This window comes from Diadema setosum, chromosome 15 (assembly GCF_964275005.1).
Source record: "Diadema setosum chromosome 15, eeDiaSeto1, whole genome shotgun sequence".
NCBI classification, from domain to species: domain Eukaryota; kingdom Metazoa; phylum Echinodermata; class Echinoidea; order Diadematoida; family Diadematidae; genus Diadema; species Diadema setosum.
The window spans coordinates 11,559,034-11,631,122 of NC_092699.1; the positions used below are offsets into that span (position 1 = coordinate 11,559,034).

Consider the following 72,089-nt stretch of genomic DNA (forward strand, 5'->3'; position numbering starts at 1 on the left):
TTTTCCACAAGTACAAAACAAAACAAATCAAAACAAAACTTTACAATTTTGATATTCAATTACCTACACAATTTCCTGGAGGTGACTAGTAATTTTCAGTGAAAAACCCTATTCATTTCAAAATTTCCATAGCCAAAGTACGAACAGCAATGATATAACTGTTCATATCATAGTGCATCATGTTCTTGGCAAGGTCTCGACCGATGCGCTTGGAATAAGAGAATAGAAAAGTGGAAAGCACAAGAGAAGAAAGACTATTGTATTAGTAAGGTGAATATAATTCTACTCGACCACCATCACTGATGTCATTTGGCACAAATATGCACTGCAGTGACGTGGGTGAGCTCTAGGCAGCCTCCATATCTGTTGCCCGATGGGATCAGCTGAGCAACTACAATTCTGTGTATTTCCTAATTTTTTTTTTTTCAGCCTAAGTTTTTCATTTGTCTTTCTTGCTTCTTTCCGTCTTCCACTTTCCCGTAAATAAGAATCTTTTCTATACAATTTCTTCTAATGATGGGTCTATAAACTGAATCTTTTGAGTGACTGTATCCCCTTACGTATGACTCGCCTTGATCCAATCTTCTCTAGTACTCAGTCATTCCCTTGTTCTTTTCCTTGATATTCTCAACACTCTGCGGTAAAACCATATTTCAAATGCATCCAAACCTCTTGCAATCAGGCAGTTTCATTTGAAACTCAATGAAAACTGATAATTCGAAGAAAAAAAAAATGAATTGGGTTATTTGCAGTCGTCATGTAATGAGTGGAAGGAGAGGAAAGCTCAAGTTGTGGACCCAAAGCAAAGTGACCAGCAGTCTGCGCTGATGGCCCCTCACAATTTCGACATCATAATCACACTGTATCACAACAAAAGGCCAGAAAGGCTTTGAAACCTCTGTCCGGAAATGCCCAATGACCAGATTCACTTTTTCTAGCCGAAAATCTTGGCAATGAACTCCTGCCTGCCCATAAATCATAAAAAGAGTGAACCCTGTTGTACAGAGGTTGTATACAGCAAAAAACCTGCTATAAAACAACCATTTGCTGGTCCCAACTACCGGTATATACATTTCTTTGTTTATTTACCCTGATACATGTACAACCAGAAACCTGATGCAACAAGGTACTTTCCATGGTCCTAAGGTCCTCTTTATAGAGGTTCCACTGCATTTTTATGCCCGTTTGGGAGGACAGGCTTACACAAAGAGCTGAGAGATTGCACTCAAAGGTGACCTTCTGTTAAAAACTTTGTGCTCAGTCATCTTTCTTTTTTTCAAAGCTGGTAACAAATTGTTTAAGCCTATACGGTCTACACATCGTGTACAAAGTTTGACAGAACAACCTACTCCATCAATGTTGCATTAACATATTAAATGATGAAGCTTACCAACTGATGTGACGTCACACTGAGCTTTGGCAGTTCTCACAATCTGATGACATCATTTCATGACCCCAATCAGCAGATCATATTTCAAACTGACTGTAAATACAACAACAAGGTCTCAAAAAAAGTGTACAAGGTCTCACAACAAGTGTTTCCCTTCATCACATAACCGTAAGTAATGACTAAAAAACAAAGGGCAATATTTTTCTACAGTTTCTGCGCTAAGAATAAAAGGGGAAGGAGCATGCCATAATATTGAAGGAATAAATTTTCATTACACAAATCAGTCCTGAAATAAAATTAGCCAACAGCATTTGCCCTAACCCATCACATCACTGTTTGCTCAGACAACAAATGTATTGACAATGGAACCATTTCCTTAAATTGTCCTGATATTGGCGTAAACACAGCGAAAGAAAAAGAAAACATGAATAACCCCAACACCTAAAAGCGAACCAGCAGTAAGAAAGTTTCGAAAACAATTTTCAGGCGACAAACGAATGCCATGGTACATTACTTATGATGCACTTTGAAACATGAATTACAGTAAAATAGTACCACTTGTTTTTCATTTTTCATGTTTGTTCAGATTTGATATTATTTTAACATATCTTGATCTCTGTAAGGATATACAGCATGGCATATTTCTAAATTGATACATAAGAAAGAGGAGAAATTAAAAACAAAGACACATACAAAAGACAATTATAACAATCAAACAGTATAAAATTCTTTCAGTGTAGGCAAAACAGTACTGAAGTATTCCTTTGCTTTCTCTAAAGCAGTCCAAGATATGTGTATTGCAACGAGGCAAATCATGGTCCAAATGAACAATTGTGCAATTCTGACACAAACTCATTTTGAATACAGTGCAATGGAATGATCATCGTACTTTTGTTACAGGCCTACATCAAAGGCCTACAATGACTCGACAGAATGTACAACCTTGTAAATCGAAATGAAGGAAGGCAACTAACGATGAAACATTTAGTAATACATGTACACATGCATTCACAAGCAATGCAGATGAAAAGCAATCGCCATTAAGATGGCATGAAAGGAGAATACGTTGAAGATGTATTTCAGACAACAGAGAACACCACATTCACTTCTACAGGAACTACTGGTATGTGGATAATAAATAAGATCAAAAGTTTCACACACTTTGGCTGTAAAAGAGATCAGCTGGAAACGTCAGCCTGAATACAAAAGACATCTGCAACACTTGTGTATCTCATAACTGTCTACCAAAACGTATCTGCAGTGCAGTCAACCTTGCCTAAATCGAATCTATTTGGACTGAAGAAACAGCTTTGACTTAGAGAAAATTCGACTTATGAGGTATTAAAATAAATAGAACATAGAGAGAAGAGGACTTGAAAAGACCTTCGACTTAGGCAATTATTCGACTTATGCAAGGTCGATTTAAGCAAGGTTGACTGTATAGTAATGATGCCTGTACAACTACTTCTTAATTACTTGTTTTCGAGGAATAGTGAGGAAGAGGTAGAGAATATAAATTAGTGCTAATGAAAAACTCAGTACACCACTACAATCACTACAAAGAGTGAAATAAAAAGAGTATCATTAGTGGAATGCATAAATACACGATCACAGATAAGATGAAAATGTAGGTAGGCACATGGAATTATAAAATTGAGCTTTTATGACCTCAGTCATGCAAAAACGAGAGGCCCTGGCAAAATAATGATCTAATCCATTAGAGCGTTACTAATTAACACATTCAATTATGCTTGAACAATGCACATTATACAATGTATGTTTGGGGAAAAAGAAACATTTAGACCTTGACAATGTTTTCAAAGTCCACTTTAAAAGATACAAATCAGTACCACATCGTTAACATGTCAGTCACACATTTACCACTTTCAAGTATTCCAAAATGGATTGGAAACATACGTATAATGGGAGCAAAGAGAATTGATTTCAAAAAGTTTATCACACAAAGAGCCCCACCTCTACATGTGAAATCTTTCTATCGACCTACATTGTACAAACACATGATCTAGGAAAACATGGATGAGAATACTAGTAACAATGTAATGTACAAAGTTCACAGAAGAGCTGCAGCATGCTGATAATATGACCCATTTCAAGTACTACTCTGACCACAAACAGAAAAAGAAAATACTTATTTAAGTACTGGAAGATATTTGTTGTAAAGTTGCTTTGTATGTATATCAACAACAATAACATCAAAACTAATAATGAAATAAAATAGAACAAGAAAAAGAATTACTTTTGAACAATCCAAACGTAAAGATATACCCAGCCTAAACATAACCACTCCACTTCTGTCAGCTATCTTACAGCTGCTGAAAGCATCAATCTTTAGACAAGACATGTTTTCCCTGCTAGATTTGTAATTGTAGTCTTAGATAAAATCAGGTCATAGAGATTTTTTTTTCTTTTTAATGTTTATTGTGAGAGCATGAGAACTATAGAGAAACGTTGACCACGGAAAATACATACACTTTTGAGAAAACACTATTAAAAGTGCTGACGGTTTTTTGATGGCAGGTTCAGTCAGTCCGCAGCACCCAATAATTCGCTCGTATCTATTCAACTCGTATGCAAGCCCGCTTTAGGCTTGCAAGTAATGAGCTGCGTAAGGGGATTTTGTCCTTGGGCTTTCGGCAACAAAAATACACCTTATGTTCACAAATTTGGTATCAAATTCAAGGAAAATATGTAAACTATTGTCACATGTTACTCAAATTTTTGTAAATGAAAAATATCATAGCGTAATTTGAGCTTGAAAAATGATGAAAAAAGTAATTCGTGCAGTACACTTTCAAGACGTCAAAAAAATACCAAATTCACCTTGCGTCTCAATGAAAATGCTTTATTTGGTAGTCCATCTCCTAATCTTTGTATCCATGTAAATATCTTGACAATTTGTTGCTTAATCCGGTTAGGAACCAGTAAAATATACATCGATGTCAGTGCTGATCAGCTTGAAACCGTGCAATCTCAAGAGTAAGCTCTCTCATTGGACAGCGCCTGCACTCAGCGCTTGCATTACGTCATTACGCTGCTAAATAACGGTTTCATGCCACTTGCGGTTTCTTGGCACGCGTGTAGTTCAAGCGCTGAACGCACGCACTGTCCAATGAGAGAGCTCTTTCGCGCCACTGTACACTTTGTGCGGAGCATACTTCCGGCTTAGGAGTGAATTTTACAGACATTTCAAAACAGAAAAACTAGTATAAATCATGCTTGCGTCTCCTTGACTCCAATATATGATGAGCATCTAAGTTTCCTCTCTACGAAAAAGCCAAAATCAGAAACAACAGTTTCTTAATCCGGTCAGGAACCAAAAAAGAATTTTAGGCGACAAAATCTTCCGTGAAAAGCAGGTAAAATTTACGCAAATTCAACTGATTATATAGTCATGATAAGATCCGATGTTATAGGCAAATTTAGTATCAAAATAAAGATCAAAGTCTGGAAAACAATTTACCGTGACTTGTAGTCATGACGAATGTATGTACAAGTCGCTACACTGTGAAAACCATAGCCCTATCAAAGTCTCGCAAAATCTCGCACGACGAGACACCTTTCGAATGCAAAGATCGTCAACGAGAGTGCTGAATAAATCTTGCCGGATCGGCTCATTAGCATACGTGCTGCGGACTGACTGGGTTGCAATAGTTCTAGTATTAATTTGGCGAGCATCCCACCTAACAATCCAACCCCCAACCCCTAAAAAGGGACTAAAAGAGAACAAGTGTAAGAAGTAATACAGGGAATTTCCAACACCAAGTTTGTAAAACAGTATACGATGCCAACACTTGATTGATATTCAGCACTTCAAATATATACACAGCAATGATTTTCATGACACAACAAAATAAATTTACTGTCGGTGATAACGCATAACTTTGATGCACATATGAACATGTATCTGCCAATGTTACAGTGGATCTACCACATAACCTAGTCAGCTAGTACAAAATGTATTTCAATATCCTTTTACGGTAAAGCAATGCACAAGACAATGAATCATAATCATCATTTAGGCCTTTCTTAAATATTTGATACCTGGAATATTTCACATCTTTATAACAAAATGTATACACAAATGTTCAATTGACAAGTAGATTATATCAAACTGATAGCGTTCTCTCCGACAATTAACACAGACTGCAGCCCTTAGAATGCAGCTATCAAAACATTTCTTTTCATTCCTTGTACATTATCTTCAAATCAAGTAATGATTTAACTAATTTACAAAAAAAAAAAAATCAAGTGTCAATTTTCTAAGAAAGCAATTACAAGGAGTCATAGCTGTAATGACATTGTTCCTATTACAATTAGCTGAGGTTCTCTTTATCGCACTATAAGAAATTTAGGCATAGTGCACCACTGATATTTGCATCCAGCATGTATCATATCTTAACTGGCTTCGACCAGCAGAGATGAATCATTGACATGATCACAAATTTGAATTAATTTTGAAATTAAAATAAATGAAGCCATATCTGGCATCGTTTTTTCCCTATCACAGCTGTTCCATCTCAATACAAATCCTAATTCATCTACACATCATTCATACCAAACTTTGGGGACCATCTTTCCGACCATCAGGAGGGAGAATCGTCTTCTTTCAGACGAGAAGATAATTTGAAAGTTAACACATACAATACACTTTGCACACAGCCAAGATCCTCTGATTGTGAATGAATAATGCCTGTTATTTAACATTATTGTACATTCACTGATGTACATGTAGCTAGCACCATACATCACAACCCTTTGTGTGCTTAATGCTGACTGGTACAGAAAAGCTCATAGCGTTGTACACACCGTCCAAAGTCTCTGTGGCACAGAAAGGGTTAAAAACGTTCAGCACGGTAAGAAGGTTGAACACTGCCAAATTAATGGTCGGATTTTGCACAAAATTGCCACTGATTTTTTTTTCTAAATTCTCAACTGAAAAAAAAAAAATCCTCAATAAGGAGAAAATATGGTACTTTTTGTTCACAGAACTATGGTAAACAACTGGGTCAAAACCTAATTGTGGCATTTCTGAACACTAGATCAAAATATGGCCGTAAAACAGTGCAACTTTAATGTTAGTAGTACACACTCATGTGAAGAGCTGATCGATAAAGCGCCTTTGATTTGTTGCATATAATATCAAGGTTAATATCTATTAAAAATGATACACATAATCAGAAAATAATGTGAAAAGAGATGAGCACCACGTAAACTCAGCTAGGGAACAATTTGATCCACATTATAAGCCTCATATCATCATTGTAAAAGGCATAAGAAATGCACTTTTGATATTGAATGGAACAGATACATCAGAGATACATCAACATGTTCATACCAAGAAAACCTGAACATAAGAAACCAAAACCTTTTTTCCTTTCTTTTTCAAAGAACAAAATATTCAAAATATTGATGATTCTGCCATCATAAATGGATGGAGATGACAACCTTGTTGCCCAATACACCATGAAAGAGAAAAGCTGTACAAGTACTCTGCAAAATGGAATGAAAATGTTCAAAGTGTACATCACAAACAAACACATGCCTTCTCTTTCTTGCGATGCTATATCATTCATTTGTTGATGCTCTGTTGATATTCTCATCATGCCGAGAGGTGATGTTAAAATGTTAGTCTAAGTGCATTCCAAAGAGTAATAGGAACCTGCCCTGAAAGAAACACCAGACAACAGGCAATGAACAAAATTTCTTCTTCCACAGCATCTGAGGGTAAGCTTGACACAGGGTCCCACACAGATGCCCACAGACTCCATCGTCACCGTGGTAACATGAATATCTATTTTGGCAGACAATGACGGCAGCTCTAGGCAGAGCAAATTTCACTGGCACATATTCAGGAATGCATGCTATATCAAGTTTGTGCATGTGTGTGTATAAATTAAAGTGTCTGTGTGTACCAAAAGGTATGTACAATGTATGTGTGTCTTTATGTCTATGACTGTTTGTGTATGTATGAAAGGCTCAATATTAGCAGTGGCCTGGTGGCCTGGGGCCATCAAATTTCATGGTTGGGCAACTAAAAGAAAAAGTTAGTTTGAGCCTTAACACATGTCTGTGTGTTTTTATGTCTATGACTGTCCCTCACCTAGGGCATTTTTTTTTTTGATACTCCACATGGTAAAGAGGGCCCATCATTGCATTTAGCTGAAAATTTTAGCTATTTTCAGTTTAAAAATGTCACTGTCAATCTGTTTGCTGAACAAACAGACCCCGCCCATGATCACGAGTGGGCGTCGCTATTTGCCAGGATGTTGTCCGTCAGGAGGCGAGTGGCCGCCTCTATCCTCGCGATGGTGGTGGACAGCGCATCCTCCAGCTGGGTCAGGTCGCCGCTGAGACGGGCGTTCTCCATCGCTCGGCGGAGAGGGGCCAGGCCCTCCCCCTCGTAGCCGCTCCTGGACGGCCCGAACACGACGTGTCTGGTGCATCGTAGAGAACAGGAAGAGAGGAAGACACGGATAGGTGGATGAGTTCAAACGAAAAGAATTCTCTCCAAACTTCACATTGCTAACAATAACGTTTGTAATAAGAATTCTCTTTTTACTCATTTGGATCTAATAACACAAAAATTTACCATACTGGCCCCTGTTATTTTCATTGCCCCAATTGAAGGGGAATCGTAGATTCTTCAAATACACCGAAAAAAAATGTAATAGTAAGAACAGGAAAAAGAAAAGAAAACACAATACTATGCCTTATAAACTGACAGAGGATGGTGTCGGAAACCTCAATGAACTGTGATGCCTTGATTGCAGGGATAGATCATATGTGACCCGCTACGACAAAAGGATCCGAAAGTCGGGGAAGGACAATTTTCTGAAAATGGCATGATATTAATTCCCTTACTCTTCTTCTTTAATTTCATATATAGCACAACTCATAAAAGTACTCGGTTGCGGAGATATCGATGATTTTATTAGCGCATGTCGAGTAGTTGAGGAAATCATAGTTCCGAGAAAAACGCCTTCAAAGATTTCCTTCCGACGCTATCATGATCAAGGGGGAGGCGAGACAATTTTCACCGCTTTACAATAGAAGGCATGCTCCTGGCGACCCCCGTGATGTTCATTCAAGCTTAGCGCCAGCAGTCTACGCACGACCAATCAGTAATCAGGATGCCACGCCCTGACCAATTAGATCACTCCCTCGCTGCTAGGCGGCGGAGTCTAGCTGTGGCGCTAAATCCAAATCTTCGGACACGTTTCTGTTACGTTGAAAGTCGGAAAATCATGGCCCAGAAAAATACTGATTTCTTGCCTTTCCTTTGATCATTTAGCTTCGAAATTTCAGCAGATGATAGACAAAACATTAGAGTACAAAATAATGCCAAAAACAGAAATCCGATGGTTTTGACCAATTTTGATGATGTGATTTCAAACTCTTTTTTCTCGGCTCAACCGTCAGCGACTTTAGGATCCTTTTGTTGTAGCGGGTCACATATAATGAAGCTCGAAAGACTCACCTAAGCTGGGGGAGGTAGAATTTTCCTGCATCCCCTGTGAGGGCTCTGTCTATAGACATTGCCCTGTCGTTTATCTCTCGCAAGAGATTTGGGCTGAGGAATGAAGACAGGAAAAAAAAAATATTAAGTAGCAGAAAAGTTATATGTAAACTGAAGTAAAATGTTGAGAATGAGAGTGAAATTGCATAATTACTATCATATAACAACAAACAAACACAAATATATATATTAGATACATACTCTTTACATACATACACACACATTCATAAACACAGAAACAGCTGAAAATATTAGAAAAGTACAGGACACATTTACTCTACTGGAATCGTATTTCAATTGCTATGAATTGAGAGAAAAAGTATGAATAATAGATGAATAAAAACAATATAAAACAGTTTCCAGCACAATTTTTCTACATGAGCTGTGGAGAACACATAGCATATTTTGAGTCTCCTTTTTGTCCCTCCAATCCCATACTGTAAAGGTCAATATTTTCCAGTTCTTGTATTCAATTCATGTGCACCAGTTTCATTTGAAATAGCTGGAAGTCTCAAAGATTAATTACTTTTCTGTGGGGAATAAACAATATGCCTGAATATTCAGTTTATCAGTCAACGAACTGGTCTTCACATAAAAGATAAAGCAAATATTGCAGGGCCCTCAGGCTCTGGTGGAAAAAAAAATGCACAAAGTTGAGGTTAGGAAAGAAAAGCAATGGAAATCCTGAGTCAAAGGTGACTAAATCAGCACCAGAGAGTCCTCTTGCCACTACTGCTGTACCCACAGCGAGCGCCGCTCGGTTGGCTGGACCCTGTTTCATAAAGCTGTTCATAAAGTTACGCATGACTTTACGAATGACTTAAATTTGGCAAGCCAAGTGGGTTTCCTAATCACTGTTAATTTCAATAGCTAAAGTTGAAATTTGCAGATGATGATGATTATCTTACATGTGGTTAATACATGTTTTTAGAGGAAAGTGTATTTTTGCCCCACTGGAGATGAAATATTGACGTACAGTTGTACATTGTTAAAGGACAAGTTCACCTTCATAAACATAAGGATTGAGAGAATGTAGCAATATTAGTAGAACACATCATTGAAAGTTTGAGGAAAATCGGACATTCCGTTCATAAGTTATGAATTTTTGAAGTTTTTGTACAGTAACCGCTGGATGAGAAGACTACTGCTGTGTATGAATAACTTAGATGTCACATGCGTACAACAATATAAGGAAATGACAACCAAAATTCAAAAGGTACACGTACATATATAATTGCTGCTTTAATCCTTTCATTTTAGGTCACTCTTTTTTGGGAAATTGTACGACCAGTTGTAACAAGATAAAATAAAAATGCCTGGATACAGACTCGCGAATTACAGTACTCACTTTTCCATGTCAGGAGGAATGTAATTATCTTGATGGAATCTCTGGGCTGCCGCATTGAAACGTTGAAGGGCGTCTCTCAGACGACCTTTGACATGAGAAAGACAGGGAATCAATTATTAAAGGTATAGTTTACCATTAGGGAGCAGTGATTTAAAAAAATGTTAGAGTTATCAAATTTGATGCATATGTGTAGGTCAATTGTATCACAAAACATCCTAAGATAAAAAAATTTTGCAATAAGCCTGAAATTTAAGGAGATATCACTACTTTTCTCACTAAACCATAACTATCGATGGTTTAGTCTAGAAATGATTTTATCATAACTATTGTTCAAATTTTCTACCCGAGTTTCATGGTTAGTCAATTTCTCTGGTTAAAAAAACTAAGGTTACGGTATATCGGCTTTCTTTTATTCCAATAAACTTGACGAGGATAGAAAGCGAAAGTGCTAGTGATTTTCTCAGTTTTACGCTCCGCGCACAGCTAGCAATCACCGCTACGCGCTGTCTAAATGTACAATGTACTGTAGTACATGACAGTATTGCGCTGCATGCTGTCGCTGCCACACAAACATGTAACAGTTAGTACGAGTAGCGGTATGTCCGCTAGCGAGCCTGCTACAAGCTTCTCGACAGCCAATCTGTTTTCGGAAATAAGTTATGAGTTATAGGGATTTATCTGTGATTCTGGTGCAATACGACATTATGGAAGCTGAGCTATCGACATGGATACGAAAGTGCAAACACCCTACACATCTACAGGCACAGTAAGTACCTGTATGTAGATCTAACTCAACTGTTACGGCTACATCTAACCCCAGGGCGCTCCTTCACACAGATACTGTAACGTTAGCTTCGTTCGGGCTGGTCGCAGTTTGTACCCAACAGTTACATCTAGTCTATATTACAGCTACTTGCGGTAGGCCTAGGTCTACCTCTAATAATGTTAATACTATTGAATCTACCCTCTTTGGTGCTACCTTCATTCACGTATCTAGGGCTCTAAAGTCAGGCCTTCTAGAATTTAGAACTAGATTGTTCTAGAGTCTAACGTTAGATCTAGTTCTAGTATACGTCTAAAACTAAAGTGTCTAATGAGTAGATTCTAACTAGACGTTTAGTCTAGGAAGTAAGAACCTAGCTGGATCTAACGTTAGATCGATTAGTAGGCCTACATTTATAAAGGTGATACTATAGATAGAACTAATTTATAATTAGAGAACTAGATCTAACTGTTAGGCCTAGATCTAGTAGAGTCTACTAGCTGCTGTACTGCGTTTCCGACTCCTGCACCGAAATCTTCCCAGCTAAATTGTTTCCAGAATGGCAGCCTTGGTAGCTCCAAGTCTAAGTGGGGCTAACAAGAGAAATTTAGATTTAACCTTTGGTTAGACAGCTAAGGTTAAATAACCTGAGTTTTGTGAACATTAACCTGAGAAAAAACTATGGTTAAGCTTTATGCAATAGAAAAACTCTGGGTAAAAATTCTTAACCAGAGTTTCTGGATTTAACCATGAAAAAAACTCTGGTTAAGGCTTTATGCAACAGGGCCCAGGTGACTAGAATGGTTTCAATTGACATTTTGGCAGACATTCATTTCATTGTCTGTGCGGAATGAGTTAAACAACCTTTATCTATCAATATTTGCCACTAACCAGGCTTGCTGTCAGGTCGATATGCTAGCAAGCACCATTTCTATGGATTACATGAATATAATCATCACATCACAGCTGTTTATCTCAGTGAATTTAAAAACAAACTTGCATAATTGTGCAAGTTACTTTTATCTGCCCATTCGCAAAATGGAAGTGTGAACTGGCTTACATGTATACATACAAGTACTTTTGCACGTCACGTCTGAAATCCAACTCACCCATACTACTTTTGGGCGCCAAGCTGGCCTCGTCCTGCCGGAGAACGTCTCGGAAATATTCCTGCAGGGCGTCGGCGTAGTTCACAAACTCCGTCTTCAGGAGTTTGTCGTCTGCCAGCAGGAGCACCGCCTCCGCCACGACCTTGGTCACGGCCGCGTGAATCGTCATATCAGGGTCGATGAAGCGTCGGACGTAGTCGTAGGTGTCGAAGATGGTGTGTCTCACAGGGTAGGTGGGTAGCTCATTGTAACGTTCCTGGAAGATAGCATGGGGTATAATTTCAGTTTTGCCCATTCACACTTACAGAAGAAAAAGCATGATTCAAGTCTTGACTAACACTGTATTCTTCAGTGCTCTTATTCACACGTGCACAGACAAGGAAGCCAATGAAGGTTATTAATACCCATGCCTGTATCTTCTTTATTGGTATACTTCAGAGACTAACTAATAAGCAGCAGCTAATGCGCAGTTAACATTGATATGGCAACATACGTTATGTAGTCTTGAAAACAAGATATCCTGTACAACTACACACTACCATGATCACATGTGCAAAAGTTCCACTATAATGCTCAAAAACTTAGGGAGTTCTTCCATCCACAATATTTTGCATGTTTCATATTAAAAGATACTGTTGCCCGGGCAACAGATTTCTTGATACTCACAAAACCTAGATCACCTACAACTCTTGCGTGCATATAATTTTGTGAGGGAAAGAACACAATTTTTGTGGAAAACAAGCTTGCAGTGACAGTTGCATTATTTCTAATAAATGCAAGTCTGAATTAGCAGCTCACATCTAGAGATGTAAAAGATCAAATAAATGATTGAAAGGACTGGAAAGAATTACATCAATTGAAAAAAAAAGAGAGAAATCCATAGCATCTCCAATAATAACTACAGCAAAATAAATAAGCAATACAGTGCTTAATAGCGCATATCACTACTTTAGAGTCTCTTTGCGCATTAAAGGCATAATTTACCATTTGGAGATGAAACAAAAACCCAGCATTAGTGCTTTAACATTGTTCTAAAATGTGAGTTAGGGATAGAAACAACCACTGTTAAAATTTGAATCCGTATAATCGATGTTAAGTGTTGTTAAATACACAAAATGGGAACAATAGTTAGAATAAAAATGTTTCCAGACTAAACTGTATACAGTTACGGTTTATTGAGAAAAACCCTGATATCTCCTTATATTTTAGGTTTTATTGCAAATATTTCATATGGTAGGATGTTTTATGATACAACAGACCTACACATATGCTTCAAATGTGATATCTTGATCATCTTTGAAATCACTGCTCCCAAAGGTAAACTGGACCTTTAAGGGAGTGCATTGATTGTACAAAAAGAGAAAGCTCGTTGCACCACATGAAATGCTATATTGAAAATATCGGAACAAAAGAGCCATACCTTGTCATAGGTGTATTTAAGATCCAGACTGGGCACACCTGCGACATGTAGAAACGGTGCCGCATCGTTCCCCATCCCAAGGGGGTCAATCCTGTATCGGGGGTAAGGGAAGTACCCAAACAGAATAAGATGGGAGCAGGTTGATAATCCACAACCTCTGTATGGTTGAATCTGGACTATATCACATTACATTTGACTAAAAGTGTTATCCATGATAAAGGCTTGAAATGTGAAACGTGTAAATGAAGTTGGATTACTGGATGTATGTGCGCTGTTCGGTAAGAGTTTTTTTTTATGCAACACTGCCAAAATCTACCCATTACACTGCTAGCCCACCCACCCCCCCAAAAAAACAACAACAACAACAACAACAAAATAAATAAAAACAAAAACAAAAACAAAACAAAACCCAGAAAAAACACAACAAAAATTAGTGCTGGAGTACAATTCAGTTTTGAAATGATACTCAGCTTGAAAAGAATAAAAATATGGTTTACATGGCCAATCTGGAAACAATGGATGATTGTTAGCACATAGTCGTAAGGACTGGAATTATTCCAACTTTTTTTGTTTAGTGGCTTTGTAGACACAATAAACATGTTCACTGCAGTAAAAAAGAAAAACAAATCATGATTTTCATAATGCGTCTTCCATGCCTCATTGGAGGGGCAAATCATGAACTGCCCAGCTAAAGTATGCTAATAAGCCATTGTTCAAGTTACAGTTAAGTTGCGTGTAGTGGACTGCTAACCCTTTGGGGACAAGTCCCGAGTATACTCGGGCAAGTGTCTACTAAAAATGTGTGTTGAAGCAAAATCAGCCCGTCCTCAACAAGTTAAGCTAATTCAATGGCCTATGCACATTACACCAGCAAAAAAAGAAAAGAAAAAAAAAGTACAAGTATGACTTGCCACCAGATCTGTAGGCCTAAACATTCATACTTAATTGTGCTGTCACAAGATTTTTACCAGTTTAGACAATTGGGTATCAGATGCTTACCTGGCCCCAACACTGCTACTTCTTTTGTCAGCCCAGTTTTTGTAAACACTCATTCTGCTATGGGTACGGTCTGGACAATTTACCTTAGGTTGGGGGTGGAAGGTGAGACAAGGAAGGGGTTTGAGGTCAAAGGTTACATGGTAAGTATTTTACTGACAACACAGTAGGCCTATCCATGTTTTGGCAATGATACAGTATACGACTGAAGACAAACATAGGCAGTATCACATACTACTTTATTCCAAGATATTCTTCACAAATCACTCTAAACTTAGGGCCAAATTCTAATGTTTATATGATACAGTGATATACATTGACAATAATAATATCACTCGTGCAGTTTCTGGTCAATGGCCAGTTACATTTAACAGAAAAATCTGTGATTAAATGCATATGAAGTTCAAACATTAAAATCACATATAATGTGACTCTTGACAATTAGAACTGCAATATACACACATTACATGCTGACAGATTTCACAAGGAGTGGATCTTGCTTAGCTCTGTTCTAAGATTTAGAAACCTTTACTTACACACTGTGTTTCACACAGCTCTACTGCACTTTATGTAGAAACAGCCTCAAGAGACTGGGAATAGAGGTTGAGGTATGCTCAACGTGTGTGATCAAATTTTTGCTCCATCTAACAGATTAAAGACTCCTGCAAGCGTTACAAGCTATTGAGGCATATAAGTGTCTTTGCAAGCATTACAAGCTACCAAGGCAAAGGACCTTTGCAAGTGTTACAAGCGAGCGAGGCCTGGGCCTTAATTACCCTCTTCGTCGCATTGTGGATGATTTGTGTGAGAAGAGGGCTGCCGGCGGCCGCGAAAGTGTAATTCCCTTGCACGGCTCCGGCCAGGTTGATGTAGGCCACCGCCCTTTCCCGCAGAGCCTCAGCGTTGTCCTGTGAAAGAAAGTGAAACAGATAAAGATTGAATAGAATGTAGGGGATTCCAACCTTGATATGCAGCATTGCGGTATCCCGAGGACTGAAAAGGGTATTTTTGGTGGAAAAAACAGTATTGTATACGCTATTATTTTCGTGTACAGATATTTTCGCGAATGAGGAGGTCATAGACATTTTTTCGAGAGATGTTGTTTTCACGAATTGATGGCGACGCTAATGTAAATCCGCTATTACCCTAGTGCATGGAGACATTTTCGCTTGTTGTTAAATTCGCAATCCAAATGAGATTAACGAAATTTGTGAAAATTAAACCCTCTCAAAAATAACAGCTTATACAGTATTTCTACCTTCTTTACAATAGACTAGAAGTAAGAAAAGTTATACAATTTGGGGAAGGCATTCTTTTTCATGAAACTGGAAGGATCCTGTTGAGAAAAAACCAGCACAAAACGCAGCAAAAAAGTCACTGTTGACATCTCAATTTTTAACCCATTGAGGACGATCAAGTCCCGAGTATATTCAGGCAAGCGTCTATGGGAAATGCATGTTGTAGCAAAATCAAACAGTCCTCAAGGGGTTAAGAACCGAATACCTTCATTTAATTATTTTTAACATTATCATGGCATTGGTCCTTTTATGACTACCATGTGAACACATGAGAATCCCCTGAATTCCATAACTCTATCATTTCTTGTCCTATTTCAATGAAACTTTTACTTTTCCACATATCTGATTTACTTTGTCAAATCAATTGAAACTTAAAATGATGTGGAACTGCACTTTAACCCTCTGCATGCTACAAGTCCTGATAAGGATGGGAAACCGCATAGCATTTATACACACTGTCCAAAGTGCCTTGAATAGAGAGGGGTTAAAGGGTGTGTACAGTTCTGGTCAAGGTGAAGATTTAGCTTTTAACGTTTTGCGAGATATTCAGAAACCACTCTATGAGATGTCAAAGAGCATGCAAATCTAAGGGGTATCAAAAGTTTATTTGATGAAAATCGGTTTTGAAATGGCTGAGATATCCCAAAACAAGGTGAAACAAAGAGATCCTAATAAAGTTGTGGCCTGTCGCCTTTTATTATTATCACTATTTTGGATATCTCAGCCATTTGAAAACCAATTTTCATCATAAACACAAATAAACGTTGAATCCTTCTTAAAATTACATGCCCTTTCATATTTCATAAGAGGTTTCTCATTATCTCACTTAAGAATGTTCAAAACATGAATCCCCACCTCAACCAGTACTGCACAGTCCCTTTAAAAGAGCAATGGTTTGTACTAAGATACGATGGGAGGAACATTGCCGGCCTACCTCAACCCACTCCGCTGACCCGATATTGCCGTCGTCACCCGCATCCCAGCTGGCCAGGATCACAGTCCGCCTGGGTCGCCATCCTTAGGTAATAATAATAATAAAATATCAATTATAAAGCGCTTATTACAACCTTTCTAAGCGCTAGGAGCAGAGCGGTAGGGTAGCAGAGATTGACGATGGATAATACAGATCAAATGTGACCACCCAGCTCAAAACCCACAAAAGAGGGCTAAAGTGAATTTTCATTTTTCTAGATGCAGTCAACCTTGCCTAAGTGAAATCTATTTGGACCGAAGAAATAGCTTCTACACTTTTACTTCGAGAGAATTTAGATAATGAAGGATCAAACTCAATGGAATATAAAGAGAAGACTAGATAAGACCTTCACCTTGGATAGGTGATTATACATGTATGACTTACACAAGGTCAATTCTAATAAGCAAGGTTGACTGTAGCTTAAAAAAGGTTGACTGCAGTATAAAAGAGTAAGCTCTAATCATGTATAACTTGTTGAAATGGGAGCACCCCAACTCAAATAAAAAGTGGTTGAAACAAGAGAGTTATGAGGTGCCATTTCATTAAAAAAAAGGAGAAAAGAGGATTTAAAGATTAGGGTCATGCAGGCTTGCTGTGCAGAAGTGTAGTATGTATACTGAATTTCCCAGTTAAAGCAGTACATGTCAGAAAAAAACAACAACATATGACCCTGAAAAACTGCAAATACCTCAATTTTGATTTTGTTTTAAGTCACCAAATTTTGGATGGTAGGTAGACAAAATATAATACTCTCACAGCTAAGACACCCCTGAAAGAATTGATTTGGTCAGCCCAACAGACATATTTTGGTCTGTTACAGATAATCCTAATCTGCGACTTTATGTGGGCTTAGAGCCAGGCAGTCACAAATTAGATACTGGCCATAGTCCCTTTTTTTTTTCGATGGTGGTGTCTGTTCTTGGTAAGTTTTCCTATGCAACCCCATAATAAAAGGATGTAAAGTGGCACTGGAGTGAAATATTTCAGGTTTGAATTTGAGAGCTAACAACTCTTGCCATGGGAAATCAAATGCCTTGCAAGTTTGTTTGTTTGTTTTTTCTGTCCTTCTTTCCCTTTATGCGTTCATGACTCTGTCTAGCAATCTATACTCATGATCTGTGGGGGCTCTGTGGAATAGTGGATAAGACTCCTGACTCCAGATCTGATATGAGGACCCGAGTTCTAATCCCTCCCAGTGCTTACGTCCTTGGACAAGATGTTTTTACCCACTATGTCCCTCTCGACCCAGGTGTATAAATTGGTACCTGGCAACACTAGGGTAATTATATTAGCAAAGCCCTGGGATATTACAATATGTATAGCTCTGGTAGACCAGTGACAACACTGAAGAGGCTACCCTGGGTAAACAAAACCTTATTATTAGCACTATTATTATTATAATCGATCTTTGGTGTCACTGCCATTATCATAATTAATATCTTTGTCGCTATGATCATAAGCGGCAGCAGTTTCAGCTTTGTCATCACTGTTATTTCAGTTGAACCTCTCGTATCCGGACAAGTCGGGACCGGGGCTCATCCGGATAAGGGATTTGGCCGGATACGGGAGACTCAATGCTTTATACATGTACATACCGTATAATAGAGCTCTATCGTACATACACATACACATGTACTGATGTAGCCCATTGTAGTACCACATGTAGTAATGTGTATACTGCGACCTTTTCATTGTTACACTCAGTAACAGACCCCAAAATAGAGGTTCATGTTTGCAAGCGGAAATCATTTTCTTTTATAAATTCTTGGGATGATTTACCTAAATAATTATTAAGAAATGTATCAAGTATATGTAATTCATGTGTGTTTCCTCCCGTAATTATTAAAAAAAGATAAAAAAATCACGGCGAGATTGCGTCGGGATAATAGAGAGATCCGGATAAAGGGAGGCCGGATAATAGAGGTTCAACTGTACATGAATCTTTGATTATCTCATGCATCATTTCATTATCACTGTCATCACTATCATCTTTATGACCACCATCACTATCATCGCTGTCTTCACTATCAACATCATTATCATTGTTGTTTTGCCGTCCTAATGTAAAGAAGTTGCCCACCCTCTCACACTTAATATTTCTGCTGTGGTCAAAGTTGTATGATCCAGCCATAATTTCAATTTCTGTGTTGACAATGACAAGTGTCCATATCCCTTTGGTGTCTCTAATACATTCAGTCGACTAACCTCGCTGGTATAGAGAGCCAAGCACGCGCGAGAGCTCCATCAAGCATGCCGTTCCCGTTCCTGGCTCGACCCCGCCGTACGTCAGAGAGTCCCGATGATTGCCAACAATGATGTAACGATCTGAAAGGGGCAAGAGAATTAAAGGCATCCTTTACCATTTGCAGATGAAACAAAAGCCCAACTTTAGTGCTTCAAAATCGTTCTAACATGTGAGTTAGGATAGAAACAACCAATGTAAAAATGTCAATCAGTAGAAGTGATGTTTGATATTGTTGAATATACAAAATGTGAACAATAGTTATAATAAAATTGTTTCTAGAATAACTCTCTACAGTTCTGGTTTATTGGGAATAACAGTGATATCTCCTTATATTTTGGCTGTATTGCAAAATTTTTATATGGCAGGATGTTTTGTGATACAACCGACCTACACATACACGCTATGCATCAAATGTGATAACCTCGAACATTTTTCTTTTTAATCACAGCTCCCATTGGTAAACAAAACCTATAAAATACAAAAATTATCTATATATTGCATAAAAAGGGAATGGAAACTTGTTCAAAATCGAAGGCATAATCTTCCACACGCCACTTGCCATTTTGTCTCAGTCTTTAACCCTAACTAGGCCGGGCTATTTAGGTAGTTGATAGAGCCGGAGGGGGGCCTCCCAGGCCCCCCCTCCAGATCTCGGCCGTCGACCGCGCGATCGCAACGAAAATTGGCACATACATTGCCTATGATGTAATCTTAAATACCTTGAAGTTAATTTTTCAAAAAATTATCATTTATGCTAAATTAGGCTAATTTATGCATAATGATGCATGAAATCAGACTATTTGGTATAAATCGCAAAATAAAGCTCAAAACAGGCACATTTTTTGTGTAAATATTCTTTTTAGTGTCCTTAGCAAATGTAATAAAAAAAAATTGTGACATCAGAGAAAATTCTTTTGTATTTTATTGTTTTTTTGAATTTCTTATGTATTTCTTTGTTTTTTTGACTTTATGTTTTCCATTGTTTTTTCGATGAAATTTGTCCGCGACATCGCTCCGAACAAGAAAATATGTTATTCATTGATTTTAATCAATAAAACACCAAAATAATCATGCTTTTATGAAATTTGCCTGTAAGCACAGTTTGCATTGAAATTGTACACGAATTCACGTTTTTGAGCAATTTTTGGTCTGACATGCATGTACATATTTATGCGTAACTTCACAACCACGCGCCCGGGCGTCGCAAATTTGGTGTCAAAAGATGCGGGAGACTCGAAAGAAAAAAGTCATGAAACGTCGCGGCGATACCTTTTTGCGATTGCGATACATCGCGCGGAACGTCGAGGGGGGGGCCTCGGAGGCCCCCCCCCCCCCCCCGGCCTAGTTAGGGTTAACCCTATATCAATGGGGGGTCAAATTGACCCCCTCGACATTTCGCGCCATGATTCCGCAACGTGCAGAGATTTTGCCGCGTCGTTTCATGACTTTTTTCATTGAAGTCTCCCGCATATTTTGAGACCAAATTTGTGATGTCCAGGTACACCATTCTGAAGTTACATAATGTTTTGCATATGCATGTCAACCTAAAAACAGCTCAAATTCATGATATTGTGTGCAAATCCAATGCAAATTGTGTTTTTTTGTTAAATTTATATAAATTAGATTATTTAAACTTTTAATCATAGAAATTAATCAATTCTAATGTAGATAAGCTTGAAAAAGTCCCTGCAACAAATTTTGGCCAAAAAACAATAGAAAACAAAAGGTCAAAAACAATGAAATACATAAGAAATTAACAAAAAATAAAAAAAAAGAAATTGATTTTGATTGTGCAATCTTTTTTCAAGAAAATTGTTTGATATGCCTTGAGGAATTCTGACACAAAACTTGAGCAATCCTTCAGCCTTTTTAAAACTTGGTCTCAAATACTAAGTAGCCCAGTAAAAATAGGGTTAAAGAGGTTCCAAATATTATACCCTTTACATCAGCTTTACATAAAAAATGAAAACATGAAAATGAATTGAATTGAATCTCATACTCTGGAAGAGAAGGGTTAAGAGCTCAAACTGAGGGAAAAAAGTTGTATTCATGGTGGAAGGTATCTAGGTTCACAATACTTACTGGTATCTACAATGCATATCATTGCCATCTTCTACCCCCCCCCCCCCCCTCCCTCATGAAAAAGGAAGAAAAGAAAAACCCTGGGAGCATTTTACTGTTCCTTCACTATGAAATTTTAAATCTAATATGCACATTGCAAATCCACAGCATCAGCTAGGCTTCCACCAGATTTTCTGACGGTCTGTCGATTGAGAACAGTCACTGCTTTATACCGAACAATCCTGCACAGACAGGCAGAGATGAGCTAAAAGTGTGCAATGCACTGCTCATGCTTGGGAATATTTTGTGAGGAACTGTTAATAATTTAAGGGACAGGTTTACCTTAAAAAAACATGTGTATTGAAGTGAATGTAGCAGCATCAATAGTACATGTATATCAGTGAAAGTTTGAGGAAAAGTAGACAATCTGTTCAAAAGTTTCAATGTTTCTGTGCAATCACTGCTAGATGAGAAGACTAGTACAGTTTGTGATGTCACATGCATGGAACAATATAAGGAAATAAAAAGAGAATTCCACAAAATTTCTTTTTTGAATAAAGTACACATTCCCTTGACTTGTTACTGCTGTATGTTACGGGTAACATTATCTTCCCTGCCTATAATGAAAGAGGCAAGTCAAGTGCTGGTGTATCATGTGAGAAAAGTGAAAATATGTTGAATATTCCTCATACTTTCTTTGTATCATTGTACCCGTGTGAGGTACATCACAAGTCTTCTCATTTAGCAGTGGTGGCAGTGAAACTTTAAAAATGTATAACTTTGGAACGGATTGTCTAATATTCCTTAAACTTTCACTGATGTATTTTATTACATTTGTAATATCACTGCATTACCTCAATTCACATAAGGTTAACTTGTCCTTCAGTATACATAGAGGTTACCTGGCGTTCCAGTAAAACGGTGAGAATCACAAAAAAAAAAAAAATGTTCGATACCAACCTGGCTCTTCCTTTCCGGGGATCATGCCGAACACGTTGGTGATGGGAGTGACCTTTCGCACGTTATTGATGGTCATCTTGAACCGACGGGCATGGTTGGCAAACCCGGGCCCCACCTCAAAGGCATTATCCTCCAAACCCTGCCAATCTGGCGGGGCCCTTGGTAGACTCAGGGCCCTACAGGCAAAACCAGATCAGACATTAAAATGTTACAGCAGAAATTAAAATGAAATAACTAATTTAATACAACATGTCATTATATAAACTGTTCATCACACAAGCAGTCCATACATGAATGAAAAAGTGGTAGTATACAGGTCTGGTGCAAAGAATGGGGGGGGGGGGGAATGGCTCAGGGCCCCCCTTTTTGCATACATTTGTATTATAGGAATAGAAAGGGTCAAACCAGATGGGGCCCTCCCTTTTTTTGACATAGCAAAACAAAACAAAGAGGCGATCTGTTTGTCACAAAGAATTTCATTTTGTTTTTCTTGAGTGGCATTTTCTCTCTACTGCTGCATAAAGTGCTAATCACCATTTGCTGTCTATTTGGAGTACAGTAGATGTCCAATTCAGCACACATGGGCACAAATTCACAAGGGTAGTTTAAATTTTGTATGCTGCACCTACATACTCATTTCACTGCTCTTTACATGTTTTCATATACTTTATGCACCCGCAGGCGTGCATTTAAAAGCGAAACTCTAATCCATTTTTAAGCTGATTAATATAGGAAAAGTAGAGATGTCCCATGGCGACTGTATATGCCTCTGCCGTATCACATGGTGAGAGCCGTTACACAAGATAATCATAGTTGTATGTAAAAAATGTATCAATCACATCTCTATGAGGTTATACTCACTTCAAGTATCTTCTTGCTTGCTCGTATCCAATCGTCTGGACGGGAAAGTCATGGGTTATATCCACGTCTGCTGGAATACTCTCTTAAGAAGTAGGTAAAACAAGAGAAAAAGAGTCATTATTAAAATTTCCTACCTCAATAGCACCAGGCAGTAAAGCATTGAGAACTTTGTAACTTTGTCATTATTTCTATCTAGTAGTCAGGCTATTAACTTCTACTGACATATAAATGTGATGACCCTGCCCAAAAACCCACAAAAGCTCACAGATTAGGATTCTCTCTAATTGACCAAAATACATGTATGTCATTTGGGTTGACCAACTCAGATGTTTTAAGTTTGTCTTATACCTGATGGGACAATAATCTTTTCTCTACCTACTGTCAAAATGGGGCAGCTTAAAGGTCCTTTTTACCCTTGGGAGCAGTGATTTAGAAAATGTTTAAGATATCTCTTTTGAGGCATCACAAAACATCCTACCATATAAAATTTTTGCAATGAAGGAGATACATTTGTACTGACATTTGCCTCATTAAATCATAACTGCAGATGATTTAGTCTAGAAGCATTTTTTAGTAAACTATTGTTCACATTTTGTATTCAAGAATACTTAACATCGATTATACCAGTTCAAAGTTTTACATTGGTTTTTTTCTATCCCTAACTCACATTTTAGAACTATTTTGAAGCACTAATGCTGGGTTTTTGTTTTATCTGCAAATGGTAAATTATGCCTTTAAAGCAAAACCAAATGTGAGATATTAGCAGTTTTTCAGGACCATATATATATATATATATATATTTTTTTTTTTATTATTTTTTTTTTGACAGGTGCTGCTTCCATTGGGGAATCAAATACTTCTGCACAACAAGCCTGACAGCCCTAATTTTAAGTCCTCTTTTCTCCCTATTCTAAAAACTCTATGAAACTCTATTTCAGTCACTTTTTTGAATGGGTTAAGATAGTCCAATTTTAAAAAGTTATCAATCACATTAAAGCTCAGAGTTTTATTCTTTTATGTAGAAAAGTAGACATTTAAACTTTTTGTAGGTTTTAAGCTGGTATATTGTGACTCTATCGATAGAGGAAACAAAAAAGGTGCTGACTATAAAATAGATACAACTATTGTAGCTAGCACAGTCACTTTGCAGTCAATATGAGTTTGTTCCACATTAGTACTACTATTCCCAAAGAAAAGTAAAAAGTAGGTGTCAGATCTGTGGTAAGTCTACTGCAGATCTGCTGCAGACCAAAATTCTTCCGCAAAGGAGTATGCCGAAGTATGCAGCAGCACGAAATGCTACTGCAGACTGGCCACAGAGAAGTGATATGAAGCAAAAACTGTGAGAGGATCTGTGACACAGGATACATGAGTTTACTGTGGAATGCTTAAAAAAAAAGATAATTGGTGATGCAAATCAGCAAACATACTCTCAATGAGCAACCCATGTGTTAACAGCAAAAGCAAATACAATTGTATAAGACAAAAACATGAAATCAAAGGTACAGATTTGTGAGCTAGCTGCAAATTTCACATGCCTCACATGAACGCAATTCTTTGACAAACGTAAGACAGGGTTTACAGAGCTGTGAAATATCTTTCTAAAATCCATGCAGATGGTGCAAGTAGGAGAGTTATGAAAGGAGGTTAAAGTGTTGAGGTGAGCATTATTAGCATATCTGTCTCCTTACCTGGTGGTGGTCTAGTTACATTCTCTGACACGGACAAGAATGAGTCATTCAGCTTTCGATAGTCTGCCATACCGAGGGGAGGGAGTGGAGACAACAAATGGAACAGCATAACAACAAACACAGGTCGGAGTTTAGCTAATTCCAATCATGCTAAAGACAATACCAACAGAAACAAATCATTCTTTGGGAACAGTGCAAACAGCAATACATTAAATTGCACAGAAAACAAAAGATGAGCTGCCCTTTCACACATTCTTTCACTGTGTTTCATTTAAAGACCCGGTAATGTGGGGTTTTGTGGGTGGTACAATTAATTCGCTGACCACGGGGGTGCATTTGAAAACCTGGAGTAGCACCGGTCAGCGAATAAATGCATCAAAGTGTAGGCTTATCAGACATTCCAGTTGAGTTTCTTCAGCTGTGTGTGTGTACCTTACATAGAGATCAGTGATTAAGTTGTACACAATTCGTTAAAGGGACTCTCGAATACGTGTATATCCGAACTGCACCAGCCTTCCCACTGCATGATACCCCACGCTACCTGGTCTTTAACATGCACTTGAACACATGACAACGAAAAGGAAATCTACAGAAATTGATTTCATTCAATCCTGGAGAAAAGGGTTACTTACTTAACAATACTGTGGATTAAGCATTTTCTACCAAGTTTCAACATGACCTTTTACCAACTGCAGTTATCATAACGTTATAGTGAAAGAACAGCAGTTGATAAACTCCTATCCCTAGAAGGTTCTTTAAAACATTTCTGAACTTGACTTGTATAGACATGCATTACCTAAGTTCTATCTTTAAAAAGAAAAAAAAAAAACCTTTCACAATATCCTCAAGTTTGCTTTACTAAGCAGAGTAAGACTACAGCAGACATTATGGCAAAAATTTCATAAACATCAGACTTATATTACAAAAGATTCCATGAATACTGAAATTTTGCATGTTGTTATGAATTCAAATACAATGTAGTGATACAATAGCAAACACAGATCTATAGGAAATGGCACTCAGTGATAAAATCATTGCCTCAAAAGTCATCCACTCCGTACTGTAAAAGTAGATATCTTAACGGTGTGGAAATTTTTGCTCATTTCCCTCAACCAGAAAGTAGCTATAAACATAGTATGTACACATACAATTTAATACATGTAGTATGTACGTATGTGCCTTGAGCACTCTACAGAGTGGATTTGATGCAATTCAAGTCATATACACTATCATTATTATTTCTAAAATAAAAGCACAGAAATATTTTTGCTCGTGATATGTTACACTGTCAAAAGTTTTCATTATGCAGAAATAAAAGCACACAAAAATTCATTAAATACTGTACCCGGCTGAGGGTGAAAAATCTTACTCACACAAAACTAACACTTTTACAGTAACTTTATACAAATCTTCACTAGATTTCTCTTTTTGACATGCATTAAAAATAGCAACAATGCAATACTGTACTTCACATCAAAGTGTTGGTTGAGTATCAATTAGTTAGTGATGACAGCTTTAATTGGAGATGGGGTTGTATGGACAAAAAAAAAAAGATTACTTTTGTGCACTTTGGTGCATTTAGAAATGGGAGAACTTTGACTGATTGCATTTTCACTTCAATTTCATTTATCAATGCTACCAATATCATTACTCAAAGGTACATGTAACACATGATACTTTAAAATTTTAATTCAACAAAACCTTTTCCCAGTTGTTCAGCTTATTCCACCCAGTTCATTAAAAATTAACCTGTACATAAAGCCACGCAACTTTTAATAGAAGCGTTTATGGCTGGAAATGCAGTACAGCATACATGTAGTTGTAGAGAAAATTGCATGCTTTGCTGTGATGTAAATTTTACTGCTTGTAAAACCATGCTCTCAATATGCTCTGACATACTTGCGATTTATAGATCAGTTTGATAGATGCAGGGTTGCGCGTTTGAGCAAAATACAAAATCTGTATGTCAAGTTGGGAAAATTGAGTTGTTGTTTTTTTATCAGAGTAACTCTTTACATTGCCTTAATCTATTGTAAATTAATTGCACTACACATTATCTTTAATTTTACAGGAAAAATGTATAATGTAAATTTTGAGATTAAACTGCAGATCCACAGTTAACAATTAACAATTACATAACAATCACAAATTGAATCATGGCAATTTCAAAGGAACTGCTCATGTTTGCAGCAAAATCAATTTCAAGTTCTGTCAATGCTACAGCATGGACAAATATGTCAGCTGAAAATGTGAAAGGCACACCATGTAAAAGAAATAGACAGCATGCAAGTAGCAGGGAGTGCTTACATCAGCAAATAAAGCAGTACTAGCTAACAAATTGCCACATTGTTGAATGATTTGTATCTATTTCTTGTGCTGTACCCTGGGCTACAAAAAAAAAAAACAAACAAACCCAAAACCCCCAAAAAACCCCAACAACAACAAAAACAAAACAAAACAGGTGAATGTAATTATTGGCATTCTATGCAAGATGATTCTGAGCACTGTGTTAGTAAAATCTTTGATAAAAAAAAAGACAAAGACTGCTAACACATTAAAGGTACAATTTACCTTTTGGAGCAGCGATTTAAAAAATGTTTGAGATATCACATATTTGATGTATATGTGTAAGTCAGTTGTATCACAAAACATCCTACCATGTAAAAATTGGGGGTAATTGCCCTCTGGGGGTAATTGCCCGGACACGGTAAAAATTTTGCAATAAAGCCTATTCAAGGAGATATCACTATTTTTCTCAATAACATAACCACGCGGCCCGGGTTCGCACGCGAGTCTGGACTAAGCAATGTTATGTGTAAGCATACCGTCCCCTCTAGCAAGAGGCAAAACACTCTGTCCCTCGGACAGGACATAAAATGGAGGTCCCGAGTATGAGAGAGCAACAACTCATGAACGTAAAAGATCCCGCTTCACTCATTCATTGCAAAGAGCAGGGTGTGAGATATTAGCAGTTTCTCAGGACCATATATATATATATATATATATATTTTTTTTTTTTTTTTTTTTTTTTTTTTGACAGGTGCTGCTTCCATTGGGGAATCAAATACTTCTGCACAACAAGCCTGACAGCCCTAATTTTAAGTCCTCTTTTCTCCCTATTCTAAAAACTCTATGAAACTCTATAGTAATGGTGTAGGCAGCAGCACCAGTACTACTACATGTACACTATGCATTGTCAGCCAACAAATAAAAATAAGTAATCATGAGTCCAGTTTGCGGATTAGAATGTTTTAGTTTTGAATATCACTGTCCCAAATTATGATTTTTTTTTTTCTAGAATAAATATAAAAATGTGTTATCACTATTTTAATTACATTAAACACATGTCACAACTGGGATGATTTCGACATAGGGAATATTACTGCCAACTGCTAAAATTTGGCCGCCATGATAGCAGCGTGTAACTGTACATCTTAAGAACACAAAATGACGCTATATACATGTATGGCCCAAACCAGGTTATAACGGTATCCCAGCTTATAACAAACCAAATCATATCGTTGGCTGAGAACCAGAAGGGCATTATCACAATTTTTAGAGGTATTGAATTCTTGGTATCATGTTGTAGTGATTGATCTCCAACAGTGTCAATTTCAAATTAGTTTCATTTTCAGTAAAATCTAAAAATTACAACCACCAGGGTGCTATTATACCTAATATATGGAACAGTGATTATAAATCTATCCACTTTTGATGAAACATAAACTTTTCATTTCATGGAAATTTATTGTTTCATATCTATTTTACGCTCAAATCTTACAACGCAATAGTGCCCTTCTAGTTCTCAGCTGATGATATACAAAATGCACACAATTACAATGTACACCGACACTTAATAATCTCTTAAAAAATATGTTACAAACATTCTACACCAATCATAACTGTATCAAAAAGGGATAAGACAGGGTGCATTTATCAATGTTTGACTGGAAGTCTATGAACATGAAATCAGTGTAGCTGTCATAGATCCACATTGAACTAATCAATTCTATAGGCTAACTACTACAATTTGCAAGCACAGAAAATGCACAATTAAGAAAAAAAAGGGGGGGGGGGTTGACATGTCAGTCAGTCGACCCAAATAGCTTATGCATCGCTATCTGGGTACAGCTAGTGTATGAATGCCTATAAGATATCATGCAAAATGAAAATTGAAAGAAAAAATAACAAATGAATCTCTTCTTGACCCATTGAAGACTACATTTTACTCCTGCATACATTGGGACAGGTATCTATGGGAAATGCATGTTGTAGCAAAATCAGCCCGTCCTCAACGGGTTAATACAACCAATTTTGACAGGTTAAAACAATTTCATTTGTGGTGTTGAAATCTTTGTGCATTTGGCACAATGCAAAATTAGTGCGAAAATAAAAGCGTGCAAATATTTTGCTTGTAATGCGCGATTCTATCTCTTTCGCTCTATGTTAAATCTAAATAAAAGAAATTCATTTTACCAAGTCTGAGCACACACAAAAAAAATACACACACAAAAAAATCACTTTTAACCCTTGTGAAGATAACTCACCTAAAGAGGGCAGCAGAGGAGTGAGGGGATCACCAAACGCTGTCCGCACCGATTCACGGATTGTGGCATTGAGCGGCAACCACCATGATGATGCGGGACTGGAGTCTTTGGTGGCATTTGGCAAATAGTGTAGCGCACCCGGGAACACAACGAGCCCAACGCCACCGTGCTCACGACAGCCTTGGATCTGGCAGCAATGAAATCAAACGTCAAAATAAATAATATGACCAGAGCAACTTGACTGCAGTGTGTGTCAGGTGTATGGAATATTGCTGCCTTTTTACACTATCAATAATTCTACTACTGTCAAATCTGTATCTAGCGGCCACCTACATGTAAGGGAGATGAAAAAAGTGGCCATTATAGACAGGTGGCCACTATAGACATGGTATTTTACATGCTTTTTCTCTCGGAGGGAATTGTTTGCACAGTCACAGGTGGCCATGTATGGCAGGTGGCTGCTGTAGACAGGTGGTCGCTGAGACAGGTTTGACTGTACTTGAAGATGATCCTTCAAATTCACTGATTTTCATCACTGAACACGAGGACGAACTTTTAACTTTGTTTGTTCAGAGGAAATCTTTAACATTTTATTTCTATCGATCACACCAAACAAGTCACATTTTCATAGGACTTTTTAGATTAAAGTGCAATGACCTTTGCTCATGACCTTTCACCTGTCATTCATAGAAATGATTGTCTTTGGCCACAGTTCAGTAACCTTCAACCTCTGTCCCAGAGTGATTCCCCCCCCCAAAAAAAAAAAAAAAAAAAAATCAAACTGGCACATCTTTACCTCGATAGCACAACATCTTTGCTGAATATCTTAAAAATTCATCAAAGGATATTTCTTAAATCATGTCCACAGTATCTGGGTGCTTGGACAATAAGATAGACAAATGGACTGACAAACTGCCGACACACACACACACACACACACACACATACGCGCGCAAAAAAAAAAATGCCTCTGGCACCCTGTGTAGAAGAGACACGAAAACAGCATATTCTAAGAAAGAAGAGAGCCTAACAGGAAATACTTTGAAACAAAATGACTGATGGGTTTAAACCCTTGAGCAAAGTGAATTCCTGTGCTGCATGGGACCTACTGAAATAGCCTGTAGGATTTTGCTGACATTTCCTTGTTTGAGGTAATCATTCTCACACAGTGGAAGAGACTTTGTCTGGCTGGACTGATTTCCGAGCACTTGCTGAATGTTCATTGCAGTATTTGGCATGAGTGAATGACTTTGAATAATGATACTTTGGCAGTGACATAAACACTTATCATTTTGTCTTCTTCAGGCATTATATATGCAGAGGGGGTGGGAGAGGGGCTTTGTCACATCCTCTATGTAACAATGCTATTTTAAAATTGCCTGACAAATATAAATTTATATTGACCCACAAGGGCAAACTGGGAAAAAGCTATGCCCTAGCAGAAACTAGAGCACGCGCGTTAGTGCGCTTGCAAACCTAAAATACGCGCAGCCTGAACTCCCAAGTTCATTGACCCTACCTGCCAAAATATAAAAAATCCTTCATAAATTTCCCCGAAATTCTCAGATCACTACCAAAAGTTAAAGGACAAGTTCACCTTCATAGACATGTGGATTGAGTGAATGCAGCAATATTAGTAGAACACATCAGCAACAGTTTGAGGAAAATTGGACAATCCATTTGAAAGTTATGACTTTTTAAAGTTTCTGCTTAGTCACTGCTGGATGAGAAGACTACTACAGCTTGTGATGTCATATGTGTACAACGATATAAAGAAAATATAGAGAAAATTCAAGATATTTTCACTTTTCTTGCATAATAAAAGAACACTTGACTTCCATCTTTCGGAAGGCAAGGGGGAATAATATTACCCTTAACATACGTCAGGGACGAGTCAAGGAAATGTGCATTTTTTTCAAAAAGTAAAATTTTGCGAAATTCTCTTTATATTTTCCTTATATTGTTGTACGCATGTGACATCATACACTGTAGTAGTCTTCTCATCCAGCAGTGACTGTGCAGATACTTTAAAAATTCATAACTTTCAAACAAAACTTTCTTAATCCACATGTATATGAAGGTGGACTTGTCCTTTAATTGTTTGTAACTTGTGTCATTCTCAACCTTACCTACAAGTTTCATCCCAATCCGTTAACTACTTTTTGAGTTATTTTGCACACGGACAAACGAACTAATTATTAAACGAACTAACAAACAAACCAACGGTAACAAAAACATAACCTCCCCCCTTGGCGGAAGTAATAAGCTAACCATCAGATACTAAAGATTTTAGATAAACTGGCTTTTATATTTGTGCTGTCAACCATGTGAAAGACAATGTAAAAACAAAGACCTGTTCAAGGAAAGAGCAAAAACAATTGAAGTAAAATACTTCTGCACTGCTTTTGTGATGGCTGTCATCAGTTTTTCTAAAATATATTATCTGAATTTATTTCAGCATTAGGTCAAACTCCTGACAGGTGGAACAAAAGAAAAACCCAAAACAGTGTTTTTGTTGGTACATTTTGAGACTTCTGAAGTAAACAAAAAGTAAACACTGAGTTTTTGAACACATTACACATTCAAACTGTCACATATACTGTCATTAGAATCATGTTTCTTTGAGGTTTTTGGATTTATGATTTCTGACTTTCTTAGGATAACATAGCCACACATCATATACCAGGTATGGCTACAAAACAGGGCTCAACACCTGAACACTAACTTTTTTTTTTCCCTCTGGTGGCACATTCTGGCCATTGAAAGATAACCTTCTTTTTACAGTCTGTAAATATGGTGGCCAAACTTAAATTTCTAGTTGCTCTGGGCCACCAGGTCACCAGGCCACTGCTAATGTTCAGCCCTGCTTATATCTTTTTCGACATATACAAACAGATGCACATACACACACACACACACACACAGAGGAGACTGAACTTACAATATTCCTGATGGAAAGCTTGCCCATTCTGACCAAGCAGATGTGTCCATCGATGGGAATGTTTCCCACATTCTTCAGCTTGTGGAAATCTTCCGCTCGCCCGTAATTGATGTAGACCAGATCCGCCTGTGAAGTGTAAGTGGAGAAGGAGTTTCCAATGTGAAAAGACATTCAATTCCTTGGAGATGAAATGATGACTGCAGAAATTTTGCTGACATAAAGTTAAAAGGTCAGCATTAACAATGGCTGGTGATAGGTGAATTTTCAAACGGGTCTGATAGAATGTTCCTCCGCAAGTGTGGAGATCATATGTCAAACTTGGCTGATTGCTATGCTTTTGTAGTAGTAGTGACTCTTTTGGAAAACAAAAGCAAAGCCAAGAAAAACACATACAAAACAAAACAAATAAACTTGAAAAAACAGTAAATACATCAGGAAGAAGAAGAAGAAAAATTAACAGAGATTTACAAAAGGAAAACCCCACAACTTCATGTTGACTTTTACTGAAAATGATGTTAAATAGAGATCTATAGGCAATTATATGTGTGGTGAGAAAATGTGCATGTCTGATGAGGCAGTCCTGTATTCACCACACAACTTTCCTGGCTGATTTTACCGAAACTAAAATAAATATGACATACAGTGAGGATTTGTGTGCAGGTTGTAAACAGGCTATCTGTCAAAGGATAACATCTGCTTAAATTCAAATTATGACCTACAGTGTATAGAGTGCATTATAACATTTTGCAATGATTAAAACTTTATGACTCACTTTGCCCCATTCTAAAGTAATCAGCAGGCATTACATTTTTGTAATGTCATCCAATAAATTAAATAACATGGGACTGCAATTTTCCCTTCCCTATGTGGATACAATTGAGCAACGTAGCTCCCTGTGGCTTTTCAGACAAGGACAGCAAGTACAAATGCATCTATAATCTATCATTGCACATAACTCAACTTATCAGCTAAAATATCTTATAGCCACAAAAATACCTCTCTCCCTCTCTTGAGATGCCTGTAAGATGCCATCAGCAAACAGAAAAGAAAGGACAGTTTAATATTAGAGGAGAAAAAAAAAATACTCTCCCTGCTCTTTTGAAAGCTCATCTGAACTGAAAATTGTCACATGTTCTTTTGATCAGGGAGGTGGAACACTGCATTATTTAAACTGGTGACTGTAAATCCTGGTCATATAAACCATGAAGTTTCAAACCATGAAGTTTCAAGCCATTTTACTGACACAGCTGCCTTCTTTTCACTGATACCCAAATACTTGCGATGAAGTATTAATTCAAAGGTGCACTGTTCACCATTGGGAGAAGTGATGTAAACAATGTTTGAGCTACCACATTTGATGCATGTGTAGGTCAGTTGTATCACAAAATATCCTACCATATAACAATTTTGCAATAAAGCCTAAAATATAAGGAGATCACTATTTTTCTCAGTGATCCACAACTGTATTTAGACAGTTTATTCTAGAAACAATCTTATTACTATTCACATTTTGTATATCTAGCAATATTTAAAACTGATTTAGTGTGTTTGTACAAGAAATATTATGTTTATTTATGGTGTAGCAGTGAGCATGTCTCATTCATTCCATAGTCATACATCTCACTGCCACTTTCTCTTCCCACTTCCTTTCCGCTCCCCGTCATTTGTCTTCACCTCATCACACGATATCAGTGATGTAAACGTAAACAACACCGGAAAGTCACCGGGACATGTTTTGTAAACATGATGTACAGTGATATATCAAATGTAAATGTGTTGGAATGATATACTGGAGAACAGTGAATAAAGAACACTTGAAGAGTTTGTTCGCAAAAACCGATAAGTCCATTTTTGAAGATTTTGAAGTACGGTCGCTGTTATAAAGTACAAAATAATACCTTTTGAACGATATATTGGTCACTACATATAGAGGTAGATTTTTGAAGATATGGTCGAAAGAAGCAAAAATTTTCCTCTTATTCTCTTTATTTTTCTTGACCTTTAATCGCAAATATCTCCATTTGGCAAATATGGACTTATTGGTTTTTGCAAACAAACTCTTCACTTGCATTTTGACTCCAGAACCAAGCAGTCATGCCTCCATTCTTCTCCTAAGTCCATAAGCATCCAACTAACCCCACAAACATAACATGATTATACTGATTAACATTTTTGCATTGCTTGTTTCTATTCCTAACTTGCATTTCCCAACTATTTTGAAGCACTAAAGCTGGGTTTTTTGTTTCATCTGCAAATGGTAAATAATGCCTTTAACAAAAAGTGCCTTTGAGAAATGAGCATGCCATCATTTTTTTTATCATTCTCATGGGTGACTGCAAACCAGAAGTTAGAGTTAACTTTTATTCTTGCTCACAGCATAAATTTTAGTCATGCATTTACAATGTACCCAGCAACAACAACAACAACAACAAAAAACAAACAAACAGACAACTCGACTTGACTCAACTTTAAAGCACAAAAAGAAAACAAAAACAAAAACAAATAAACAAACAAAATGATGGTTTTGAGACTCTCAAACTGTAACAAACAAGAAAAGGAAACCAACTGAAGCCGCAATTGTGAGCTGGAAGAATTCACATGTGCAGGATTTTGGCTATGATATACTGTACAAGCTGAAATTTTCGCGAATTGCTACTTGGCGGACATTTTCGTGTGTTGTTAATTTCGTGGTTGTGTGGGTATACCTGAACTTAGTTATTCGCGCGTTGTTATTTTCGCGGTTCAAAGGCAATTCGCGAAATTCGCGAAAATAAAACCACCGCGAAAATTTCAGCTCGTACAGTATTACAACACCAATACACATTGAGCCCTTATTGTTACTGTGTGTGTGTGTGTGTGTGTGTGTGTGTGTGTGTACATTCATGTGCAACAAAGCATCAATTCGCACATCATCTACAATGCCGGCATGCTTCGCTGCCCATGCAGGAGCCGTTCTTTTCATAAAGACAAATTAACATACATGTATCATACTCTGATTTCAAGACCAGCAAATATCTGTACAATATGAGTCCAGACTACATCCATCAATATGCCTCATGTTTTTCTGAACGCTGATTTTCTTCTCTCTCTTTTTTTTTTTTTTGGTAGTCTTTGTACATTCAGTGATTTGCAAAATGCACATGTTTGGAGAAGACTAGAGATTGAGACTTGTCTGCATGTCGTATTTGATCAGCATTTTCAGAAATATAAACATAGAAAACGAAACAAGAAATACCAATGCCTTTCAATAGAGTATTTTGTCTCTCCCATTTACTCAGTTTTCCTATTTGTACTCGCTGTGACAGAAGTTGGGTCAGATGAAAAGTGCAGAGTCAAAGTGAAAAGTGACTGCGATTGGCATATTTTCTGCTGTCATGTCCAAACTAAAGTGGTTTCATAAGGTCTACATGTAGGAATCTATGCCTGTGCTGGGGCCTAGATCTTGCTTGGCTTTTAACCCTATTCTAACTGGGGGGGGGGGGGGGGGGGTCAAATTGACCCCCCCTCGACGTTTCGCGCCACGATTTCGCGACTCGCAAAGATTTTGCCGCGTCGTTTCACGACTTTTTTCATTGAAGTCTCCCGCATATTTTGAGACCAAATTTGCGACGTTCGGGTACACCGTTCTGAAGTTACATAATGTTTTGCATATGCATGTCAACCCAAAAACAGCTCAAACTCATGATATCGTGTGCAAATCCAATGCAAGTTGTGTTTTTTGGTTTTAATTGATATAAATAGGATTATTTCAACTTTTAACCATTGAAATTAATCAATTCTAGTGTAGATAAGCCTGAAAAAGTGCCTGCAACAAATTTTGGCAAAAAAAACAATAGAAAACAAAAGGTCGAAAAAACAATAAAATACATAAGAAATTAACAAAACAATAGAAAACAAAAGAAATTGATTTTGATTGTGCTATTTTTTTACACAAAAATTGCTTAATGTGTCTTGAGGAATTCTGACACAAAAATTTAGCAATCCTCCAGTCTTTTTGATGGAGTTATAGGTGAAAATATGATTTCATGCACAAATTTGCATAATTAATTTATTAAAAGTAGATAGGCAATATTTTTCTATTGTATGACCATGTAATCTTGTAGTTGACATCCAGCTCTATCTTCAGGCAAAATTTCGTGGCGATCGCGCGATCGGCGGCCGATATCTGAAGGGGGGGGGGGGGTCAAATTGACCCCCCCCCAGTAAAAACTTGGTCTCAAATAGCCCAGTTAGAATAGGGTTAAATGTTTATAATATATTTTTCTAGATCACATTTCTGTGTAAAATAAAAGCAGTAATGACTGTTCTATTAACCCGTTGAGGACGGACTGATTTTGCCACAATACGCATTTCCCATACACACTTGCCCGAGTATACTCGGGACTAGTCCTCAACGGGTTAAACAAACACAGGCTGAAAAACCATAAATTTCATATCTTCAGGGGTTGAATAAATAATCTGTTCATTAGTAATTACCATCAAACACAATACATTACCCTGGTATGCTGTCAGCACTACACTACACATTATACATTAACATGTGATTTTTTAAGCAAGTATATTCCTAGCTATTCACTTCAATCGTAAAACAACCAAGACAACACCCGACTGCTTAACATGTTGTTCTCTTTTCTGATACAACGTCTCACAGCAACACTACATAGTACAAATGACAGATTTATACATTATTAGCCAGCACATGAAAGCGTTATCCACCATTACAAGAAGTCGGAATGTGGTCAAAATAAAACCTGTAATCTGAGAGAAGTCTGCTATTGAAAAACTTCATTAATTGCTTCCCTTCCATTTAGTATCAGAAGCAATGATATATATATATATATATATTTTTTTTTTTTTTTTGTGAGGTTGAAGCAATCCTGTAGTTTGATACACAGTCCATGAAAGACTGAAATCAGAACGCCATGAAGTGTTACATTAGGGTAACATGCCAGTCTGATCGGTGCTAGAGAACATGCATGCTGGGGTCTTTCAAAGGGAGTGTTTACACATCCACGAACTCTGATCCCTTTCACAAAAGGCACACTGGAGGTGATTGAACACGATGATTCCTGCGGAACAATATCGCAATATCCTTATATCAATATTCAGGATTTCCGGCATATTTTCTGCTCACAAGAAGAAGAAAGTTAAATCTGGCATTCACACTCCAAGCAGCCACATCCATAAGTTACAATTGTAGCTGCTGCTACAGTAGCCACAAATTTGAAAATTGTAATATACATTTGTATTAAAAGAACAGCATAATTAAACGGCAACCTTGCAACACTTACTATGCTTTCCAACCCCAGAAAACGAATCCTAACCATTCACACAATCTTACAAACAAGTTCATCCAATTGGTGGATCTGTCAAAATTTTGAATCTGTCAAAATTTTCTGAGGCAAGGCAGATAGAAGCCATGCGGAGAATTATCAATAACAGATAAAGAGAGAGAGAGACAGTCGAGGGAAAGACTAATGAAGAAAAGAAATAATCAGGAAGCCTTTTTTTGCAAGGGTCTCACTTACAGTTATCTCTGCATTGGGACTGTATGGGTTAAATCCCGGAAGGGTGCCGTTAACCAAGGTGTCCGTAGGATAGTACGTCGAGCTCCCAAACGTGCCTGGAGGGCTCACGACCACATCCAGCCGACTTGGGTTTGTCCTGGGCATGGGAGAGCAGACAAAAAGAAAGTTGCAGAAACAACATTGCCCGTATTTCACCCATTGAAGACTAGTCACAAGTATACTCAGGCAAGTATCTCATCTGGCAAATGCATGTTAAGGCAAAATCAGCTCATCCTCAATGAAGTAAAAGGGAATGACCCTCAAACATATATGTGGATTGAGTGAATGCAGCATTATTAGTCCTTTGGATAGATCAGCAAGTTTGTAGAAAATTGGACAATCTGTTAAAAAGTTTTAAAAAATGTAAAGTTTCACTGCTATTCAATTGAACAGAAGAAGATAATATAAAGAGAACTTCACAATTTGTTTTCCTTTATAAAATGCAAAGTTTACATTCTCTTGACTTTTAATGACATTCATATGTTACAGGGTATATCATTTGCCCTGCTTTCTGGATGAGAGAAAGTCAAGTGCTCTTTAATTGTGTCAGAAAACGAAAATATGTTGAACACAACATACAGTGCATTTCTATTATGGGAGGTTTGATAATCCTGTGAGTTATTACTGTCACAAATATTAGTCCACTCACAAAATTGAAGTCCTGAAAACATTACAAAATATAATTACTGGCTGAGAACCAGAAGGGTGCTATTGCATTTTTTTTTTTTTTTTTTTGAGGGGGGGGGGGGTTGGGCATTGAGTTATTGGTGTCAACTTGTAGAACTGAATCCCCTCTATATTACTGTGTCAATGTTTACCTATTTTCATAAAAATCAAAACCACTAGGGCAGTATTTTACCCAATATTTGGATCAAAGCCTATAAATCTATCCACTTTTTCTTGCATGAAAATTTATTGTCTGGTTTTTATTTGATAGTGTATGGTGCATGTACTTTGAATCAGATGCAATTTACAGATAAACATGGATTGTAACAACAGAACAAAGGCTAATTCAAGATGGAAATAAATAAGCATCATTTGTAAGATTTGCAATTTTGAGCTCTCTCTCTCTCTCTCTTCCTCATAGTCCCATACTTTGCACTTTGTGTTTCCAATTATATACTCACATGTTGGGCCTGGAGAGCTGTACATTATACTGTTTGGTGTACACCTTAAATCCATCCATGCCTATCCACATGTTCTTGATATTATCGACAATGCTCTTGCTGTTTGGTGAGCCTGCGTAGTGGGGTATCTGGGTAAATCGCCTGAAAATGTAAGACAAACAATGTATACACACATTTTTCTTTTTATCAAACAATAATATCATCAATTTTCTGATCTAGGCAATACCACTTATTTAATGAATAATCTATTAAACAAAGTAAGAATTACATTAAATGTATTACATTAAATGTAATTGTGACTGTAACCATTAAAAGTAAATCACTCAGAATAATAGAGAAATGTTTTTTTTTTTTTAATTCCTGAACCATGTTCCTTTTGAATGAAGAGTATCTAACAAGCATTAATTGTTTTGTGTTTCTGTTAAACAATTGCTGATTTCGACTAACATTTGAAAGTGCAGTTATTTTTCCAAAGTGCCACTAGCCAGCCACATACAATTTTGTATAGTATTCATAGTGAAGGATCGGGTTGAAAATAAATTCTTGTGAATACGGATAGTTTCACTATAAGAAACTATTCCAACTGAATATTCGTGTATTGAGCTGAACATATTAATCATTACACTGGCTCAGTTACTGTTTATCAATTACACTTGCACGAATAAATGCTTTGATTTGAAAATTTGAGTTTTGCTGCTTCCTACACGGAAAAGAGTCATGAGAAATCTGTATGCAATATGACTATCTTCTCTATGAAAGTGGCTGCTTACAGACCAAAGTTAATCCTGGGCTTGCGAGACTGAAGAAAGAGACATGGGGGTCCAACTCACTTGAGGTATGCATCCAGGGAGTTTCTGTCGATGATGCCGTCCAACATGGCACTGTACTGGTTGGTCGGAGTGGGTGCCTCTGTGGGCTCTGGCAGCGACTCATTGGCCGTCGCATTGGCGGGCCTCTGGAAATCGCAGTGCGGGACTATCGAGAAATGCAGGAAGTGTCCAATGACCAGCCCGACGATGAACACGGCGACGACAAGGGCCACCAGGCCGACGGCCTTGCGGTGGAAGTCACACCAGCGCTTGGTGGCAGCCCAGCGGCCGTAACCGTAATTGTCGCGAACCTTCAGGTCCAACGAGTCCATGTCCATTTCCTCTGCGAAGCGGGAGTATGCCGCCATGCCTCCATCCATCGTCATGGTGATTCAATGTGATGCCTGCCTGCATAATTTTTTAAGTGAGAGGAATAGGGAATATTAAATGCATTTTCTACTGTATAACACAATATTTTCATGGCATGAAGTCTTTACAAATTGGAGCCGATGGCAATTTTTGTGGCATCAAACTTTATTTTCACAAAGAGTATAGAGACAAGAACTTTCACGCGTATTTTAATTTCGTGAATCTTGGCTCTCCCTTGGCTGATCGGATGCATTCTAGAAGACAAAGGCTGTGAACTTTGGTGAATTAATCCTGTTAATACTGTTTGGCTTTGCCAGACCAGGGGCCTGTTTCATAGAACTTGTCATCAGTGACAAGTTGTCATAGATGTGACAAGCTACTGAAATCCTCACATTTGATTGACTGAAGCAGATTTGTCATAGAAATGTGGCAGTTGTCACTGATGACAAGTTTTATGAAACAGGCCCCTGGTCGGCCCAGCATGGCTGAAGCATTCTAAACTTCATTCCTGAGTGCCTGTCATATCTCTAGGCCCTGAAGCTTGGCATTCCCAAAAGACGACTGGAATGGAGAAGGAATGAGCACATTCTCACTCACCTACCATGCATGCCACTCAGATTAGAAGGTAGACCTAATCTGAATGCATTCTGGAATGCCAGCCTCTAACTGTCTGTGATTTTGATACATGGAAATAGTTAAAAGTGCACAGCTAGACTTAAAAAAAAAAAAAAAAAAATCAGATTTTATATCTCCAGAATATTATGCCCACATGATTTGTTCTCCAAAATGAATAAAGTCCTAAACTGAACAGTGAACTTTCAATTGCAAACTCCTGATAAGAAACAATTTGCATCTCAAACGTCCACACAATGATGAAAGTTTAAGAAATCTGAGCCATACCATTTCCTTCTCACCTAATATATGAAATAATTTCTACTTCCTTCCAGAAAGTAATTGTTCCAAGTTCAATTTCTCTGCCCCCCCCCCCAAAAAAAAAGTATGCCTTACTTCCTACTTCCTTCAATACCAAATACACATAGATACTCTAGAATAACAGTCTTGTAGATTGTCCCGTTGCATACCTTCAACTCTCTATGAAGTCTTCCTTTGCTGTATTTCTGGCATTTTTACAAATCCCATTTATTTGTTCCCCCTCCCAAACATGTACAAAAGAGTAATTTGGGATCCATACAATAGTGTCTCTACCTTTCTAATTTGGTTGGTGTGCTTTGTGTTTTTATACATGGTCAAACAGCAGTGTAAATGATAGAAAATTTGTAAGTACAATTAAAGTTACAGTAGGACCTCAATTATCTGACCATTCTTTCTCCGGATTCTCTGGACATCCAGACATCGACTGGCTGACAGGTTTTTTTTTTTTCTTTTCATGTTTCTGTGTATTTTCAGGGCCAAAGATCTCTCAAAACAAACACATGTTCAACCATTACCAGGCGAATATACGCTGAGACATATTCCAATCATCGCAGTGGGCTGTAACTTGTAAGCCAGTTCTTTTGATGATGCAATATTGATCTCATTGTTGGTCAATATCAATCAAACAAACAGCACATGAAGGGATATTTTACTTGCACTTCGTTTTAACTATAGCTGTATCAATTTTTGATATATGAATATGACAATGCCATGCAGATAATCATAACATTAGTGAATTGGTAATAATGACCCTAGCCTAATATGCTAGAAAATGCTGTACTGTAAAAGTGGAAATTTTCGCGGTGTTGAAATTTTCGCGCATTTCGCGCAACCAGAAACTAGCGCGAAAATAAAAACACACGAATATTTTTGCTTGCCATACGTTCCTGTGCGTGATGTCTTGATTCCGCGGAATTAAAAACACGCGAAACTCTTCTGACCCGGCCTAGCACGAAAAATTAGTCGCGCGAAAATATCCACTTTTACAGTATTTGAGCATTATATCTCTCTTATTATCCGGCCGAATTGACTATCCGGATGCCCGCCAGTCCCGACGTGGAAGGATAATCGAGGTCTACTGCCCTTGATCACATTGGTCACAAACTGCACCTCATAGCTGCCTTTTTGCACTGAGCATACAGCCATTATGAACAGGCAAACAGGAAAAGATTCTCTCACATTGTGATGTCATGTCATGTCACTGCATGCAACATCTCCAATATTTCTTCTTGAAAAATTTGCTCATTCATTCTAACAAAACATGAAAAGAAATACAGAAAAAAACATAAAATGACATACAACAAGCCCTCACTACACATTTTATACTAGCTGGGCACTGTAAATCAAAGAAGACAGATAATGGTGCAATGCATGTTGATACTGTACAACAGAACTATGTTGTATGTGCAGTTGTATGTGACACATTCTGTACATTGTACAACATCCAGCATGTAGCCTCTGCTATTAACATGACTGACACTCCCGCATGCTTATAATGACTCATACTCGGGGAGGATTATGATGGTATGATGCCTCTGTGAGTCCTCAAATGCAGTCTCTGTAATTGACAATGTGTCACATGACTTCTTGTCTCAAGGTCAAAATTGCAGCATTAGAAATTTCAATTGACAGTTCCTGGCATGTAGCATTAAAGGGATCGTATAGTTTTGGTTGAGACCTAATTTCAGGTTTCTAACATTTTTTGGTGAGATAATGAGAAACCTCATATGAAATATGAAAGAGCATGTACATGTAGTTCCATTAGGAATTCAATGTTTATTTGATGAAAATTGTTTTTGAAATGGCTGAGATATCCAACACAGAGCGATTCTAATAAAGTGTGGGACCCACACTTTTTTACGATCACTTTGTTTTACTTTGTTTTTGGATGTTCCAGTCATTCCAAACCCGATTTTCATCAAATAAACTTTGAATTCCCCTTAAAATGGTATGTTCTGTAATATCATAAGTGTTTTCTTGGTATCTCACAAAAAACTTAAAAGCCCAAGTCTCATCTCCACCAATACTTGTTATACGTACCATCCCTTTAAGTGGACCCCTTTTAATACACCAGAGCTGGCAGTGCCCAAATTCATAAAACCTCCATTTCTGACAGAAATACACAGTACAAGTTTGCCTGCCCTCAAAACTTTCTGATTTTTAGTATGTACGTGTATGAATCATACCATGATGATATGACACGCACAAACGGAGTAAGCATAAAACATCGACTCTGCTTATGCAAGAGAGCCAATTGATACTGACAGCGAAACAATTTGAACAGATAAGTACAAAATGATCATGAAAGCTGGTAGAAAACTGTGCCGCCAGCCAGTAAAAAAAATGACTATTAACACACACAAGGAAACAATTTTAAAAAGGTGAATATATCCATGGATTAGTCGTAGTAATTAATGTATACCAGGATGTCAACCATAAACAATGGCAATGACTCACAATTATTAATCGGTGCTCTAATATGAACATTTTCTGTCTATACAACTGTAGTGTGAATGGAAAGACCATAAAATGTCATGATTTTTGGAAGTCACAGTGTTTTGCGTAATGAAAACAGGCCTAAGGACGACACAAGATGACACATTTCCCTGCTGGTATTATAAAACATGAGCAGTGTTTCCTTCGATTTCACAAATGGTTCATTTATGCTCAATTTGCATTTTGAAACGATCGTCAATTAAAGTGTTTGAGGAGGTACTGTACGTACTGCAATCATGCTCAATTTTTTTTTCGAGCTTGAGAAAGAGCAGATTTTGCAAGCATTGTGCATGTGCTTGCTACTTAATTCGACCCACAAGGGCAAGTACAAATTATGGGGGTGGGTGCTTGCTTGGGAGTTTTGAATGGAGTATGTGTCCAAAACAGAAGCAGGGTCAAGAGCACAGAGACTCCAACCCAAAGTACCTTCTGATCTGGAGATTCTCCCGCCTGAAACCCCTAGCAAACGGGAGACTCAAAGTTGATGTGTGCGAAACGCGAAATTCCCAGGGATCTAGATGCTCTCTGGTGCTATCTAAGGCTTATTTTTTCAACATACGATAGAAATATGTAAAAATCTTTTCCAACGGGAGACAAAGAGCCAGGGCGGGAGAAATTAAATCTCAAACGGGAGAACGGGAGATTTTGCAAAAATGGTTTTTCGGCGGGAGATCTCCCGTCGAAAACGGGAGAGTTGGAGTCTCTGAGAGCACATCATCCATATAATAATTAGAACCTTTGGTGTTACAGCTGTAGTCATTGTCACAGACATATCTAACTCTATCAAGTAACAAATTAATTCTGATATGGTTGTGGACACTTCCATTAAATATTATACAGCCCTATTGTTGCGCCTGTTCGCGTATTCATATCATCATTAGTACACGCTGTAGTAACAATACAGCGAGGGAGCTCAATGTAAAAAGCACATGTCGATTTGTGAATTGCACATTGTGCAATTAGGAACTGAAAAGGCATTGAGATGACTTCAGGTATTGTTGTATTTATAACCGCCTTTAGGCCTATAGATACGTGGTTTTGTGTTTATGCTTCCCCATGAACTGCATTTTGGGAGAACACACTTGTAAACACACTTTTTTGTGTGTTTTGAATCACTGTTTTGAAATGCTGTTTCAAAATGAGTCTCAGAGGTAACTGTACTTTGAACTACACACATTTCAAAATCCTGGTTATGACACAGAAAAATTAAAGCACAAATACACCCTAACACAGTCCTCATGAGCAGCACAGATAGGCACTTTTCTTTCTGTTAGAATGATTTGAGAACAATAATAACACAGAACAATAAGCTTGAAAATGAATCTTCGGAAATGAAAAATTTGGCATTTTGTTGCTTCTCATTCAATTAACCTGTAATTCATCGGCACTGTATGGTGCACATTGTAGAATAGTGTGTAGAGACCCAGCTCCATTGTGAGTTGTATTCAAGCATGAAGAAGTACAACTGTCAATTGACTGAACAGATAGACAAGAAAAACACCATTTATGACACCCTAACCAAACAAGTGATACAGTACATCACACACAATACACTATAAAATATGGTTGTATAAAGGGCAAAAGCAATTTACCGGTATGCATTATTCATCTGGCACTGCGACTTTTCAACACACTGCAAAGGATGCATTTCATTCTGCATATATGTATCAACTGAACAAGCTTTCAAATGGCCGAATTTGAATGGGCATAGTTGGCTTGAAGGCACGCTGTGCTGGATTGGGTTACCAGTAAGTGCAACAAAATGCATTAGTCAAGGGTTTTAGATGTTATTTTTTACACAAAAATAACCTAAACTATCTACATTTTGGCATAAACAATTTTATACACTATCCCTCATTAATGTCTTTTTTATGAACTAAATTACATTAAATAATCACCAAGATTCTATTTCCTTAACCCATTGAGGACGGGCTGATCTTGCTATTAAACACGCATTTAAAATATAGACACCTGCCGGAGTGTACTTTGAACTCGTCTTCAGCTAATTAATACAGAACTATACTTTCTTCTTATAATCAGTGCACGATATATTCTGCTGGTTGCACAGTTTTAACATTTGGGCAATTCCAGCATTACGGACACTACATTTAGAGAATTTTTTGTGACTTTGTTGGCTTACGCTGTACATTTCAACAACTCAGCATAATCATTCTGAATCCATTCATGGTTTATTCTAACCCAGTGGTCGTGAAATGTTAACAGTCTGAGTTTTGATTCTAGTTACAATATATCATTCGGTAGATATTACACAAAATGCTTGCCTTTATAACGGGCATTACATTTTTTGGACACGATTATGTACCTCCATGTGGATATGTTAAGAAATTTATGTATCAGAGCATCAAGTAAAAGCATTTTTTTTTCTGAAATGAGTGCTCAGGTCCTGTTTAAGTTGTAGATTGATAATTGTGAACAACACATTCAGCATTTACTCTACAGGTTCACAAATGTAGCGTTAAGGACATTACATCATTAGCGTTACGGACATTACAACTTTGTCCACTTTTTAAAGTCCCAATATTCATACTTCAACACAGTTCATATCTCAGACAAGGCTTACATGTAGTGTTTTTTGGTCCATTCTTAACCATAAACTACTTTGAACAAAATGCTGATGTGTTGATGACTATGGAATTCTGAGAGTCAAAGATTGTGTGTTTTTACAAAATTTATCAAAAATTTTGCCCCAAATGGATTTTTTGAAGAAAAGAATGTCTAAATACACTTTAATTGTATCAAAATACCACTCAAATGAAAGAACTAGACAAGTTCTAGCATTTGATACTAAATTTGTCCCTGCAGCTCATATATTTTTCAAATTATTGCAGATTTATGAGTTTTAGGAAAGTAACATTTTTCGCGGAATTGCCAATTTGCTGTTGGGCATTATTAATTCAATGTTTTGTAGTTGTGGGTCTATGCAAAGGGGATGCATTATTGTCCTTGTTTATTTTGTCAATTTGTACACACAAGACTGTCAGCTTCTACTTTAAATATCACACACACACTTCAGTGCAAATGAGCACTTACAATTTTTGTAAGTGCAAATGAACAAAGGTTTGTTGCAGTAGTGCATTAATTACCCAAACAACAAATATGAGGCTACTGCACAATGCCATTTTTTTGATTGCTACTTACAATTGTAAGTCTCTGAGTGTCATAGCACGTATACAAATGCTAATGTGTTGCTGTGGATAATTGGTACCAAAGGTACAATATCTGTGTGGTTTTAGCGCAATGCCCATGTACAGGGTTTTCACGCGTGGAGTGGTTTGCATCAGTCAATTACAATGTACACGTGGTACCAGCTGCTGTAAAAGTGGAAAATTTTGTGCATCTAGTATAACATACAGGTAATTTTTCGCACTCGGCCGGGTAAAATGAGCTTGTACATGTACGTGTATGTAATTTCACAGACAGATGCACCAACTGAGCGGGCACTTCAACCAGCTCACTGCTGCCACAGTAATAAATCATGCATAGTAGGAGACCTAAATGGCTTTGGCATCACATGACAAAAGGTAACTGGTCCATATCATGACCTAAACTTCACTTATGCCACAGGACAAGCGAACATAAAGAAATTTTCATACAAATGACACATCATAACAAATTTCCCTACAATATACTAACAAGAGTGTATCTCGAGATCTATCACAGATAATGAAAAATGTTATTACAATATATGTATCTAGACCATAACAACCAAATATTTGGGCACTTTTAATGCTAAATTCATGTAACTCAAAATATGCATGAAAATGCCCACATCACAAAAATGTCACCTTTTACAGTAACCCTCAACTGCGAGCCCCATTAAAACAGATTAACCAGTTGAGGACGAGTCCCCAGTATACTAAGTAGTCAGGCAGGTGTCTATGGGAAGTGTGTCTTGTAGCAAAATCAGTCCATCTTTAACCCGTTGAGGACGGTTTGATTTTGCTACAACACACATTTCCCATAGACTGTTGCCCGAGTATACTCGGGACTCGTCCTCAACGGGTTTAACGGGTTAACCTTGGACTAATGGACTCTCCACAGCCTAATGCCAAGTACAACGGTTAGCAGCTAGTCTAGACTATTGCTTACAATCATGTATAGATTTACACACAGACGGCATAGGCAGTTTGAAAATGTTTTAGCGTGGCATTTACCCGTAATTTTCTCAAGTGTCGTCACATAGCTTCTTTTCTTTTTATGCGCAGTGTGTTTTTTATGTCCACTCGAAGGATATCAAGTGTTTGTATTGGGAGCTGTGATAGCTCAATACACAGAGTATATAAATCAAAGCTGTTTTCTTGACATGATAACTCAATGTCATGGCAAATAAAAGGGAAGGTGTACCTTGGAATTATTGTTGTTTTTTTTTTTCAATTTGTTTCCTTAGCATCTTTCTTCAAAACTATAAATCTTTGTACAAAAGAGTAAAATATGGTTTACATCATACATGTGTCCTCCTCAGTGGGTAACTTCCATCTGTGCCCAAATACATATCTTTTTAGACAAATTAAAATCACCTTTCTTTTTGTACAAAACAAATGGAAACCATGCTCATCTCCTATGTAACACAGAGTTACCCATTTGTCTTATACACAATGTACTTGCTTACACTTTTACAACTGAGAACTTTGTTTTGTGTACATGTGTCTAATTTTTGGTCACCAAGATTTTCACTGAGCTACATACATTATAGATGATTCTTCTGTTTTCATACAAAGGAACATAATATCAGCATGGAATTTCCCTTTTACTTTCAATCCTTAACAACTATCAGCAAAGTCTGCATAATAATGAGATGAAAATGTTATTTTGATCTAGCTATTCTTAGAGAGTCAGCACGGCTGTAAGACTAGTTCAAAACATATTATACAGTGCACTCCCATTACAACGAACACTATAAGGGATTAATAACGAAATTCCAATTTATTCAATGAAGTAAAAATTCAGGCCCCAACATCATCCACTCTTTGATTTTTAATTGTTTGTTTGTTTGCAACAAAATTTGGATAGAAAATTCATGAAAGAAAACTAACTGCAGTCCCGGGGATTTTATTATATAATGGGAGTCGACTGTATTATGTAACGGGACGGACATTCTTATGACAATGTTGTGATGGTGCCTTTTAAGGAAGGTACATTACAGGTAATTTTAAATCTTATTGGCAATACCCTTAATCTCTTTCAACTCTTTGTTCTCACAGCCCTGAGACATCTATTGTCTATTGTGTTTTGTTTGGTGCAAACAGTTACTCCCTGAAAACCATGTTTTCACAACTCTGCTTTATTTTTTATTTTTTATTTTTTATTTTTTTCAACCAGTATGTAACCTTCTTGTGTAGTATAAAGAAAAAAAGGAAAACAGACACACACACCATGGAAAGACAATTCTGCTTTAAACAATCCTCACCCTCTCTCAAACAACAGTCACACTGACCGATCATCCATTCTATCCTCTGTTCCATAGTGAAAACTTCTGATCCGAGAAGTGGTTCTACATGGCCACCGAAAGGATTGGATATAATGCACCACTGCTCATCGTCTTCACTTTACCATACACTGGCCCCTGGTGGTAATTCAAGCATGTGCTCTCAACTTGAAGATAATCCTACTAAGAGAAACGATGTACGACGTACTTTGGAAATATCACTTAAAACAAACAAACAAACAAACAAACTTTACAACTCAGATAGCATTAAGTACAACATATAAAGAGGTCGAGTTCAAGAAAGAAAAAAGATCTAAGATCTAATGAATAAGTATGAATACAGTCGGTTCTGATTTTTTTTTTTTATAGACTTTACTTCCAAGCAGCAAACATAATGCAAATAATGTTGGCATAATGCCAAGACATGAGAAGAAAAAGGCTTTAATAGCAAACAGCATAAAAGGAAACTAACGAGTAATTGACACTTCAAATTAAAAGATAATTAGAGTTCCTTGATGCCACTTGTTCCTACAGAAACTATGTACTGCAGCTACAAATGTAATATCAAGAATAATCATTATGGAGAAACCTCCTTGTTTTTTGTTTATCCTCTGTGTTTTCCATCTCTCCTACTGCTTTCCTTTTTATACATGTACCTTTACCTTCCCTCGATCATACTTTATTCAAGTACCCTACAATTGTGTGTTTCAACAAGTAATTCTACTAGTGAATCAAACTTGGATAAAATTTCTACAAAATTTGTGAAACTTTGATAAAGATGGCATGTAGATATGTAAGAAAACAACAAAAATTAAACCAAACTGTATTCGGTTAAAGGCCAAAAAAGCAGGGAATTATACATGTACTAGTATACAGTATACCACTAAACTTGCATGGTTAAAAAAACAAAAAACAAACAAACAAACCCAACATGATACTAAGGTTTACTCAACTGCAACATAATTTGATGGCTCGATTTACAAGATATGGTGCAGATATTCTGAACTTTCATCAAAATCAACCACAGTTCGAAGTTCACTCAGTGTGCACCAATTATTATTTCTCACACAATACAGTGTAGGCCTATCGTTACATCACAAATTACTTTGCACTTGGAAAGGTGTGCACTATAGTCCTGATCATCCGTATCCCACTCGGACTGTGTGGGGGGAAAGAATGTCTATCATGCATGTACACCTACAGCGACAAGTACACTAATATGAACAATCAAGATATTTTTTTCTTTTTTTTTTTTGGGGGGGGGGGGGGAGGGTTAGGATGAGAGGGGGGTCCATTTTGCTCCAGAGTCGACTATTTCAAAGCACTATCATGTATTTTGTTTTTTAAAGCTCAGAGACTGCTGATGGCTGAATTCAAAATGTCAGCGTTCACAACATATACCCCGTTTACAGTGCGGGGCCGGGCTCGGCCGCGGCTCGGCCGCAGCCGAGCCCTGCCTCAATTGTGCGGCCGAGCCTCGCAATTTTGTCCGTTCACACTGCTGGGCTCGGCCGCGCTTTTAACTCAAACCTTTCAATATTTTGTCGTAGTGGCGCTCTGCTTGTAAACAAACGCAATTTGGTATAGCCTGGTTTTCAGATCCTTTGCCAACTGGATTCCGTGGCGACAAAGTCGCCGTTCAGGCAAAGGCCTTTGCCGAAGGAAAAATCCTTTGCAGGACAAAACCACCTTAAACTATTAGTTAGTTTTCCACGTTGAGGGGGTTAATATCATGAATAGCGAAATAGTACGGGCATAGGGTCTGGAAGCCAGACTAAAATTGGCCGCGCATTTGGCCCAGTTTGCGTTTACACCAAGAAGAGGCCGGGCTCGGCCGCGGCTTGGCCGCGGCCGAGACCACCTCCAGAGCGAGGCCAAATGCGAGGCCAATTTTGGCCTCGCATTTGGCCTTTTGCGCGTTTACACTGAAGCGGGGCTGGGCTCGGCCGCAGCTCGGCCACGGCCGAGCCTCGCACTGTAAACGGGGTCATACTCTGTTCATTGACAGTGTAACAATTGTTGGAATTTTTGTGCTGGAATGTACAATGTGCACTGCAGCCATTGTTGCATCATGAATTACAATGTATTATATGTGCAACACGCTTGTAATAATGCACCCCTGAATAGAGGTGGTCTGACCACACTGGATTAAAGGGGCTTTAGGAGTACATTTTCAGACTGGATCTTTGCTCTCAAATCAGCAACATTACAGCAACATTAGTAGAACACATCAGTGAAAGTTTGAAGAAAATCGGACAATCGATGCAAAAGTTATGAATTTTTAAAGTTTTGGTGTTGAAACCGCTGGATGAGGAGACTACTAGAGGATATGACGTATGAGTGGACAACAATACAAAGAAAATATAAAAGAAATTCAACAAAAATTCACTTTTCTAGAATTATGAAAGAGCAATGGTCCAACCTCTTTCAGAAAGCAGGGGGAATAATTGCTACCCCTAACATATGTCAATATCAAGTTGATGGAATTTGTAATTTTCATGAAAAATGGATTTTTGTAGAATTTTCCTTATATTTTCTTGGTATTGTTGTCCACTCATACGTCATAACCTCTAGTAGTCTCCTCGTCCAGCGGTTCCAACACCAAAACTTTAAAAATTCATAACTTTTGCATCGATTGTCCGATTTTCTTCAAACTTTCACTGATGTGTTCTACTACAATGTAATGTTGCTGCTTCCACTCAATCCACATTGCTCTTGGGGTTTATCTTCCCTTTAAGATGTCCTTGCAATGCAGTTATCATATGATGAATTCCACATTGTATGGACATTCCACCTACAATCCAAACTCCATGATACTCTATGGGAATTCCGATGTACACTTATGTACCATGAGACGTACAAATTGTACACTGTACAGACGAGAGAAAACCATTGTACGGCCTCACTCAGGAACCAAAAACACGATACAGGAATGAGGAAACGAAATTTGTCTATTTGTACAGCCGAGATTTACTCAGCAAACCACTCGATAGAATCCACAAATGACACAAGCCGAGCATCTCAAGGATGATAGGTTCTAACATTTAGTTAGTTTAAATATTAATAGTTCTACTGGGCAAATTTTGCTATTCAGTGCGGCAACATTCTGCATTGATCGTCACTATACTATTACATACACTATGTTTTTGTTTTGTGTGTAATAACAGTAATACATCATACAAATTGGCTTAAAATCTGCTATTCAGTCTTTACATTAGAGTATTCAAAGAATATGTGCTTTGTTTTGTTACCGGTATCTATTCAATGCAAATGTATTGTATGTAATATTACAACAGGAGATGTGGGCAATGTCAACAGTGTTATTGCTGAGTAAACAGTCAAGCTTTATCTTATCTAAACAGTAAAGACACATAGAGGGGTTTCTTTTAATTGCTTTTCCATGATCTGGGTACATACTATCAAGTGATAGCCCCAACACATTTGTAGCGTACCCAAAATAAATGTTTGCATGCCAACTTTTCTTTCTTTGTAAAAGCCAAGGTATGACTCTTTGGACAGGTCTCCATCAGACAGAAGGATCACAGTGTTTTTCACTTTTGAATAGATTGGAGTAGCATGCTGTTTGTGCAGTGATGATGTCTGTACAGTGTACATGTACTGTGTAACATGCTTTTAGATTGGACATTACATTGTATCTCTTCTCAAATATTTATGCTCCATTTTGCATTACGTAAATACAAAAACAAAATACATTATCTCAATCCCATCATGCTCATGAATACGGTGCAAATTTCAAATAAACACAAAAATGACACAAAATCAAACGTTGCACACAATATGCATCAGCCTCAAGCTTGTTTTCATGAGCAAGTCGCTTTCTGGTAGACTTCTGGTATGTATACATGCAGTGTAAGTTCTTACAGTATTTCCAAAACTTAAAACTATTCGCAAATCCAGACATTGTACTACACCTAGCTGAAAATTCATTCTGAATTAAAGCCCTCGTCACACTGGAGCGGATCGAGCCAACGAATGCCCAGCGGATCCGAAAATTTGGAGATATGTACGCTCATATCCGTTTATGGGGAAAATCTGGAATATATCCCAGCCAGGCCAGCCTTCCCACTCCATGGAATCTCCATGTTTAACCACATATTTAACCCGCTGGCGACTACAGTGTATCCTGAGTACGGTATACTCCGGCAGTGTGTCTATGGGAAAAGCGTGTTATAGCAAAGTCAGATCGTCCTCAATGGTTAACTACATGTGATGTGATAGAGTCTTGCTCTTGCTCATTCTTTATCCACAGTTTCCTCACTGGTTTGTAAAGAGAACAAGGCAAGCCTCCATGACTGGCAATTATCTTCTCTATACATTGTAGATGGCCATTCTGAACGACCATTGCTGCCATAAATACTTGAGGCTATTCAAGTGAAGAAAAAAAAAGAGAACCACACACACAAAAAACAGCATCTGAACTACTTTCAACAAAAGGGTCAAGGGCTAATGACCGAGGTTTAACCCCTGCCAGATAATCCAAATTTAAGGTAAAAGACCCCCAAACTGATATCTTTCACTGGAGAAGGGAAAGCGAGAGGGGGAGAGAGAGAGGGAGAGAGAGAAGGGGACAGGGAAATGAACCATTTTTATTTTAAAGCACTTTCATATTCAAAGCTAGTACAGTATGTGTTTTTGTCTAACATGTATAATCATTGCTGTATATTTTGCACACATAACTTTACAGATACATTTAACCAAATGCTTGAAATGATGGCAAGCTCGAAAACTTAGTGCATTCAACTTCACAGCTAGAAGTGGACAAATGTTTTTAAATACAAAGTCAAACACCAAGGACTGCAGTAGTTGAAGCTAACAGTAAAATACAACTTACAAACGGTTCAGTGTAATAATGTCAGAAGTAAAAATGACAGAGGGAAAAATGTCAGAGGTAAAAATGTCAGCAGGTAAAAATGTCAGAAGTAAAAATGTCAAAAGTCAAAATGTCAGAGGTAAAAATGTCAATAGGTAAAAATGTCAGAAGTAAAAATGTCAGCAGGTAAAAATGTCAGAAGTAAAAATGTCAAAAGTCAAAATGTCAGAGGTAAAAATGTCAGAGGTAAAAATGTCAGAGGTAAAAATGTCAGAAGTAAAAATGTCAGAGGTAAAAATGTCAGAGGTAAAAATGTCAGAGGTAAAAATGTCAGAAGTAATAATGTCAGAGATAGAAAAGTCAGAGGTAATAATGTCAGAGGTAAAATGTTAGATGTAAAAATGTCAGAGGGAAAACATTTTTACTTCTGACATTTTTACCTGGCACCTTACAAACATGATACTTTGGAAACCATTAAGCATTCATGAACACAGAAACAGGGTACAGGGGTTTTTAGATAATAGCAATATCAATGACCCTTATACATAATACGTGAAACTACTACCGGTAAGTATATTGTAGGATTTCCTGGCATGAAAATTGTAATTTCTTTCATATTTTTAAAAGATTTGTTCAGTTTCACTGATGTGTGGTGTTTATTTCTTGATCTCATTTACTACTAACTTCATTTTTTATCTTAAATTTCTTTCCAGAATTGTCAAATGGCATAGTCTTTTAATGGGGGAAGAGGTGAAATGAAAGAGAAAAAGAACCCCAACAAAATAATTAGAAATAATAGACAAGCCATTTTGATGAAGAAACCATGGATTATCCATTTTATCCACAAACTCTAAAATATAGAAGTTATGTACACATTTCTAAGATATTGTTGCAATTTAAACAAAAGGAGTCTAACACTCATTCTGGTGTCCAAAATCATCAGCAGCTACATGTAGTTACTCAGCACTCACACTCTTCCAGGAGCTTGATAAAAACAGCACAAACAAAAAACAAACAAACAAACATTTTTAAATTACTTTGGTTTCAAGTGAAAAGTACCATGCTGTATTGCGGGTCGGCTCATCTTGCATTTTATAGACAGGTTGATGGATTATGAGTTAGTGAAAGTAGAGAAGAAGGAATAATTAAGTATGAAAGATTGACAGAAAAAAAACAACAGCAATGAATTCCACATCACATGGACAAGATCTACATTGTAGGGATTGTGAGTGGAAACAGTTTTATGCTTTCAAGCTGTATTAAGTTACTTTACATAGTTTTCTTCATATCACATATCAAAATGACCACTTTGTTGCCAATGGTTGAGTTTGTATGGTGGCCATCAAAAGCTACAACACATTTATGTGCAAATTACTATTTTAATGAATTACATGTACATGTAGTTGATCTCATGCACCCAATCCTAACAAGTGGAAGTCAAGCACAGGTCACACTTTATGTAATGCGATACCACTGCACAGAAGGCACAGGCAGATACTGTTCAAAACGAGAAATGTTCGCGTGCATTTTAATTTCGCGAATTTCGCGAGCACCAAGATTCGCGAAATTAAAATGCACGCAAAATTTCTTATCTACACTATATGCATTGAACGCAAGAGGCAATTCGCGAAAATTTCTTGCCACGAAAAAGGCCGTCGGCTCCAATTCGCGAAAATTTCGTGCCGCGAATATATCATGTTTTACAGTACACGTACAAACAAGTGTAGTATTGTATACATATGTGACCGTGCATCACAAAACGAACAAAAAGTCGCACCCCTTGACTTCATGTGAGGACTCAAAAAAGGTGAAATGGGTCAACCAAGTCAATCTTGAGTTTTTCATATTCTGAAAGAGCTGCTCTTCTTCTACAAAATTCCTAAGTTTGGGATCATAAGATGATCATAAGATGAATGGGAAAGTGTGTTTTCAGAAGTTTTTCTACAACCCTTTTTTGTAGAGTAGTGTGATCAGGCCTGTCTCATAGAGGTTCCTTTTTATTCTTTGAAAATCCTTTGCACACACTCTTCACTTTCAACTCTAAAAACTTAAAAAAAAAAAAAAAGATAACGCTACTGTTTTGAAAGTTGGCATTAATCATGGACAGAATGTATTAATTGAGCATGCTTAATTTCCGCCTAATCCGATAATTCCTTCATTGTTGTTGCTCCAGTGATTAACATCTTGTTTTTTTGTCCCATTCATCGCACAGCTAGCGTGACTTGGTAAAAGGTTAAGCTCCCAAATAGAACCTGTAGTTCAAAGCCTCTTCTCGGTTCACACTTTTCCAGAGTGTGTGCTTTCTTTCCAATATTTAGATAGGTTAGGAGAGTCCATTTGTTTTGAGTTACATCATATTAAAGCATAGAGTCTGCTCTTTCAGTGTCTGCCCTTAACTAAAAATCCATGTCTGGCGACTTTTTGTTGGTTTTGTGATACAGGGTCACATTATATGCAATAATCAAATCTATTTTTTTTTTTTTTTGCTTTTTATCACAACTAAAACATTGTCACCTTACAATACAACGTACATTGTATGTAAATTGATGCACTTTCAGAGCTTGTAATTTCACATTTCTTCTCCCAACCTCTTAATTGCTGAGAATATTTTGTAAAACTATGGTAATTTGGTGATGGATGCTTATAGAGCTTGCACTCTGCCAGGAGTGAAGAAACCTCATCGCTATAGGCCCGGCACAGTCGCACTTCGTGAGATTCGCCGCTCTGTACATCGTTTCTGAAATTACATATAGCAGCTTTTTTAGCACGGCCTCTGTTCAAGTTTTTACAGTATATGTGATAGGGATATCAATTGGCAGGGTTGTGAGATGAAGACGAAAGTCTTAAAAAGTCTGGAACTTATGAAAGAAAAATGTTCAGTGCATTTATACACCTGTGAATGTTTCAATGCATTTTGAACAACGAAATAAAAGTTCAGAAAAAGAAGGTTTACAAAGTAGGTTTTGGGCAGAGTAAAAAAGGTCTGAAATCAGATTAAATCTCTGAACTCTCAATGCCCTGGAATTGATGATGATGCTGAATGATACTCTGAACGAATCTTGGACTCAAGTCATCAACAGAATTTGTTTGAAATATGTCTGAATATGATGAATATTTATTTGATTATAACAACAAGGCTTTAGCACAGTGACTGAAACATTCTTATAATTTAATACTGCAGCTTTAATTGGCACAAGCACACAATGGGCGTGGTGTCTCTCAAAATGCATCAAACACGAGTAGGTTTACACATATAATCTTGAACTCAGCTTATTGTTGAACAAAATCTGAAAGGCCTGTGGTGGAAAGGGACGAGGCTTAATTGTGAGAGTGAAAGTTTTATTGAGCTGCAGAGAGCACACCCGGGTATCCCCTGTCACCTGTGGACTGGCGAGGGCCTGCCGTTTAGTTCCAGCGCCATCCGCACACCGGCTGCATGCCCGAGCCTTGCCGAGGAGGACTGGTAAGTAGACTGCATGCTCGCCCGGGCCTGCTCACCGCATTATGAAACCATATGATGTAAATTACTTGTACATCATGATCATGACACTCCTAGTTGAACTGATACATCACAATTCCACATGCACACAAAATACATCACGATGCCATAACTTACAAGCAATAAGTGATCAGTCGTCCTTCTTGATGTGGGGCACCCGTTATGACAAGATCATCTCGTCTACTCTAACTGTCCGTGGTATGGGGAGCTAGTAGATAGCTTTCTTACGATCCGCGATCCGCACACGAGTCGTACGAGTGGACACATCCACTGCAGCCTATCCACTGACGCGTCGTATCGAAGTCCTCCTAGAGCGTGGCGACGGATTTGATGCTGCGTGCTTTCTCAATGACCATGAGACCATCAAAGCATGTACCGCACTTGATATTGTTTGCACCTGCTGTCTGGTATTGGAAGCAGCAACCCCTCCTCTCTCACTGTCCTTGTATCACTCTCACGGTCAGATCTCACGAGCAGCTATGTTTTCGCTATGAAGATCGCAGTAGGCCTTATGCATGCTATGATGGAAGGTATGCATGGTAGGCGCGGCGACAGTGTGTGACGTAATGATCGGTACGTCTGTAGTTGATGTTGTTTAGTATTTACATCAGTAGTATGCTAACCAGTAGGCCTCTACATTGCATTGGGAGTCGTGGCGCCGCCGCCGAAGCGTCGGATCGTGTTTTGTTTTGTTTTTGTTCTGCATCATGAACTTCTATAGGCCTACAGTTTGTGTTATTTAAAGTTGTTGGTTTTCTGTTCAAAGCATGCATTTTACCATGCGTTCTTACCGGAAGAAAAGGAAAAAAGTGTGAATCAAGGAGATTATACAGATCGAGTCTTAACAGTATGCACTTGCGAATAAAACGGAATTATGCTTTCTAATTCATATGTAAAATAGGGTCATGAATATTGATAGGCTTGCGCGTCCTTTCATTTGGTGAGGAAACCTACGAGCACTTCAATGGCGTGCGGTACAAGAAGCAGTAAGTCCCTACTAGATACAAAAGGCCGTTTTTCAGATTGTGAAGAATGTAGGCCTATGTCGTATTAAATCCTCTAGCGTAAATATTATGATGAAGTGTTAGGTCCATGATCTATTACAGGCAATGTAATCACAAAGGAATGGCATCGTAAATCATTAAGTAGGCCTATTAGGCCTACTATTAGGGGCCTAAGTTATTTTGCTTAGCAAGGAAAGAAATGTGTGTTGAGTAAACTCTCGAATGAGGATCATTAACAATGATTGCCTCACAGACTCACTTTGAATACTTTCACAAAAATGAGCAGTAAGCACTACTAGTATTCATTTCCCTCCTACCCTTTTTTTTTAATATTAAAATTATAGTTAATGATATTCACACATTTCAAACAGCATTTTTTATCCACACACACACACACACACACGCGCACACACACACACACACACACACACACACACACAAACGTTTAAACAACTTCCTTCTGTGTTCAATGACTTTTTAATCCCTATTTCCAATATTCTGTCCTATGCTTACCCAATGAGCAGTTCATCTTCCATCACCTTGAAAAGACTTGAACTTGAACTTGAACCGTTTGTGAACCAGGAATTGCTTCAGCAAAAAAAAAAAAAAAAAAAAAAAAAAAAAAAATCTCAAACATCATGGCTCCAATGTCTGGAATTTTTACCCGACAACCTTAAACAGAATAGGGCCTAGATCCTTTTGCATGTTCCAAAATTAGCTTGAAGATAATTATGATGTCAAATCAATGAGATGTTTGGTCATCAATGAAGAGCATTTTGTTAATGTGCAAATCATTTATCTGTTCATCCTTCTCTAAACTAACTTCTTTCATTCAAGAAAGGGCCCCGAACTGAACGTACAAACCAACGTGACTATTAAAAGACAAATTCGTTATCTGTCTCATCTTCCCATAAACTCTTCACATTTTTGCAAAATGAACCTGCACTGTTTTTTTTTGGGGGGGGGGGGGTGGAAAGTGAATCGAGTCGTATATCCACTACTGTAAAAGACAATATGTTTAAGGTCAAATATCCTTGTCATGAGTTTGCTTCATGATGATGATCATGGTTTCCTGCTTTTCTTTTTCCGTCTCCAGAAAAAAGCCCTTCGAATAATTTGCCATGTATCTTGGAGAGCTCACACCGATGTTTTATTTCCGAAAACAACATTTTAAAGATAACCGACCTTTATTATTATTATCTTGGCCAATTTATGTACAAACTCAGTAATAATTAATTGCCGTCTGTTTTCACTAGCATGTTTGCGAGAAACCGCTCCTTCCATAAATATCCGACTTGTCGCTCTGATAAATTCCATCTGCCTTTAATTGGGGCTATTCTTTTACACAATCTATATTTACATTTGCTGGACCTAATTATTGGAATAACCTTTGTAACAATTTAAAGGCGTCCCCAAGTTTATAAGTTCTTTGAAGAATAATATGAAGAAAAAAATCTGAACAGTTACAAGAATTTGTCTAAATCTCATCATGAAAGTTAATATTTTATACATTACTGTAACATTGTGAAATTGTGCTGATCCTTCAACGGTTGCAAAAAGTTGGAAAATCCAACTTTATTATAATATAAAATCACGGCTGAGCGGCTCCATCCATCCATTATCTCTCATCTTGTTATAGTCTTCTATCTTTTTTTTTTTTGGTCTTTTATCTTCACTCCAAGTAGGGCCTAATAAGTTTCTCTCTCCCTCTCTCCCTCACACACACACACACACACACACACACACACACACACACACACACACACACACACACACGGCGCTCTCTCCCCCTCTCTCTCTTCCTACATGGCAGCGACTTACCGGTAACCGTGTAGGGATTTGTTCAGCGTGTAAAGTTTCGGCTTAGGTTATGGCTTATATAGATATAGGTCTCCATGTCTTAGTTTCTTTTGTTTTTCCACTTTTTATGTATACAGTCAATCAATCATATAATTTGTTGTATCTCGAGTGGGGGAATGCTCCCTACAAGCACTACTTTTTAGCATTTCTCTCTTTTTCCAGCATATCCGTATGCTTACAATATTTTTAAACTTATCCTTTATCAGGCCTATGTATTACGATGAAATTTATGTATTCAATTTCTGTGGAATATTTATGTTTCTGTTGGAAATGGAGTAAATAAATAAATAAATGAAAATGAATGTTATATACAGTTATTCAATTTGTGTCCCAAACGGCATGTACATGTGATTTTTAAGTTTACATTAAAAAAAATCATAAAATAACGCCTGCTCACCTCATTTTGTGTAACAATGTGTCAAAGAAAAAATGAAATTGAAAAATGGAACAATGTCGTGCATTTTGCTTAAATACTTACCAGTTCTAACTATTTGATTCAAATCATATTGTACTCGAATAACTTTGTTCAAGTGACTTTGTGTTCATACATTTATGTTAAAAAAAAAGAATGCAAAAATAAGATCAGTCAATTCTGCAATCACGAGTTTTAGAATCCTTTCGCTATCCTTAACAAAACATAACGTTTTATATTTGTGAACATTTCAATCTACAAACTTAGGGTTAAAAAATAAAAGATGAATCTAGGAATAAAGACATACTCGTAACCCCCAAAGTGGGTATGTACAACAGTAGTGCATGCATCATTTGCATTTGTAACTAAGATAAATTAAATGTATAGATAAATGAAAGGGTTTATATTCTGTAGGGCTGTGGAGCCGGGAAATGTGCAAACGCCGGGAAATGTGCAAACGCCGGGAATTGTGCAAACGTCTCGCCGGGAAATGTGCAAATGCCGGGAAACGTGCAAACGTCTTGCCAGGAAATGTGCAAACGCCGGGAAATGTGCAAACGTCTCGCCGGGAAATGTGCAAATTTCATCAACGGGAAATGTGCAAACATGACGCCGGGAAATGTGCAAAAGTTCAATTTTGCCGGGAAATGTGCAAAACGTCGCCGGGAAATGTGCAAATCATTTACTTTAGCGATATTGTGTATAAAGATAGTGGATAAACTCCATATCAAAACTGCCCATGAACTTCCACCATTTAGATTTTCTTAATGAAATCCTTGACAGATTTTCAACAAAGTTGGCAGGTAGCACGATTATGGCAATGGGATCTCAATTTGTTTATATAGCAGCCACCCCCCCCCCCCGAAAAAAGGGGGGGGGGGGGGCTCAATTAAGTCCCAGAACTACGGTATGATCGAAATTCTTCTTGTATTATATAACCAAATAAGAATGAGCTAGGATGGTTCTTTAACCCTAAAGGGGCCGGGCTTTTTTGGCTATGCTCAGATCGGGGGGGAGGGGGGGGGGGGGGGAGGGGATGGATTCCGCCCCCCCCCCCCCCATGAGATCTCGGCCATTAGTGGTGCGATAGCGATGAAATTTCGCATGCGTGAGACCCACGTCATAATCTACAAGATTGTGTCACAAGATTTTGTGAAACAATCAATTTCTAATTTTAATCAATTAATTATGCAAATTAAGCTCAAGATAATATTTTAGCCTAATTAAAAGCATTGAGAGTCTAATTTTTGATCTGTAAATCTGTTTTTGCATATTCAACAATTGTACCTCACAAAAACTGCCAAAATTCATGTCAATTCTTATTCATTTCATTGTTTTCAGAATTTCTCATGTATTTCCTTGTTTTAAAACTTTTGTTTTTTCTTCGTTTTTTCATTGGAAATTGTCACTGACCACTCTTCTACCATAATTAGCACAAAATTAATAAATGAAAGTGATTAATTTTAAAAATTATCAGGTTTTTATGACTTTCATGACAGAACATTGTTTTCCATAGGAAACGTACACAAAATCACAAAATTGTGCCCGTTTTGGGGCGACATTCCGTTACAAAAATGGGCGTGGCTTCGCAAAAGTATGCGCGGACGTTGCAAATTTGTTCTCAAAAGTTGCGCGAGACTTGAACAAAGAAAATGAAGAAGCCTCGCGACGAGGCCTTCTCGCGTTACAGATTTATAGCGCGAAACGTCGAGGGGGGGGGGGGGGCGGATTCCGCCCCCCCCCTCGCCCTTTTAGGGTTAAAGATATTGATGACAGGAGTTCACGTTTAATGGCAGATCCAGGGATGCAGGGCACGGGGCCATACGTGGGGAGGAGTCTTCAAATTGAAGCCTCAGAGTCCCTAAACTAGTGCTATGAAGACATTAATGACTGAAATTGCATGTTTGATTATGACGGATTCAGGATTTGTGTCCGGATCGCGGGGGAAGGGGTGAGGGGAGGAGAGGGATTTTCTACATTGTCAGTATCTTCTTGAAAAGTCTAGGACAGATCTTCACGAAACTTGTTAGATAGCCTCATTACGGTGATATGATTTTATGAATTGAAATTGGCCCCCAATCCTCCCCCCCCCCCACCCCCGGCCGAAAAGGGGGGGGGGGGTTGAAGCCTCAGAGTCTCTAAACTCTGGATTTTTAATAATCTTTTTCTGTCGTACAAAAAAAAAAGAAGATAGAGCTAAGTTAGTGCCTTGTATGACTGAAATTTCATGTTTGATTATGGCAGATCCAGGGGTGCCCTGATTGGGGGTGGGGGGAGGGGAAGTGATGGAGAGGAGGGGGATTGTACACATTTACTGCATCTTCTTGATAAATCCCAAGAAGGATTTTCACCAAACTTGGCAGATACCATCTTTACGGTGATATGGCCTTATATGGTAAACTGAGCTCCACCCCCTCCCACCGCGGGGGGGGGGGGGGGGAGGAGTTGAAGTTTTAGGTCCCTAAACTCTGGAATTTCTAATCTTCTTCTGTTGAACCGAAGAATATGGAACTACGTTATATGAAGACACTACAGTTACTAAAATTATTTATGACTTTCATGACAGAACATTGTTTTCCATAGGAAACGTACACAAAATCACAAAATTGTGCCCGTTTTGGGGCGACATTCCGTTACAAAAATTGGCGTGGCTTCGCAAAAGTAGGCGTGGACGTTGCAAATTTGGTCTCAAAAGTTGCGCGAGACTTGAACAAAGAAAATGAAGAAGCCTCGCGACGAGGCCTTCTCGCGTTACAGATTTATAGCGCGAAACGTCGAGGGGGGGGGGGGCGATTCCACCCCCCTCGCCCTTTTAGGGTTAAAGATATTGATGACAGGAGTTCACGTTAAATGGCAGATCCAGGGATGCAGGCACGGGGCCATAAGTGGGGAGGAGTCTTCAAATTGAAGCCTCAGAGTCCCTAAACTAGTGCTATGAAGACATTAATGACTGAAATTGCATGTTTGATTATGACGGATTCAGGGGTGTGCGGATCGCGGGGGAAGGGGTGAGGGGAGGAGAGGGATTTTCTACATTGTCAGTATCTTCTTGAAAAGTCTAGGACAGATCTTCACGAAACTTGTCAGATAGCCTCATTACGGTGATATGATTTTATGAATTGAAATTGGCCCCCAATCCTCCCCCCCCCACCCCCGGCCGAAAAGGGGGGGGGGGGGAGTTGAAGCCTAGACAGAGTCTCTAAACTCTGGATTTTTAATAATCTTTTTCTGTCGTACAAAAACAGAAGAAGATAGAGCTAAGTTATTGCCTTGTATGACTGAAATTTCATGTTTGATTATGGCAGATCCAGGGGTGCCCTGATTGGGGGTGGGGGGAGGGGAAGTGATGGAGAGGAGAGGGATTGTACACATTTACTGCATCTTCTTGATAAATCCCAAGAAGGATTTTCACCAAACTTGGCAGATACCATCTTTACGGTGATATGTCCTTATATGGTAAACTGAGCTCCACCCCCTCCCACCGCCAGGGGGGGGGGGGGGGGGGGGAGGAGTTGAAGTTTTAGGTCCCTAAACTCTGGAATTTCTAATCTTCTTCTGTTGAACCGAAGAATATGGAACTACGTTATATGAAGACACTACAGTTACTAAAATTTCAGGTTTGATTATGACGGGTCCATGTGCGCTGATAAGGGGTGTGAAGCGGATTTTCCACATTTTCTGCATAGTCTTGTAAGATATATGACGGATATTTGCCAAACTTGGCAGATAGTATATTTATGGTGATTCGGTCTTATTTTTTTTTTTTTTAATTGAATCCCCCTCACCCCCCCCCCCCCCGACGAGGAGGGGGGGGGGGGTTGAACCCTCAGAGTCCCTATTCTCTTGATTTTTTTTTACTTCTGTCGAACCGAAAAAGTTAGTGCTGTAAAGACATTAATGACCGAAATCTCGTGTTTGATTATGGCGGGTCTAGGTGTGCTCTGATCGGGGGTAGGTGAGGATGAGGGGGAGGGGGTGCTGTTCGTTATTCCGAAGGTTCACTGTTCCGAAGGTACGTTATTCCAAAGGGTCGTTAATCCGAAATACGCAAAGTCCCTATACCCAGAGGTTCGTTAATCCGAAAATGAAAAAGGGTTCGTTAATCCGAAAATTTGTGGCGTTATTCCGAAGGTTCGTTATTCCGAAGACTGGTTAATCCGTAAATGAAATTTGAAACAATGAACCTTCGGAATAACGAATCTTAGGAATAAAGAGCCTTCGGACTAACGAACCTTCGGAATAACGAACTGTAACCAGGGGGAGGAGGGGGATTTTCACAATTTTCTCCATCTTCTTGAAAAATCTATGACGAATTTTCACCAAACTTGGCCATAGCATCTTTATGGTGATAGTACTGTAAATACAGTTAAGCATGCATGATGTAGGCTCAAGTTTACAATGACAGATGAAGGAATGCCCAAAAAGGTGAGTGGGTAGGAAGGAGGCTTAATTTTCACATTTTTTGTCTTTTTCCTGAAAACTCAAGACGCATCCCTCGGATAATAAAATTATATATCAGCTTAAAAAAACAAAACAAAACAAAACAAAAAAAACCCTTCTGTACAAAAATAATGGAGCTAATAGAGTGCTGGTGCCTGTTATGGTAAGTTAATTCATGAATATTAATGTTAAGTGCGGCGGAGGCGGATTTGTCACATAATCAGCTTCTTCTTGAAACCCTTATATACTAGATATTTGCCAAGCTTGACACGTAGCGTAGCGTATTTATCTGGTGATATGACCTCAATTTGTCTAAATGAGCACTGCCCCAACTCTAAAGTGGGAGGAGATGGAACCCCCCCCCCATCTCCGCCCCTTGAACTTGAAAGGGACCAATACGAGGGGGTGGGGTCGTTCGGGTGGAATTCAGAATTTTATTGAAAACCCCATACATATGGAAAAAAACGGAATACATACTTTTTAAAGAAATTTTCTATACAACCATGAGTAAAAGAACACAATCTTATCACATTTTTAGAAGGTAGATCTATACTTTGATGAAATTTCACTTTTGCTTACTAAATGACGTGGTGGCTACCCTGGTCTTATCCCTAGCTTTGGGGAAGGGGAACAACTTGGACTTGTTGCCCCTTCGAACAAAGTGGGATTCTATTACCCTAGAGATGCTACCTCTCACGTTCCGTGGAAATCCGTCAAAGATTTCTCAAGAGGATGCAAAATATGTGAAAAATCCCCCCTCCTCCCCCTCAACCACCCCCCCCCTCCCCGATAAAGACACCCCTCGATCCGTCACAGTCAAACGTGAAATAAAATTTCAATGTCTTCATAGCACTAACTAAGCTCTCTTTTCCGGTTTGACAGAAGAAGATAAAAATTTAGTTTAGGGACGCCGAGGCTTCAACCACCCCCCTTAAGCAGTGTGTGTGTGTGTGTGTGTGTGTATGGGAGGGGGCTCATTTTAACAAATTAAGTGCATATCACCGTAAAGAGGCAATCTGCCAATTTTGGTGAAAATCTGTCGTAGATTTTTCAAGAAGATGCTGAAAATGTGGAAAATTCCTCTCTTTGCCCTCACCCCCTCGATCTGGAGACCCCTTGATCCGCGCCATAACCAAACACGAAATTTCATTCATTAACGCTGTGTCTTCATAACACTAACTTAGCTCTATCTTTATCGGTTTAACAGAAGAAGATTAAATTCCAGAGTTTAGGGACGTTGAAGCTTCAACCCCCCCCCCTTCGGAGGTGGGGGAAGGGGGGGGGGGTGGGCTCATTTGAACAAATTAAGATCATAATTATTACCATAATCTTGCTATCTGTCAAGTTTGGGGAAAATCCCTCATAGGTATTTCGAGAAGATGCTAAAAATGTCTAATATCCCCCGCCACCCATCACCCCCCCCCCCCCCCGATCTGGGCACCCCTTGATCCGCAATAATCAAACATGAAATTTCATTCATTAATCACGTTAATGTCTTCTTAGCACTAACTTAGCTCTATCTTTTTTGGTTTGACAGAAGAAGATAAAAAAAAAGATTAAAAATCCAGATTTTGGGGATGTTAAAAGTGAAGCTTTAATTCCCCCTCCCCCCTTCGGCGATGGGGGGGGGGGGGGGCGCATTTTAACAAATCAAGATTATATTACCATAAATATGACTGTATTTCACAAGTTGGGTGAAAATCCGTCCTAGATTTTTCGAGAATGTGCTGAAAGTGTGGAAAATCCTCCTCCTCCCCCTCACCCCCGATCAGGACACTCCTGGGTCCGCCATAATCAAACACGAAATTTTAGTCACTAATGTCTTCATAGCACTAACTTAGCTCTTTCTTTTTCGGTTCGACAGATAAAGAAAAAAAAATTAAGCGTTTATACATGGTATAGGGACTCTGAGGCTTCAACTCCTCCCCCCCCCCCCCTTCTTAGGACTGGTGTGTGTGTGTGGGAGGGGGGGGGGGCTCATTTTGACAAATTACGATCATATTATCACCATTAAGATGTTATCTCCCAAATCTGGTGAAAAATCGTAGGGTTTGCAAGAAAATGCTGAAAATGTAATAAAAAAAATAGAAATGTCGCTATGGCGACTGATGCCTCCGCCATAATGCATGATTCTCCCAATAGGTGTATAGTACAATGTCTTCACAATGTGTGATGATAGTTTCACATAACTGGCAAAATATTGAAATGACAGGTTTGTCAGAAATATCTTGAATGTTCACGTTCCTTGAACTGGGTTTGCTATAATTTTCTAAGAGTGTAGGTACACATATTTAGGGAATTGAGAATTTTTACTTGACTCCTGACGGACCCATTTATAAGTTTATGCATTGAGTAATTTCCAAGGTATGAAAAAAGAATGTAATTACAGTACAAAATAGTTTTTTTTTTTTTTTTTTTGGGGGGGGGGGGGCATTGAAACCTGGCCCTTGACCCTTAACCTTTGACCTCTGACCTTCTGGCTGGAAATTTCCTGGAAAATCTCCATTAGGTAATGCACGTATATATTAAATTTTAAAACTAATAATGCAAGCATTGCATATACTAGTATATGAGGGAAATAGTAAAATTTTGAGGAGTTGACCTTGACCTTTGACCCCCTGACTATTGACCCACGACCCCTAAATTCCCTAGATAATCCCTGCCAGTCAGTACATGCGTATGCACCAAGTTCCATGAAGATACATTGAACCATTTGTGAGAAAAGTGATATTGCAACATTTTCACCTCACCTTTGACCTTTTGACCTTTGACCTTATGACATGAAACTCTCTTTGGAGAATCTTTACGCAGTAGTACATGTCTACACTAAGTTTCAAGAAAATACCTTTGGGCATTGCATAGATATGGGGGAAATAGCAACATGTTTAGCATTTGACCTTGACCTTTTGACCTTTGACCTCTTGCCAATGTCACTAAGATCTACTCAACTAATTGTCTCATCATACATCATCCTTGGACCAAGTTTGGTGAAAGCTACTTCATCCAGTTTTGAGTTATCACGTAAACAGATAAATTTTAGGATTTGACCTTGATCTTTGACCTTTGACCTCTGTCCGATTTCACTAGAATACTTATCAAGTTATATTGCCCCATCCTCCGACAAAGTTTGGTGAAATTTGCTCTATCCAGTCTTGAGTTATCGCGTAAACGGATACAATTTCATGATTTGACCTTGACCTTTGACCTTAAGCCGATTTCACCCAAAATCTTATCAAATAATTGCCCCATCATACTCTATACTTGGACCAAGTTTGGTAAAATTCCAGTCAATATTACTCAAGTTACCGCGTAAACGAAAGCGGACGGACGTACGTACGGACGGACGGACAACCCGAAAACATAATGCCTCCGCCGGTACCACTTCGTGGCGGAGGCATAAAAAGACAGATGGTCGCTAAGACAGGTGGTAAAGATGGTAATGGTTCGTGCGCAGCTTTGATTGAGAGTTTCTCTTCCATCTCTACATAATATAGGTGAAATGAATGGTTTGCACATTTCCCGGCGACGTTTTGCACATTTCCCGGCAAAATTGAACATTTGCACATTTCCCGGCGTCACGTTTGCACATTTCCCGTTTATGAAATTTAGAGATTTGCACATTTCCCGGCAAGACGTTTGCACATTTCCCGGCGTTTGCACATTTCCCGGCGAGACGTTTGCACATTTCCAGGCGTTTGCACATTTCCCGGCGTTTGCACATTTCCCGGCTCCACAAGGGCCCCGGTGAAGGGCCTAATGGTTCGGCAGTTTCTTATCCATGCGTGGATCACTTCCAGAGCCTATATGATCACAGTTAGTATAAACACATTCTAGGGAAGAAATGAACAGGAGCGACAGGACATCTCTTCTTGAAGGGTTATAATCATTATGAAATAACAAACATCAAGAAATGAAAAACACCGCGAAAATGAAACACCGCAAAATAATATATGACTATAGAGATACAAGTATATTTTGTACATCTACCACGAACCACACAATCATGTAGAAGAACAAGACTTTCCCTAATTGAGTCAGTGGAGGACGCCCTAAGATCTGAGACTGATGCGTCGCATTGAATGATAGAGTGAGGTGTAGGAGTAGCTGTTTTCGTAGCCACTCTACAGTGCGCAAGCAGTGCTGCAGCTCGCTACAGTATAACTAGCTAGCTCTGAGCTCGTGTGTTTTTTATACGCCGCCGCACACCACATCACACAACACACCCCTTGATATTGTAGGGCCTACTCTCAAATGAAAAATTGACATGGGACGTTCTTCAAAGGACAAAAGGGATATTTATTATCGCTTGGCCAAAGAAGAAGGATGGCGAGCTCGGAGTGCTTTCAAATTGCTGCAAATCAACGAAGAATTTGATATATTTAAAGGCAAGTTTTGTAGAAATGTATCTAATTACGCCAAGTGTTATCTCGATGTCCCACGTGTTGAGTTTTGTGTGTGGTAATTCGGTAACTACAAAGCGCCACATGTCAATGCGCGATTGAATTAGATTAAATTAGACTTGGTACTTGGTACTTGGTAGTGATCCTCCAAAAGACCCCAGGCGGAGTTTAAACTGGAGGTGGCGGCAGAGGGTGGACTCAGTTTGGGAGAATGTAGTTTGAAAACATGGTCTTAAAAGTAGCTGAACTTGAGAGAGAGATTACAGTCAAGCGCTACACATTGCATTGGTCATCGAGGAAGGCTATTCCATGTCCTTGTGGTTCTACTCTAGGGAAGAAGGAATTCCTGTACATATCTGAGTTGCTAATTGGTACCTCAAACTGGTTTGAATGCCCCCGCCTACTTCGATCTGGTTTAGGGCAAATATGGTCTGTGTGATGTATGTCTATTTCCTTGTGGAGCATCTTATGAAAACAGGATAAGCGGTGTATTTCGCGTCTGTGTCGGAGTGAGTTCCAGTTAAGTGAACTAAGCAGCTGGGTGACACTTGCTTCTGACTTGGTCGTAGGTGTTTGTAACAAAACGAGCAGGCCGTCTTTGGACTTGTTCGATGGAGGAAATATTCTTGTGTGTGGGTCCCAAGCAGCGGTAGCATAATCAAGATGAGGACGAACAAGTAAGGGTTAAATAACTTTTCCTTCACAGATGTAGAACAGTTGGAAAAATTTCATCTGAGGAAGTTCAGGACAACCGATGCTTTTGTTGTTGCTTGGTGGGTCTGACTGTTCCAGGGCAAGTCGTTTTGAATATTAATACCGAGGTACTTAACTTGTTTAGACTCTTCGAGGGTGATGCCAAGAATGTTGTATGATGTACTGCAAGCTGCCTGCGCCTAGCCTGGAGCTCTTTTCCTGGTGACACGCGCGGTTCGCATTGATTCACATTTAGAAGGATTAAATTTCATACCCCACCGGTGGTGTGACCATTGTACCAGTGTCATCTTGGAGGGCACTTTCATCATCACTTGATTTTATTTGGCGATACAACAAACAGTCATTGATCAGCAAATAACCTCGTGGTGCTTTTGACATTATCATGGATTTTATATAGGCCTATTATGTTATATTTATATATTATATATAATATATATATTATATTATACTATTATTATGGACCTACTGTAGCTGTCTAGGAAGGGTGATTACTGTGTTCATTACTTAACAAATGCTATGATATTATATTGCAATGGCAGTTCCATTGCTGATAGTGTTTATTCTAAATTATATGAAGTCGTAAACTATGTAGACACGGTCTAGACAAGATGGAAACCTAACACTTCTAGGGTTTACAGATAGATCCGATAATAACCCAACCAGCTCCTCTATAGATTCTAAATCTTGCATTAATTGCAAGTGACTATAAACCATGCTGACAATGCAACTGTGCCATTCCGCTGACCAGATGCAATGGTTCAGTGTGTGGCCATTAACTAAAGCCTTTTTAGCCTGTGGCTGTTCTTTACGGGAGTCTGTTAATTTATACCAGGAGTGCCTTCGTGGCTTAGGCCTACATTGTAAATTTATATTCACATGAGTAGAGCTAATTGTTAATTTGTGTTTTAATAGATATGCTGCTCAATTTTTTCTCTTCAAATTAATAGAAAGATTTATGGAGTTTATTCTATTAATATCTGTTTTCTTTCTGTATGAAAACTGTCACATTCACACTAATCACACTGTATTTATTTGCCCTTTCTCCAATATGTATAGTGTGAGCTCATTTTGCTGTAGAAAAACTAGATCTAGACATCTAGAAAACCCACTTTTAAAAATCATATAAAGATGTACAAAATGATTAAGGTTGAGCTTAGTACTATATCTCTAGACTAGATATTTGATTTTGCTGACCCCATTCAGGTGCATCTTTTTTGCGTAATAAAAATCATTGTTTGATGGCACATGTAGTTGACCTTGGAAAGGGGTTTACATGTACCGCTCGCTTGACTGCTTTCAGACAGGTGGATTACCAACCTGTCTGTTCTCTGTCGACTTGCAAAAAGAATGTACATTGTAATTTGGTGGCATTGATGGTGCTTAGAGAATTGTGGGAGGAACGGGTTAAAGGAGGCATTCTATCACTGGCCTCTGCTGCATGGTATTTTTAAGGCAAAGCTAGTGTGTGTGACCATCGTAGGTCCATGGTGTGACAGGGAAGTGTGAACTATGGGCCTATGTAATGTTTTATCCACACATGACCTCAAAAGTGCCATGATTATGAGGTGTATGAATATTGAGATGGGCACTTGTGGAAGTGGAAGTAAGTCTATGACATCATAAAGCCAAGGTCATATTTGATGCTGTGTGTCACCATGAAGAACCCAGGAACATGTCTGGAGATTATCAGAGAGTTGCCAGTGAAATGTGATTTCAAGATTTGTATTTACTTCCAAATATACAAAACTTTGTGTTCATCTTTGGGCAAAATCTTGAAATAGGCCCCATTGCAGTGTGCATGCATGATCCATGCATTAGCAAGCAGGTTAGGTTAGGTTTAGGGTTGAGGTTAGTTTAGGGTTGTATTTATGGTTAAATTATTTGAGGTACACTAAGGAAGTCTTTCCGAGAATAAAAGAGAGAAAGAAAAGAAGAAGTACCCAGGAATAAAAAGGAAGGAAGAAAGAACAAAGATGCTATATGCTGTGGAAATGGGCCCGCTGCTGTATCAATCATGCATAAATGCCGTTACGTCGGACCAC

General features: G+C 38.2%; 2 protein-coding genes across 2 annotated transcripts in view; one reads left to right on the plus strand and one right to left on the minus strand.

The window, feature by feature from the left end:
- Positions 1 to 7,599: 7,599 nt before the first annotated feature.
- On the minus strand, positions 7,600 to 40,033 carry LOC140238521 (N-acetylated-alpha-linked acidic dipeptidase 2-like). Its single transcript, XM_072318425.1, has 17 exons — positions 39,665 to 40,033; positions 38,835 to 38,975; positions 37,669 to 37,804; positions 32,141 to 32,266; positions 29,200 to 29,386; positions 24,653 to 24,715; positions 22,962 to 23,043; positions 22,101 to 22,276; positions 19,040 to 19,159; positions 16,796 to 16,878; positions 15,340 to 15,471; positions 14,567 to 14,649; positions 13,568 to 13,658; positions 12,148 to 12,403; positions 10,276 to 10,360; positions 8,889 to 8,981; positions 7,600 to 7,845 (listed from the first exon to the last, which is right to left on the minus strand). Exons 1-17 carry the CDS (start codon positions 40,027 to 40,029, stop codon positions 7,647 to 7,649), a joined length of 2,418 nt encoding a protein of 805 aa, XP_072174526.1. The 5' UTR covers positions 40,030 to 40,033; the 3' UTR covers positions 7,600 to 7,646.
- A 29,148-nt stretch (positions 40,034 to 69,181) lies between these two features.
- LOC140238878 (uncharacterized) overlaps positions 69,182 to 72,089 on the plus strand; it is a 24,713-nt gene continuing 21,805 nt past the window's right edge. The window contains exon 1 of the mRNA XM_072318775.1: positions 69,182 to 69,318. Within this exon, the coding sequence (XP_072174876.1) occupies positions 69,198 to 69,318 (121 nt within the window). The 5' untranslated portion in view covers positions 69,182 to 69,197. The remainder of the gene's footprint in view (positions 69,319 to 72,089) is intronic.

Excerpts from the sequence above, each read along its gene's own strand:
- LOC140238521 (XM_072318425.1), bottom strand. The coding sequence starts at position 40,029 with ATGACGATGGATGGAGGCATGGCGGCATACTCCCGCTTCGCAGAGGAA. Across the intron at positions 37,805-38,834 it reads CAGCTCTCCAGGCCCAACAT|GACAAACCCAAGTCGGCTGG; the intron begins GTGAGTATATAA and ends TCCCATGCCCAG. Across the intron at positions 29,387-32,140 it reads AGCTTTCCATCAGGAATATT|ATCCAAGGCTGTCGTGAGCA; the intron begins GTAAGTTCAGTC and ends CATTGCTGCCAG.